The sequence below is a fragment of the Sus scrofa genome, chromosome 1 (genome assembly GCF_054392235.1).
Source record: "Sus scrofa isolate SSC_HxYL_T2T_F1_AM1 chromosome 1, Sscrofa_HxYL_maternal_Yorkshire_Landrace_v2.0, whole genome shotgun sequence".
Lineage (NCBI taxonomy): Eukaryota > Metazoa > Chordata > Mammalia > Artiodactyla > Suidae > Sus > Sus scrofa.
The window spans coordinates 102,578,913-102,651,001 of record NC_139383.1 but is presented as its reverse complement, the minus strand read 5'-3'; positions in this window follow the sequence as shown (position 1 = coordinate 102,651,001).

Genomic DNA, 72,089 nt, shown 5'->3' with positions numbered 1-72,089 from the left:
AGGTTTTCCTCTTCACCAACAGGGAAACCTCAAGACCCTCCGATTGAATCCGTCACCACAGGACACATGGAGGATCAGAAGAGAGACCCTTCTTCCCTTCCTAACCATTGTGGACACCACACACAAGCTGGCAGTGGCCCTAGTCACCACACTTAGCTTGCCCACCCAGAGAGATAGGCCTTCAGCTTATCAACATGTGAAACATCCACCAGAAATATCTCAGCTTCATGCTCATAAAATTCCTTTCCTTTTGATGGCTAGCATGTGATTTCAGCTATTGACATGTATATTCTGTAGTGTGGAGTTGTAATTTCACCCATTGGAATATTTTCTTCAGGAGTGATATCTAGGACCTCACACTTGGTTGAAGGTTGAGGGGCTTGGTTTCATTTTTTGAGCTCTGGAATGAGGTGTTTCATATGAGGATCAAGCACAAGTCTTGTTTCATGTCTAGGAAAAGATTGAGGTTGTCAGCTCAATGGTCCCTAAATATACACCATGGTCAAACAGCAAGACTGTACAATTGATTTTTAGCCCAGGAGCCTGATGAGAGTAGTGGCCATGAGGCAAAAGATGGAGATAATACAGTTCCTCAAATTGTACCAACCATCTGATGGATCATCCTTCACTTCAGTATCAACATAACTCCAGAAAAAATCTCAGGGTGCCCATCAACCATTCCTCGAAGTGTGATGGTGAGAATTTCCCACTTGTGGCCCATCATGCCCCTCTCCTCTCAAAGAGAGGCTATTGTGTCACAAGGCTCAATGGGCATCCTGCCATTGCCATTGCAACCAGTTTGCCTGGACCTTTCATAGGGAAGCCAACTCTGCCCACTCTGGGCCCACCTTCACTATACATAATGATGGTTCTTTACCTGAACATGTGTGGCAATTCAGGGTCAATGTGATTTTTCACTGCATCCCAGGAATACATGTTACATAATTTCATTTGTAATGAAAATACGTGATTTAAAAAGTCCCACTAATCAAGGAGCCTGGATAATGAAATGAAAGATCAGTGAGGAAGAACACCACATGGGCACCCCTTTACATGGGAAGGGGCTTTTATCCTTAGGGAAAGTATTTACTGTCCTTCAACCTGATTTACAAATCATGCCATTTGAGAAGATAAGGATGCCAAAGAGGGGCTTTAACCCCTATTTTCCGGCAGGGAGCAGTGATAGTAATGGACACATTTTTAGAGTCAGGGTAAGAAGGAGTGAAAATCTTGTACAAGAGTGCTGGTTTTTCCCTTGTGGTGGATATCCTCCTGAAACACAGACACCGGCTTAGCAATGAGATTGTGCACTGGACTGTTGCCTGAATCAAAATCTCTTTCTCTCTCTCTCTTGCTCTCTCTCAAATTCTCCCTCCTTCACTTTCCCCGAATCTTCCTGCTCCAAGTTTACATGTGGTGAACCTGGATGACCTATCTCAGACAGGATAGCAGTCCAAGTCTTTACACATTTTCCCTCCATCTTCTGATCCCTTATCAAATAATCAAGTGGTGGTCCAGAAAGCACTCCTCTGTTGTTATACAGACATTCCAACTCATCCAGACTACCCCCACTCTTCCCATTTTCAGCCTTTCACTGTGACCCTCTGACCACCTCATATGTACTGTGGTCTATGTGGTCCCATATTTCACTCAGAGATAAACACATTTTCATACACATTCACATGAAGACTCCTGAAAGATTTAGATTACCTGAAGCAGACTCCACCTGGATGATGAGGTTTTGTGGATTTGCTGCAGAGGTGATCTCTGGACTTGTGCTTGGGGAATATAGGAAATTAGGTCTGTTACCCTCCATGCTTCAGTGAATTGGTATCCAAACTCTGTGCTGAGCACCCTTGAGAAGGGTCTGCCTGACAATAGGCCAGAGCACCCATTTTATGTAACCCAAAACCAGTCTCTCTTAGGGACACTCCTCATCTTTCTCTAGTCCCATGATTGGAAGGGCCAGAATCCCCTCTCCTCAAAGAGGGAAACCTCAAGATACTCCAATTGAAGCCATAACCACAGGACTCATGGAGATTCAGAAGAGAGACACTCCTTCCTTTCCTGACCAATGTGGACAACCACAAACAAGCTGGTAGTGTCCCTAGTTACCACACTAACAGCCAGCACCCAAAAAGACAGTTCTTGTGCTTATCGAGCTGTGAAATATCCACCAGAAATATACCAGGGTCATTCTCTTGAAAATTCCTTTGCTTTGGATGGCTAGCCTGTGATTTCAGGTATTGACACGTATATTCAGAAGCATGAAGTTTTAATTTCCCCCCTTTTAATATCTTCCTCAGGGGTTATATAGAGGGCCTCACACTTACTTGAAGGCAGAAGGGTCTGGTTTCATGGTTTGGGCTCTGGAATGAGTTGTTTCATATGGACATTAGGCATGAGTCTTTTTTCACATGTAGGAAAAGACTTGAGGTGGTCAGCTCACTGGTCCCTTTATGATATAACATGATCAAACATCATGCCTGTATAATTGATGTTTAGCTCAGGGGACTGAGGCAAGTTGTCTCCATGAGGTTTCATATGGAGATAATACTGTTGGTCAAATTGTACCACCCATCTGATGGATCATCCTTTGTATCAGTATCAACATACCTCCAGAAAAACAGCTCAGGGTGTCCATCGTCCAACCCTCAAGATGTGAGTCTCAGAGCTTCCCACATGGGGCCTTTCACACCACTCTCCTCTCACAGAGAGTCTGTTGTGTCACAAGACTCGATGGGCATCATGGCATTGCGGTGGCAAGTAGTTTGCCTGGACCTTTGAGAGGGAAGGCAACTCTGCCCGCTCTGGGCCCAACTGCTCTCTATATAATGATGACTCTTTCACCAAATATGTGTGGCAATTCAGAGTCAACGTGGTTTTTCAAACGCTACAACCCACAAATACACATTACAAAATCTAATTTGGAAATAAAACATGTGTTTGAAGAAGATCCACTCCCTAAGTGGCCTGGAAAATGTAAACAAGGAAAGAGTGAGGAAGAACACCACATGACCAGCCCTTTACAGGTGAAGGGCTTTTCTGATGGATCATCCATTACATCAGTATCAATAAACCTCCAGAATAAGAGCTCAGGGTGCCCATCACAGAACCCTCAAGGTGTGAGGTTGAGAGTTTCCCACATGGGGTCCATCATGCCCGTCTCATCTCATAGAGAGGCTGTGGTGTCACAAGGCTCAATGGTCATCATGCCATTGCCTTGGCAAATCCAACTCTTGTGATTGTCAGACCTACACAGTGACCCACTGACCACCTCATATGTACTGTGGTTTACGTGGTCCCATGTTTAACACAGAGATCAACACATTATCAACCACGTTCACATCAGGGCTATAGCAAGTATTACCTTACTTGCAGCTGACCCCACCTGGATAATCAGGTCTTGTGGATTTTCTGGGGAGGCGGATAATTGGAGTCGTGCTTGGGTTATTTAGGAAATAAGTCTGTTTCTCTCCATGTCTCAGTGAATTGGCATCTGAACAACTATCTGAGCACCCTGAGCAGGACCTGGTTGACAACTGGCCAGAGACCAAGAGTTCTGTCACACAAAACCAGTCTCTGTTTGGGTCAATCCTCATCCTTCTCTACACCCTCGATTGACAGAGCCAGAGTCCCCTCTCCTGCAAGAGGGAAACCTCAAGACACTCCATTTGAAGCCCTCACCACAGGGCTCATGGAGGATCAGAAGAGAGACCCTCCTTCCCTTCCTTACAATTGTGGACACCACAAACAAGCTTGCAGTGGTCCTAGTCACCACCCTAAGAGCCAGCACCCAAAGACAACGTGCTCATGCTAATCAACCTGAAAAAAAAAAAACAACAGAAATATCCTGGCTTCATTCTTGATAAAATTCCTTTGCTTTGGACGGCTAGCATGTGATTTAAGCTCCTCATATGTATATTCAGAAGCGTTGAGTTTTAATTTCCCCCTTTTGAATGTCTTCTTCAGGCATGATATCGAGGGGCCTGCACTTGTTTAAAGGCAGCAGGGCCTGGTTTCATCATTGTGAGGTGTGTCAAATGGGCATTAAGCACGAGTCTTTTTTCACATGTAGGAAAAGACTTGAGGTGGTCAGCGCACTGGTCCCCTTAAGATATACCATGATCAAACAGCAAGACTCTATAATTGATGTTTAGCTTGGGAGCCTGATGAGAGTGGTGGCCATGAGGCAAAAGATGTAGTTAATACTGTTGGTCAAATTTACCACCCATCTGATTGATCATCCATTACATCAGTATCAATAAACCTCTAGAATAATAGCTTAAGGTGCCCATCACAGAACCCTCAAGGTGTGAGGTTGAGAGCTTCCCACATGGGGCTCATCATACCCCTCTCATCTCACAGAGAGGCTGTGGTGTCACAAGGCTCGATAGGCATCATGTCATTGCCCTGGCAAACAGTTGACATGGACCTTTAAGAGGGAAGGCAACTCCACCCAGTCAGGGCACACCTGCTCTCTACAAAATGATGGCTCATTCCTCAAACTTCAAGATCAATGTGGTTTTGCAAACACTGCATCCCATGAATACTCAGTATCAAATTTTGTTTGGAAAGAAAATATGTAATTTAAAAAGACCCACTCACAAAGTGGTCTGGATAATGAAAACAAGGAAAGATTGAGGAAGAACACCACATGAGCAGGCATTTACCAGGGAAGGGACTTTTCTGCTCTGAGAAAATATCTACCATCCTTTAACCTGATCTCCACATCATGCCATTTTTGAAGATTCTGGTGCCAAACAGGGGCATTAACCCCTATTTTCCAGCGGGGAGATGTGATTGTAATGGACACATTTCTAGAGTCAGGCCAAGAAGGAGTGAAAATCTTGTACAAGCGTGCTGGTTTTTGCCTTGTGTCCCATATCCTCCTGAAACGCAGACACCTGCTTGGTGCTGAGATTGTGCCCTGGACTGTTGCTTCAATCAAAATTTCCTTTATGTCTCTCTCTCTCTCCATTTTCCCTCCTTCACTTTCTCTTTTGAATCCTCCTGCCCCAAGTCTACCTGTGTTGATCCTGGACGAAATATCTCACCAGGATTGCGGTATAGTCTGTTTTTATTACTCAAATGATTTATAACATCTGTACTTGTATAATGATCATAGCAATCCAAAGTCACAGGATTTCCATCCCATAAACCAAGCACATCCACCCCCGACAAACTCTCTCCTCCTGGAGACCATAAGTTGTTCAGTGTCTGTGAGTCAGCATCTGTTCTGCAAGGAAGTTCAAGAAAGAAGTTCAAAAAAGTCTGTCCTTTTTTAAGATCCCACATGTCAGTGAAAGCATTTGAAGTTGGTGTCTCACTGTAAGGCTGACTTCACTTAGCATGATTTTTTCTAGGTTCATCTGTGTTGCTAAAAATGCTAGTATTTTGTTCTTTTTAATGGCTGAGTAATATTCCATTATGTATATGTACCACATCTTCTTGAGCTCCTCCTCTATTGATGGATATTTAGTTTTTTTCCATGTCTTGGCTATTGAAAATAGTGCTGCAATGAACATTGGAGTATATGTGTTTTGAGAGTCATAGTTTTCCTTGAATAGATGTCCAGAAGTGGATTTGCTGGATCAAATGGTAGTTCTATGTTTAGTTTTATGAGGAATTTCCATACTATTTTCCGCAGTGGTTGCACCAATTTACAATCCCACCAACAGTGTAATAGGGTTCCTTTTTCTCTACACGCTCTCCAGCACTTTTGGACGAAGGCCATTCTGGCTGGTGGAAGATGGTTATCTCATCGTGGTTTTGATTCCTCTAGCTCCATTTTTCTTTTTAAGGATGTCTTTGGCTAGTCTGGGTCTTTTGTGCTTCCACACAAACTTTAAAATATTTTGTTCGAGTTCTGTGAAAAATGTCCTTGGCAATTTGATAGGGATTGCATTGAATCTGTAGATTGCCTTAGGTAGTATAGTCATTTTGATAATATTAACTTTTCCAATCCACGAACATGGTATATCTTTCAATCTACTTGCATCATCTTTGATTTCTTTCATCAGTGACTTGTAGTTATCAGAGTACAGATCTTTTGTCTCTTTAGGTAGGTTTACTCTTGGGTATTTTATTCTTTTGGATGTGATGGTAAACAGGATTGTTTCCCTAATTTCTCTGTCTAATCCCTCATTGTTAGTGTATAGAAATGCCATCAATTTCTGCATATTAATTTGTATCCTGCGACTTTGCCAAATTCATGGATGAGGTGTAACACTTTTCCAGTAGAGTCTTTAGGATTCTCTAGGTATAGTACCATGTCATCTGCAAAGAGTGATAGTTTTAGTTCTTCCTTTCCAATTTGGATTCCTTTTATTTCTTTTACTTCTCTGATTGCCATGGGTAGGATTTCCAAAATTATGTTTAAGAGTAGTGGCAAGAGTGGACATCCTTGTCTTGTTCCTGATCTCAGTGGGAATTCTTTCATTTTTCACCATTGAGAATGATGTTCGCTGTAGGATTGTCATATATGGCCTTTATCATGTTGAGGTAGGTTCATTCTATGCCCACTATATGAATGGTTTTTATGAGAAATGGGTGTTGGATTTTGTCAAAGGCTTTTTCCGTGTCTATTGAGAGGATCATATGCTTTTAATTCTTCAGTTTGTTAATGTGGTGTATCACACTGATGGATTTGTGGATACTGAAGAACATTAGCATCCCTGGGATAAATCCCACTTGATCATGTTGTACAATCCTTTTAATGTATTGTTGGATGCAGTTTGCTAGTATTTTGTGGAGGATATTTGCATCAATGTTCATCAGTGAAATTGGCCTGTAGTTTTCTTTTTTTGCAGTATCTTTGTCTGGTTTTGGTATCTGGGTGATGGTGGCCTCATAGAATGAGTTTGGGAGTATCCCACCCTCTGCAATTTTTTGAAATAGTTTCAGAAGGAGAGGTGTTAACTGTTCTCTAAATGTTTGATAGAATTCACCTGTGAAGCCATCTGGTCCTGGACTTATGTTTTTTGGAAGTTTTTAATCACAGATTCAATATCAGTTCTTGTGATTGGTCCATTGATCTTTTTATTTATTTATTTATTTATTTATTTTTTATTATTTTCCCACTGTACAGCAAGGGGGTCAGGTCATCCTTAGATGTATACATTGCAGTTACAGTTTTTTCCCCCACCCTTTCTTCTGTTGCGACATGAGTATCTAGACATAGTTCTCAATGCTATTCAGCAGGATCTTCTTGTAAATCTATTCTAGGTTGTGTCTGATAAGCCCAAGCTCCCGATCCCTCCCACTCCCTCCCCCTCCCATCAGGCAACCACAAGTCTCTTCTCCAAGTCCATGATTTTCTTTTCTGAGGAGATGTTCATTTGTGCTGGATATTAGATTCCAGTTATAAGTGATATCATATGGTATCTGTCTTTGTCTTTCTGGCTCATTTCTCTCAGTATGAGATTCTCTAGTTCCATCCATGTTGCTGCAAATGGCATGATGTCATCCTTTTTTATGGCTGAGTAGTATTCCATTGTGTATATATACCACATCTTCCGAATCCCATCATCTGTCGATGGACATTTGGATTGTTTCCATGTCCTGGCTATTGTGAATAGGGCTGCAATGAACATGCGGGTGCATGTGTCTCTTTTAAGTAGAGCTTTGTCCGGATAGATGCCCAAGAGTGGGATTGCAGGGTCATATGGAAGTTCTATGTATAGATTGCTAAGGTATCTCCAAACTGTTCTCCATAGTGGCTGTACCAGTTTACATTCCCACCAGCAGTGCAGGAGGGTTCCCTTTTCTCCACAGCCCCTCCAGCACTTGTTATTTGTGGATTTATTAATGATGGCCATCATCTTGGTTTAGGCTTAGAAGATAGTACTTTTCTAAGAATTTGTCCATTTCTTCTAGGTTTTCTGTGTTATTGGCATATAGTTGCAAAAATTTGTCTCCTAAGATCCTTTGTATTTCTGTGATGTCTGTTGTTATTTCTCCCTTTTCATTTGTAATTTTATTGACTTGAGCACTCTTTCTTTTTTGCTTGATAAGTCTGGCTAGGGGTTTATCAATTTTGTTGATCTTTTCAAAGAACCAGCTTTTCGTTTCATTGATCTTTTCTATGGTTTTCTTTTTTTCTATTTCATTGATTTCTGCTCTGATCTTTATGATTTCTTTCCTTCCACTAACTTAAGTCTTGTCTGTTCTTCTCTCTTGAGCTGCTTTAGATGTAAAGTTAGCTTGTTTATTTGGGCTTTTTCTTGTTTCCTGAGGTGGGCTTGTATTTCTATAAACTTTCCTCTTAGAAGGGATTTTGCTGCATCCCATAGGTTTTTGATGGTCATATCTTCATTGTCATTGGCTTCTATGTATTTTTGAATTTCCTCTTTGATTTCTTCAGTGATCCATTGGTTGCTTAGTAGAATGTCATTGAGCCTCCACGTGTTTGCTTTTTGCAGATGTTTTCTTGTTGTTGATTTCCAGTCATATAGTGCTGTGGTTGGAAAAGATGCTTGATATGATTTCAATTACCTTAAAGGTACTAAGGTTGGATTTGTAGCCTAGGATGTGATTCCTCTTAGAGAATGTTCCATGTGCACATGAGAAGAATGTGTATTCTGTTGCTTTTGGATGGAATGTCCTATAAATATCTATTAAGTCCATCTGGTTTAATGCATAATTCAGGGCCTGGGTTTCCTTGTTGATTTTCTGTCTGGTTGATCTGGCCACTGCTGTAAGTGGGGTTTTTAAGTCCTTTGCTATTATTGTGTTGTTGTCAATTTGTCCTTTTATCGTTGTTAGCAGTTGCCTTATATATTGTGGTGAACCTATGTTGGGTGTGTAGGTATTTAAAAGTGTTATATCTTCTTCTTGGATTGATACTTTGGTCATTATGTAATGACCTTGTTTGTCCCATAAAAAATTCTTCATTTTAAAATCTATTTTACCTGATATGAGTATTGCTACCCCAGCTTTTTTTGATACCTGTTTGCAAGAAATATTTTCTTTCATCCTCTCACTTTCAATTTGTATGTGTCCCTAGAAGTAAAGTGGGTCTCTTGTATACAGCATATGTATGGGTCTTTTTTTTTTTTTGTATCCATCAGACAGTCTACGTCTTTTGATTGGGGTGTTTAGTCCATTAACATTTAAGGTAATTATTGATATGTATGTTCTTCTTTCCATTTTATTAATTGCTTTCGATTTGTTTTTGTTGCTCTATTTTATATCCTTTTCTCTTGTTCTCTCCTCTTCTGGCCTGATGACTAACTTTAGTGTTGCATTTGAGTTGATTTTTCTTTGTGTATCATTTGTAGATTTTTGGTTTGCAGTTATTCTGAAGTTTTGATATGAGAGGCTATGTGTATATGAGATTATTTTAAGTTGTTGTCCTCTTAATTTCAAGTTAATCTCCAGTGTCCTGCATTTGTACTCACCTCTTCTCATGATTTCTGATTTTGGTGGTATAATCGTGCATGGATGATTTCATATCTTTACTGTATATATATATATACCTTTACTGGTGAGCCTTGTCATTTGTGGGATTTTTGTTTCTGGTTACAGCCTTTTCTTTTTAGTATTTGTTGTAAGGCTGGTTTAGTGTTGCTGAATTCTCTTAACTTTTGCTTTTCTGTGAAGCTTTTGATTTCTCCTTCAATTCTGAATGAGAGCCTTGCTAGGTAGAGTAATCTTGGTTGGAAGTTTTCCCTTTCATCACGTTAAGTATATCATGACACTCCCTTCTGGCCTGCAGAGTTTCTGCTAAAAAAATCTGCTGATAACCTTATCAGGGTTCCCTAGTATGTTATTTGTTTCTTTTCCCTAGCTGCTTTCAAGATTTTCTCTTTGTCTTTAATTTTGGTCAGTTTGATTATGTGTCTCAAGGTGTTCCTCCTTGTGTTTATTTTATATGGTACTCGTTGTGCTTCCTGGATTTGAGTAAGTGATTCCTTCCCCATGTTAGGGAAGTTTTCAGCTATTATCTCTTGGAATATTTTTTCTGTCCCCTTCTCTCTCTCTTCTCATCCTGGCACCCCTATAATATGGATGTTTGAGTGTTTAACTTTGTGACAGTGTTCTCTGAGCCTCTCTTCATTTCTTTTCAATCTTTTTTCTCTTTTCTATTCTGCATTCATAATTTCTCCTAATGTTTACTCCAACTCACTTATTTGTTCTTCTGCCTCCTGTATTCTGCTGTTGTTTGCTTCTAGTGAATATTTTATTTCAGTTAATTTATTTTGCATTTCTTCATGTTTAAGTTTTATATGTTGAACCTCTTTGGTCAGTGTTTCCTGTAAGTTATCCATTTTTGCCTCCAGTTTATTTCCAATGTCTTGCATCATATTCAGCATTAACAGTCTAATGTCTTCTTCCTGGAGGCTGAGAATCTCCTCATTGCTTAGCTGGTTTTCTGGTTTTTTTCCTTTCTCCCTCGTCTGAGTAATAATTCTCTGTCTTTTCATCTTTATAGGTTTTTGGTGTGTTGACATTTTTACAGATAATAGAGTTGTAGCCTCTCTTACTTCTGGTGTCTGCCCCCCTTGTGGCTGAAGTTGGTACAGGGGCTTGCTGATATGAGGGGCTGATGACTGCCCACTGTTAGGTGGAGCCAATTCTAATTCCTTTGGTGGGTGGGGCTTAGTCTCTGGATGGGATTAGAGGCAGCTGTGTGCCTGAGAGGTCTTTAGGTAGCCTGTTTACTGAGGGATGGGGCTGTTATCCCAACTGAATTGTTTTTTGCCCTGGGGCTTCTCAGTGCTGACTGACATGTGGGGCCAGGTTTTCCCAAAATGACCACCTCCAGAGGAATGCATGCTGCTGAATATTCCCAAGAGCTTTGCTTCCAATATCCTTCCCTCACAACAAGCCACATTCACCCCTCTTTTCCCAGGATGTTCTCCAAGAACTGCAGTCATATTTGACCCAGATTCCTGTGGAGACTTTGTTTTGCCCTGGGACCCAGTGCACGTGAAAGTCTTTGTGCACCTTTTAAGAATGTGGTCTCCATTTCCCTCAGTCCTATGGGGCTCCTGTGCACAAGCCCCACTGGCCTTCAATGCCAGATCTTCCAGGGGCCCTTTCTACCAGTGCAATATCCCCATATGGAGATTTTGATATGGGACTCAGAACTCTCAAACTTAAAGGTGAGTCTCTATGAACCAGTTAGTTTCAAGTCTTTGGGGCCTCCCACCCAGGAGATATGGGGTTCTTTATATCACAAAATTGCCCCCTCCTACTTGATGTGGCCTTCTTTATGTCTTCTGGAGTAGGATATCTTTTGTAAGGTTTCTGGTCCATTTGAGTGAAGATTGCTCAGGTTTTAGGTGTGAATGTTGTTGTCTTTAGTAGAGAAGTTGAGCTCTAGTACATTTATTCCGCCATCTTAAACCCATCTCTTGCAGTCCAAGTCTTTGCCCAACATTTTCCTTCCATCTTCTTGTCCTCTATCAGATATACAAGCAGTCGTCCAGAAAGAACTCCTCTGTAGGTATAGAGACATTCCACATTGGCCATCCTACCACCAGCCTTCCCATTGTCAGCCCTTCACAGTTACCTGCTGACCACCTCATTTGTATTTTGGTCTATGTGGTCTCATATTTGACTCAGAGATCAACACATTTACAACCACATTCACATGAGGGCTTTAGCAAGAATTAGCTTACCTGCAGCAGGCCCCACCTGTATGATCAGGTTTGGGGATTTTCTGGGGAGGTGGATATCTGAACTGGTGTTTTGGGGATATAGGAAAAGAAGTCTCTGCCTCTCCATGCTTCAGTGAATTTGCAACTGAATACCAGTCTGTGCAAACTTGAGCAGGGCATGGCTGACCTAGGGCCAGAGTGTAAGCTTTCTGTCACTGAAAACCAGTTTCTATTTGGGACACTTCTCATCCTTCTCTAGACCCGTGTTTGACAGGGACAGACTCCCATTTCCTACAAGAGTGAAACTTCAAGACCATCCATTGGAAGCTCTTACCACAGGGCTCACAGAGGATCAGAAAAAAGACCCTTCTTCCCTTCCGGACAATTGTGGACACAACAAAGAAGCAGCCAGTTGCCCTATTCAACACACTAACAGCCAGCACCCAAAGAGACAAGGCTTGTGCTTATCAACATGTGAAAAATCCACCAGAAATATCCCAGCTTCATTCTCGGTAAAATTCCTTTGCTTTGGACAGCTAGCCTGGGATTTCAGCTATGGACATGTATATTCAGAAGCATGGAGTTGTAATTTCCCCCTCTTGATTGTCTTTTTCAGGGATGGTATTAAGGGCCTTGTACTAGTTTTTTAAAAGTGGCCTGGCTTCATGGCTTTGGCTCTTTAATGAGTTGTTTCAAACAGGCATTAGTCATGACTCTTTTTTCACATGTATGAAAAGATTTGAAGTTCTTGGTACACTGGTCCCTTTAGGATAAACCATAATCAAAAGGAACGACTGTATAATCAATCTTTAGCTCAGAAGCCTGAAGAGAGTGGTGGCCATGAGGCTAAAAATGGAGAGAATACTCTTCATCAAATTGTGCCACCCATCAGATTGATCATCCTTTACATCAGTATCAACAAACCTCCAGAACAACAGCTCAGGGTGCCCATCATCGAACCCTCGAAATGTGAGAGTGAGAGCTTCCCCCATGGGGCCCATCATGACCCTCTCCACTCCCAGAGAGGCTGCTGTGTCACAAGGTTCGATGGGCCTGATGCCACTGCCATGGAAACAAGTTTCCCTGGACATTTCAGAGGGAAGGCAAATCCACCCACTCTGGGCCCAACTGCTGTCTACATAATGATGGCTCCTTCACAGAACATGTGTGGCACTTCAGGGTAAACATGGTTTTCCAAACACTTTATCACATGAATACACAGTATAAAATCTCATTTGGAAAGAAAATATGTGATTGAAAAAGACCCTCCCCCCAAGTAGCCTGGATAATGAAAACAAGGAACGATTGTGGAATAACACCTCATGAGCAGCCTTTTACATGGGAAGGGGCTTTTCTGTTCAGGGAAAGTAGCTACTGCCCTTTAACCTGATCTCCACATCATTCCATTTGAGAAGAAGAGGGTGCCAAACAGGGGCTTTAACCCCTATCTTCCAGCAGGAAACAGGTATTGTAATGGACACATTTCTAGAGCCAGGCCAAGAAGGAGTGAGGAATCTGGTATAAGAGTGCTGGTTTTTCCCTTGTGTTGGATATCCTACTGAATCACAGACACCTTCTTGGTGCTGAGATCATGCCCTGGACTATTTCTTGTATCAAAATCTCATTTCTCACTCTCTCTCTCTACACTTCTCCCTCCTTCACTTTCTCTTGAACCCTCCTGCCCAAAATTTACCTGTGGTGATCGTGGATGACATATCTCAGCTAGAACAGCAGTCCAAATCTTTACCCAGTATTGTGCCTCCATATTCCAATCCCCTATTAATTACACAAGTGGTGGTCCAGAAAGAACTGCTTTCTTGAACTAGAGACATCTCAACTTGGCCATCCTACCACCACCCTTCCAATTGTCAGCCTTTAATGGTGACCCACTGACCACTTCATATATACTGCAGTCTACATGGTCCCATATTTGACTCAGAGATCAACACCATTTCGACCACGTTAACATGAGGTCTCTAGCAAGTATTAGCTTAACTGCACCAGAAGCCCAGTGGACCATCAGGTCTTGTGCATTTGCTGGGGAGATGGATCTCCTGACTCGAGCTTCATGAATATAGGAAATGAAGTCTGTGACTCCCCATGTCTCAGTTAATTGGCATGCAAACAACAGTCTGAGCACCCTGGAGGAGGGCCTGGCTAACAATGAACCAGAGAACAAGTTTTCTGTTACCCAAAACCAGTCTCAATTTGGGACACTTCTCATCCTTCTCTAGACCCACCTTTGGAAGGGCCAGTTTAAACTCCCCTCAGGGAGGGAAACATCAAGGCACTCCACTTGAAGCCCTCACCACAGGACTCATGGAGGTCTAAATTATATACACTCGTATTTTCAGGAAGGGTCCTGAAAATTGTGGACACCACAAAGAATCAGCCATTTGCCCTATTCAACACACTAACAGCCAACACCCAAAGAGACAGGGCTCATGTTTATCCACATGTGAAAAATCCACCAGAAATATCCCAGCTTCATTCTCGGTAAAATTCCTTTGCTTTGGACAGCTAGCCTGGGATTTCATCTATTGACATGTATATTCAGATGTGTAGAGTTGTAATTTCCCCATTTTGTATGTCTATTTAATTTGAGATATTCACCACACTTGAATAAGGCAGAGGGGCCTGGTTTCATGGATTGGGCTCTGAAATGAGGTGTTTAACTGAGGCATTAGGAATGAGTCATTTTTCACATGTAGGAAAAGACTTAAGGTGGTCTGCTCACTGGTCACTTTATGATATATCATGATCAAACAGCAAGTCTGTATAATCAATGTGTAGCTCAGGAGCCTGAAGAGAGTGGTGGCCATGTGGCTAAAGTTAGAGATAATACTGTTGGTCATATTGCACCACCCATCAGATTGATCATACTGTACATTAGTATAAACACACTTCCAGAACAACAGCTCAGGGTGCCCATCATACAACCCATGGTGTGAGGGTGAGAGCTTCCCACATTGGGCCCATCACCCCCCTCTAATCACACAGAGAGCCTGTTGTGACACAGGGACCGATGGGCATCATGTCATTGCTGGGACAACCTTTCAGAGGGAAGGCAAAAATGCCCACTCTGTGCCCACCTGCTCTCTACAAAATGATGGGTCTTTCCCCAAACATGTGTGGCACTTCAGGGTAAATGTGATTTTTCAAAAATTGCATCCCAGGAATACAGAGTATGAAACCTCATTTGGAAAGAAAATATGTGATTGAAAATACCCAATTAACCTGGGTTAAGGAAACAATAAGAGTGAGGAAGAACACCACACTAGCACTCCTTTACATGAAAAGGGGCTTTTCCGCTCGGGGAAAATAGCTACTTTCCTTTAACTTGATCTCCACATCATGCCTTTTGAGAAGATAATGGTGCCAAATTTGGTTTAACCCCTATCTTCCAGTGGGGAGCTGTGATTGTAATGGACACATTTCTAGAGTCAGGGCAAGAAGGAGTGAAGAATCTCGTACAAGAGTGCTGATTTTTCCCTTGTGTCAGATATCCTCCTGAAACACAGACATCTGATTGGCTCTGAAGTTGTGCCCTGGACCCTTGCTTGAATCAAAATCTCCATTTCTCTCTCTCGCTCTCTCTCCACTTCTCCCTTATTCACATTCTCTCGAATCCTCCAGCTCCAAGTTTACCTGTGCTGATCCTGGAGGAAATATCTCAGCTAGGATATCAGTCCATGTCTCTACCCAAAATTTTCCCTCCCTCTTCTGACCCCTATCAAATATACAAGTGGTGGTCCAGAAAGAACACTTCTTTTGCTATAGAGAAATTCCATATCAGTCATCCTACCCTCACTCTTCCCATTGTCAGACCTGCACATGTCCCACTGACCACTTCATATGTACTGTGGTCTATGTGGTCACATATTTGACTCAGAGATCAACACATTTTCAATCACATTCCCATGAAGATTCTAGCAAGAATTAGCTTACCTGAAGGAACCCCATCTGGATGATCAGGTATTCTCGATTTGCTGTGGAGGTGGATCTACAAACTTGTGCTTGCAGGAGTTATGTAATGAAGTCTGTGACTCTCCATGTCTCAGTGAATTGGCATTTGAAAAATGGTCTGAGCATACTTGAGCAGGTCCTGGCTGAAAATAGGCAAGGGTGCAAGTTTCTTGTCATCCAAAACCAGTCTCTATTTGAGACACTTCTCATCCTTCCCTAGAACCTTGATTGGCAGACCAGAGTCCCCTATCCTCCTAAAGGGAATCCTCAAAACATTCCACTTGATGCCCTCAACACAGACCTAAGGAACCATCAGAAGAGAGAACCGCCTTCACTTCCTGACAATTGTGGACAACTCATAGAAGATTGCAGAGGCCCTAGGGTCGCTTCACTTGAAGCCCTCCCCACAGGGCTCACAGAGGATCAGAAAAAAACCCTCCTTCCCTTTCTGAAAGTTGGGGACATTACAAACAAGCTGGCAGTGGCCCTAGTCACCACATTATCAGCCAGCACCCAAAGATACAGTGCTTGTGCTTATCAACCTGTGAAAAACCCACCAGAAATATCCCAGCTTCATTCTCGGTAAAATTCCTTTGTTTGGATGTTTAGCTTTTGATTTCAACTCTTGTCATATACATTCAGAAGCATGGAGTTGTAATTTTCCCCTTTGGGACGTCTTCTTCAGGGTTGATAGTGCCTCATACTTGGTTGAAGGCAGAAGTGCCTGGTTTCATGGTTTGGGCTCTCAAATGAGGTGTTTCAAATGGGCATTAGGCACAAGTCTTTTTTCACCTGTATGAAAAAAATTGAGATGGTCAGCTTACTGGTCATTTTATGATATGCCATGATCAAACAACAAGTCTGTTTAATTGATGTTTATCTGTGGAGCCTGATGAGAGTGGTGGCCATGAGGCGAAAGTTGGTGATAATACATTTCATCAAATTGTACCACCCATCTGAAGGATCATCCTTTATATCATTATAAACATACCTCCAGAACAACAGCTCAGGGTGCCCATCGTCCAACCCTCGAGGTTTGAGTTTGAGATTATCCCACATGGGGCGCATCACACCCCTCTCCTCTCACAGAGAGGCTCTTGTGCAACAAGGCTTGATGGGCGTCAAGCCATTGCTGAGGCAACTAGTTGACACGGACCTTACAGAGGAAAAGCAACTCTGACCACTCCGGGCCCACCTTCTCTCTACATAATGATGGCTCTTTCCTCGAATATGTGTGACATTTCAGGGTTTACGTTGTTTTTCTAACACTTCTCAGGAATACACAGTATAAAATCTCATTTGGAAAGAAGATATGTGATTGAAAAATACCTACTCCCCAATAGCCTGGATGAGGAAAACAAGGTAAGAGTGAGGAAGAACACCATATGAGAATCCCTTTACATGGGGAGGGCCTTTTCCACTCAGGGAAAATATCTACTGTCCCTTAAGCTGATCTCCACGCCATGCCATTTGAGAAGATGAGGGTACAAAACTTGAGCGTCAACCCCTATCTTCCAGTGGGGAGCATTGATTGTAATGGACATATTTCTAGAGTCAGGCCAAGAAGGAGTGTAAAAACTGGTAGAAGAGTGTTGGATATTCCCTTATGTCAGATATCCTCCTGAAACCCAGACACCTGCTTGGCCCTGAGATCGTGTCCTGGATTGTTGCTTGAATCAAAATCTCTTCTCTCTCTCTCTCTCTCTCTCTCTCTCTCTCTCTCTCTCTCTCTAATTATCCATCCTTCATTTTCTCTAGAATTCCCCTCCCCAATTTTACCTTTGGTGATCCTGGATGACATATCTCAGCCAGAACATCAGTCCAAGTTTTAACCCAATATTTTCCTTCCGTCTTCTGATCCCCTATCAAATATACAAGCAGTGGTCCAGAAAGAACTCCTCTGTTGGTATAGTGACATTCCAAGTCGGACATCCTACCCCACTCTTGCCATTGTCAGCCCTTCAGGTTGACATACTGACCACCACATATGTACTACAGTCTACTTGTTCCCATATTTGTCTCAGAGATCAACACAATATCAACCTTGTTCACATGAGGTTTCTAGCAAGTATTACCTTACCTGTAGCAGACCCCATCTGGACCATCATGTCTTGTGGATTTGCTGGGTAGGTGGATCTCTGGACTCCCGCTTGGGGGATTTAGGAAGTGAGGTATGAGTTTCCATGTCTCAGATTATTGGCATCTGAACACCTATCTCAGGACACTTGAGCAGGGCCTGGCTGACAATGGGCCAGAGCACAAGATTTCTTTCACCCAAAACCAGTCTCTATTTTGGACACTCCTCATCCTTCTCTAGACACTTGAATGTCATGGCCAGAGTCTCCTCTCCTTCAAGAGTGATACCTCAAGACCCTCCAATTGAAGCCCTCACCACTGGGCTCACAGAGGATCAGGAGAGAGAACCACTACCCTTTCTGACAATTGTGGACATCACAAAAAAGCTGGAAGTTCCTCTAGTCACCACTCTAACAGCCAGCACCCAATGATACAGGGCTTGTGTTTATCAATCTGCGAAAAATATACCAGAAATATCCCAGCTTCATTCTCAGTAAAATTCCTTTACTTTGGACATCTAGCCTGTGATTTCAGCTATTGATATTTAAAACGAGAAGGGTGGAGTTGTAATTTCTCCCTTTTGAATAACTTATTCAGGGGTGATGTGGACAGCCTCACACTTGGTTGAAGGGAGTTGGGCCTGGTTTTATGGTTTGGGCTCTAGAATGAGATGTTTCCTATGGGCATTAGGCACAAGTCTTTTTCATGTATAGGAAAATAATTTAGTTGGTGTGCTCACTGGTGCCTTTAAGATATAACATGATAAAACAGCAAGACTGTATAATCAATGTTTTTCTCAGGAGCCTGATGAGAGTAGTGCCATGAGAAAAGATGGAGATTATACTGTTGGTCAAATTGTACCACCCATCAGATGGATCATACTTTACATCAGCATCAACATACCTCCAGAACAACAGCTCACTGTGTCCATCGTCGAACCCTTGAGGTGTGAGGCTGAGAGTTTCCCACATGGGGCCCATCACATCCCTCTCCTCTCACAAAGAGACGGTTGTGTCACAAGGCTCAATGGGCATCATTCCATTGCTGTGGCATCCAGGTGGCCTGGACATATCTGAAGGACAGCAACTTGCCCAATCTGGGCCCACCTGCTCCCTACATAAGTACATAAGATGGCTCTTTCCCCAAACATGTGTGAGACTTCAAGGTCAATGTGGTTTTTTAAACACTGCATCCCATGAATAAGCTGTATAAAATCTCATTTGGAAAGAAAATATGTGATTGAAAAAGACCCACTCCCCAAGTTGCCAGGATAATGAATACAAGGAAAGAGTGAAGAAGAACACCACATGAGCAGCGCTTTACATGGGAAGGTGCTTTTCTACACAGGGAAAATATTTACTGTCCTTTAACCTGATCTCCACATCATGACATTTGAGAAGAAGAGGGCGCCAAACAGGGGCCTTAACCCCTATTTTCCAGCGGGTAGCAGTGATTGTATTTAACATATTTCTAGAGTCAGGCCAAGGAGGAGTGAAGAATCTGGTACAAGAGTGCCGGTTTTTCCCTTGTGTCAGATATCCTGCTGAAACAAAGACACCTTCTTGGCACTAAGTCATGCCCTGAACTTTTGCTTAAATAAAAATCTCCTTTATCTCTCACTTTCTCTCTCTCTCAATTTCTCCCTCCTTAACATTCTCTTGAATCCTTTTGTCCCCATGTTTTCCTGTGGTGATCCTGGATAACATATCTCAGCCAGGCGAGCACTCCAAGTCTTTACCAAATATTTTCCCTCCATCTTCTGATCCCCTATCAAACATAAATTTGAGTTGTAATATCTCTTTTGGAGTAGAGATATTACAACTCAGCCATCCTATCCCCACACTTCCTAATGACCTCATATGAACTGCACTCTACATGGTCCCATATTTGACTGAGAGATCAACACATTTAAACCACATTCTCATGAGGGATCTAGAAAGAATTTGCTTACCTGCAGCAGACCCCCCTTGGACGACCAGATCTTGTGGACTTGCTGGGTAGGTGGATCTCTGGACTTGTGCTTGTTAGATTAAGAAATGAAAATTATGACACTCCTTGTCTCAATATATTGGCATCCAAAAAATGGTCTGAGCACCCTTGAGGAGGGTCTGGGTGACAATGTGCCAGAGTGTAAGTTTTCTGTCATCCAAAACAAGTCTCTATTTGAGACACTCCTCATCCTTCTCTAGACCCACAATTTACAGGGTCAGAGTACCCTCTCCTACAAGCGGAAACTACAAGATCCTCCAATTAAAGCCCTCACAACAGGGCTCACGGAGCTTCAGAAGAGAATTGTCCCTTTCTGACAATTGTGTACACCACAAAAAACTGGTAGTGACCCTCATAATCACATTAACAACTAGCACCAAAAGAGAGAGCAGTTGTGCTTATCAAACTGTGAAAAATCCACCAGAGATATCCTAGCTTCATTTTCGGTAAAATTCCTTGGTTTTGGATGGCTAGCATGTGATTTCAGCTATTGACATTTATATTCAGAAGCTTGGAGTTGTGATTTCCCCCTTTTGAAATCTTCTTCAGGGTTGATACTGAGGGGCTCTCGCTAGGTTGAAGGCACAGGGTTCTGGATTCATGTTTGGGGCTCTGGAATAAGGTGTTTTAAATGAGAATTTGGCATGAGTCTTTTTTCAAAAGTAGCAAAAGACTTGAGCTTGTTGGCTAAGTGGTCCCTATAAGATCTACCATGATCAAACCACAAGATTGTATAATCGATATTTAGCTCTGGAGCCTGATGTGAGTGGTGGCCATGAGGCTAAAGATGGAGATAATACTGTTTGTATAAGTATACCACATATCTGATGTATCATCCTTTGTATCAATATCAGTATACCCCATAAAAATATCTCAGGGTGCCCATTGTCCAACACATGAGGTGTGAGGATGAGAGCTTTCCACATGGGGCCCATCACACACCTCTCCTCTCCTCTCACAGAGAGTCTCTTTCATCACAAGGCTTGATGGTGTAATGCCACTGCCATTGGAACCAGTTGTTCTGGACCTTTCAGATGGAAGGCAACTCCGTCCACTCAGGGCCCACCTGCTTTCTACATTATCATGGATCTTTCCGTGAACATGTATGGCACTTCTGGGTCAACGTGGTTTTAAAAATTATGCATCCCATGAGTACACAGTATAAAATCTCATTGGGGAAGAAAATATGTGATTGAAAAAGACCCACACACAAAGTAGCCTGGATAATGAAAACAAGGAAAGAGTGAGGAAGTATACCACATGAGCAGCACTTTACACAGAAGGGGGATTTCCACTCATGGAAAATATATACTGTCCTTTAACATGATCTCCACATCATGCCATTTAAGAAGATAATTGTGCCAGACAGGGGCTTTAACCCCTATCTTTCAGTGGGGGTCAGTGATTGTAGTGGACATATTTCTAGAGTCAGGCCAAGAAGGAGTGAGGAATCTGGTATAAGAGTGCTGGTTTTTCCCTTGTGTCAGATATCCTCCTGAAACACAGTCAGCTGGTTGGTGCTGAGGTCATGCCCTGGGCTGTTGCTTGGATAAAAATCTCCTTTGTCTCTCTCTCTCTCTCCCACTCTCTCTCTCTCTCCACTTCTCCCTCATTCAACATGTGCTTGAATTCTCCTACCCCAAGTTTACATGTGGTGATCCTTTATGACATATCTCGGCCAGGAGAGAACCCCAAGACTTTACCCAATATTTTCCATCCGTTTTCCAATCCCCTATCAAATATAAAAGTGGGGGCCCAAAAAGAAATCCTCTTTGGTATCCAGACATTCTAACTTGGGCCACCTACCCCGACTCTTGTCATTGTCAGTCATTCACAGTGACCCACTGACCATCTCATATATAGTGCGTTTTACCTGGTCCCATATTTGACTCAGAAATCAATACATTTTCAACAATGTTCACATAAGGGATCTCAAAAAAATTAGCATACCTGCAGTGGACAGAACATGGATGATAAGGTATTGTGGATTTGCTGGGGAGGTGGATCTCTGGACTGGTGCTTGGGGGATTTAGGAGACGAAGTCTGTAACTCTCCATGTCTCAGTGAATTGGAATACAAACACCAGTCTGAAAACCCTTGAGGAGGGCCTGGCTGGATATGGGCCATAGAACAAGTTTTATGTCACCCCAAACGAGTCTCTATTTGGGACATATCTCATCCTTCTCTAGACCCTCATTTGGCAGGCCAGAGTCCCCTCTCCTCCAAGAGGGAAACGTCTTGACACTCCAATTGAAGTCCTCACCACCAGGCTCACTGAGGATCACAAAATAGACCCTCCTTACCTTCCTGATAATTGTGGACACCACAAAAAATCTGTAAGTTGCCCTAGTATCCACACTAACAGCCAGAAACCAATGAGAGAGGGCATGTGTCAATTAACCTGTGAAAAATCCACCAGAAATATCCCAGCTTCATTCTCGGTAACAGTCCTTTGGTTTGGAATGATAGCCTCTGATTTCTGCTATTGACATGTATATTCAGAAGCATGGAGTTTAAATTTTCCCCATTTGAATGTCTTCTTCAGGGGTGATATTGAAGGCCTTGCCTTGGTTGAAGGCAGATGGGCCTGGTTTCATGGTTTAGGCTCTGCAATGTGGTGTTTCAAATGGGCATTAGGCATGAGTCTTTTTTCCCATGTAGGAAAACACTTGAGGTGCTTGGCTTACTGGACCATTAAAGATATATCATGATCTAACAGCTAGCCTATATAAACTATGTTTAGCTTGGAAGCCTGATGAGAGTTGTGGCCATGAGTCTAAAGATGGAGATAGTATTGTCCTTAAAATTGTACCACACATCAGAAGGATCATCCTTTACATCACTATCAACATAACTCCAGAACAAAACTTAGGGTGCCCATCATCCAACCCTCGAGGTGATAGGTTGTGTGCATACCACATGGATCCCATTATGCCCCTCTCTTCTCACAGAGAGGCTGTTGTGTCACAAGGGTCATTGTGCATCATGGCATTGCCATGGCAACCAGTTGGACTCGACCTTTCAGAGGGAAGGCAACACTGCCTACTCAGGGCCCACCTGATCTCTACATAATGATGGCTCTTTCCCCAAACATGTGTGGCACTTCAGGGTCAATGTGGTTTTTCAAACCTGAATCCCATGAATACACAGTATAAAATCGCATTTGAAAAGATAATATGTGATTGAAAAAGACCAACTTCTCAAGTATCCTGGATAATGAAAACAAGGAAAGATTGAGGAAGAACACCACATGAGCATCCTTTAACACGGGAAGGGCTTTTCTGCTCAGGGAAAATATCTACTGTCTTTTAACCTGACCATAATGCCATTTGAGAAAATAAGTGTGCCAAAAATGGGCTTTAACCCCTATCTTACAGTAGAGAGCAGTGATTGTAATGGACATATTTCTAGATTCAGGCCAAGAGGGAGTGAAGGATGTTGTACAAGAGTGCTGGTTTTTCCCTTGTGTTGGATAGCCTCTAAACACAGGCAAATGCTTGGTGCTGAGATCATGCCCTGGACTGTTTCTTGAAAAAAAATATCATCTCTCTCTCTCTCACTCTCTCTCTGCCTCCACTTCCTTCACTATCTCTCGAGTCCTTCTGTCCCAAATTTACCTGGGGTGATACTGGTTGAAATACCTCAGCCAGGAGAACAATCCAAGTCTTTAAACAACATGTCCCCTTCACCTTGCAATCCACTATCAAATATAAAAGGTGGTCCAGGAAGAATTCCTCTGTTGGTAGAGAGACATTCCAACTTGGCCATCCTACCCCCACTCTTCCTATTGTCAACCCTTCAAGGTGACCCTCTGACAACCTCATATGTACCGGGATTTATTTGGTCCCATATTTGACACAGAGATGAACACATATTCTACAACATTCATATGAGGGCTCAATCAATGATTACCTTGCCTGGAGAAAACCCCACCTGGATGATCAGGTCTTCTGGATTTTCTGGGGAGGTGGATGTCTGGACTCATGCTTCATGAATATAGGAAGTGAATTCTGTGAGTCTCCATGTCTCAGTGAATTGGCATCCGAAAATCGGTCTGAACACCCATGAGCAGGGCCAGGCTGACAATGGGCCAGAGTGCAAGTTTTCTCTCACCCAAAACCAGTCTCTATTTGGGACATTCCTCATCCTTCTCTAGACCTCGATTGGCAGGGCCAGAGTTCCCTCTCCTCCAAGAGGGAAACCTCAAGACCCTCCACTTGAAGACCTCACCACAGGGCTTATGGAGGATCAGATGAGATAAACTCCTTCCCTTTCTGAGAATACGGACACCACAAACTTGCTGGCAGTTGCCCTAGTCAACACATTAAAAACCAGAACCCAATGAGACAGGACTTTTTTTAATCAACATGTGAATAATCCACCAGGAATATACAAGCTTCTTTCTCAGTAAAATTCCTTTGCTTTAGATGGCTAGCATGTGATTTCAGATATTTACATATATATTCACAATCATGGAGTTGCAATTTCCCCCCTTTGAATTCTTCTTCAGGGATAATATTGAGGGCCTCACACTTGTTTGAAGGCAGAGGGGGCTGGTTTCATGCTTTGGGCTCTGGAATCAGGTGTTTCAAAAGGGCATTAGGCAAGAGTATTTTTTCACATGTTGGAAAATATTTGAGGTGGTCAGTTCACTAGTCCCTTTAAGATATAACATGATCTAACAGCAAGCCTGTATAATCTATGTTTAGCTTGGGAGCCTGAAGAGAGTGGTGGCCATGAGGCTAAAGATGGAGATAATACGTTTTGATAAATTGTACCAACCATAAGAATGATCAACCTTTAAATCAGTATTAACATAACTCCATAACCACAGTTCAGGGTGCCCATGATCCAATCCTTGGTGTGTGAGGTATAGAGCATCCCACATGGGAGCCAACATGCCCCTCTCCTCTCATACAGGCTCTTGCGTCCCAAGGGTCATTGGGTGTCTTGCCATTGCCATGGCAACAAGTTGGACTTGACCTTTCAGAGAGAAGCCAACTCCACCCACTCTGGGCCCACCTGCTCCCTACATAATGATGGCTCTATCCCCAAACATGCATGTCATTTCCGGGTCAACATGGTTTTTAAAACACTGCGTCCCATGAGTACGCAGTATAAAATCTCGTTTGGAAAGAAAATATGGGATTTAAAAAAACCCACTCCCCAAGGAGCCTGGGTAATGAAAACTAGGAAAGAGTGAGGCAGAACACCACATGAGAAGCCCTTTACATGGGAAGGGTTTTTTCCACTCAGGGAAAATATGTACTGTCCTTTAACCTGATTTCCAGATCATGCCTTTTGAGAAGACAAGGGTGCCAAACAGGGGCTTTAACCCCTATTTTCTAGTGGGGGACAGTGATTGTAATGGACACATTTCTAGAGACAGGCCAAGAAGGAGTGAAGAATCTGGTATAAGAGTGCTGGTTTTTCCCTCGTGTCGGATATTCTCCTGAAACACAGACACCTGCTTAGTGATAAGGTCATGCCCTGGACTGTTGCTTGAATCAAAATCTCCTTTCTCTCTCTCCCTATCTCTCTCTCTCCACTTCTCCCTCCACCACCTTCTCTCGAATCTTCCTGCCCCATGTTTACCTCTGGTGATCCTGGATGAAATATCTCAGACAGAATAACAGTCTAAGTCTTTACCCAATATTTTCTCTCCGTCTTCTGATCCCCTATCAAATATACAAGCGGTGGTCCAGAAAGAACTCCTCTGTGGTTTGAGAAACGTTCGAACTCGGCCATTCTACTCCCACTATTCCTATTTTCAGCACTGAACGGTGACACACTGACTACCTTATATGTACTGCAGTCTACATGGTCATATATTTGACTCAGAGATCAACATATTTTCAACCACGTTCACAGGAGGGCTCTAGCTTAAATAAGCTTACCTGCAGCAGACCCCATCTGGACAATCAGGTCTTGTGGTTTTGATGGGGAAGTGGATCTCTGGATTCGTGCTTGGGGATTTAGGACATGGAGTCTCTGACTCTCCATGTCTCAGTGAATTGGCATCCAAACACTGGTCTGAGCACCCTTGAGCAGGGCCTCACTTACAATTTCCAGAGTGCTAGTTTTATGTAACCCTAAACAAGTATATATTTGGGACACTCTTCATCATTCTGTAGAGCCATGATTGGCATAGCCAGAGTCCTGTATCTTCCAAGAGGGAAAACTCAAGACCTTCAATATTAAGCCCTCATCACAGGGCTCACAGATGTACAAGTGAGAGACCCTCCTTCCCTTCCTCACAATTTTGGGCACCACAAATATGCTTAGAGTGGCCCTAGCCACCACACCAACTGCCAGCACCCAAAGAGACAGAGCTTGTGCTTGTCATCCTGTGAAAAATGTAGCAGAAATTGCCCAGCTTCATTCTCTGTAAAATTCCTTTTATTTGGATGGCTAGCCTGTGCTCTAGTCTATTGACATGTATATTCAGAAGAGTAGAGTTTTATTTCACCTTTTTTAATGTCTTCTTCAGGGGTGATATCAAGTGTCTTGCACTTGATTGAAAGCAGAGCAGCCTGGATTAATGGTTTGGGCTCTGGAATCAGGTGTTTCAAATGGGTATTAGGAATGAGTCTTTTTTCACATGTAGGAAAGGACTTGAGGTGGTAGGCTCATTGGTCCCTTTAAGATATAAAATAATTAAACAGCAAGCCTGAGTAATTGATGTTTATCTTGGGAGACTGATGAGAGTGGTGGCCATGAGGCTAAAGATGGAGATAACACAGTTCATAAAATTATACAACCCATCTGATGGATCATCCTTTATATCAGTATCAACATACTTCCAGAACTAGAGTTCAGTGTTTCCATTGTCCAACCCTTGAGCTGTGAGGTTGAGAGCTTCCCACATGGGGCCCATCATATACCTCTCCTCTCAAGAGAGTTTGATGTGTCACAAAGTTCCACAGGCATCATTTCATTGCCATGGCAACCAGATGGCCTGTAACTTTCAGAGGGAAGGCAACTCCACCAACTCTGGCCCCACCTGCTCTCTACAAAATGATGGCTATTTCCCTGAACATATGTGGCAATTCAGGTTCAACATGTTTTGTCAAACACTGCATTCCATGAAAACACAGTATAATATCTCTTTTGGAAATAAAATATGTGATTTAAAAAGACTCACTCCCCAAGGATCCTGGATAGTGAAAACTCATAAAGAGTGAGGAAGAACACATGAGGAGCCCTTTACTAGGTAAGGGGCTTTTCTGCTCAGGGAAAATATGTACTGTCCTTTAACCCGATCTCTACATCATACCATTGGAGAAGATAAGGGTGCCAAAATTGGGCTTTAACCCCTATCTTCCAACAGAGATCAGTGATTGTAATGGATACATTTCTACAGTCAGGGCACGAAGGAGTGAAAAAACTGACAAAAGAGTGCTAGTTTCCCCCTTGTTTTGGATATCCTCCTGAAACAAAGACAGCTGCTTGGTGCTGAGATACTACCCTGGACAGTTGCTTGAATCAAAATCTCCTTTATGTCTCTCTCTCTCTTTCTCTCCCTCTCTCTCCACATCTTCCTCCTTCACTTTCTCTCAAATCTTCCTGCCAATATTTTGCTAGTTGTGAGCCTGTATGAAATATCTCAGTAATGATATCAATCCAGGTCTTTACAAAACATTTTCCCTTTGTCTTCCTAACCCCTATCAAATATACAATCGGTGGCTCTGAAAGAACTCCTCTGTTGGTAGAGAGACATTGCAACTCAGACATGCTACCCCCCCCTTACCATTGTCAGCATTACAAGGTGACTGGCTGGCTACTTTATATGTACTGTGGTCTATGTGGTCCCATATTTGACTCAGAGATCAACATATTTTCATCCACATTCACATGAGAGCTCTAGCTTGAATTAGCTTACACTCAGCAGACCTAACTGGATGATCAGGTCTTGTGTATTTGCTGGGGATGTGGATCTCTGGACACCTGCTTGGGGGATTTAGGAAATGACGTCTGTGACACTCCATGTTTCGGTGAATAGGCAGCTGAACAATGGTCTGAGCACCCTTGAGCAGGGCCTGGTTCACAATGGGCCAGAGCTAAAGTTTTCTGTCACCCAAAACCAGTCTCTATTTAGAACACTGCTCATCATTCTCTAGACCATTGATTGGCAGTGCCAGAATCCCTCTCAAACAAGAGAGAACCCTCAAGACCCTCCAATTGAAGCCCTCACCACAGGGCACATGGAGGATCAGAAGAGAGACCCTCCTTCCATTCCTGACAATTGTGGGCACACAAACAAACTTTCAGTGGCCCTAATCAACACACTAACAGCAAGCACACAAAGAGACAGGGCTTGTGCTTATCAACCTGTGAAAAATCCACCAGAAGGGCGGAGGACAAGATGGCGGAGGAGTAGGGGGACACGCTCGCCCTCTCCCACAAACACAACAAAAAAAGCACATCTACAGAAGAAATGACTCGCACAGAACAGCAACCAATCGCTGGCAGAGGAACCTAAACTCCAATAATGGCAAGAAGTTCGTGACATTATTGGGCAGAACGGGAGAAAAGAGGAGAGTGAGAGAAGGTGAATCCGAGCGGGACGGGCGCTCCCGAAAGGGAACTGCGGAGGAGAAAGAGATCCTGCACCCTGGAAAGTCTCCTACCAGGCGAAAGATCAAATGAACCGGAGGAATCCCCAGATGCAGAGAAGAGTGTAGCAGTAAGTCGGAGTACGGAAAAACGGATCAAGAACCCAACGGACCATCTGAACTACGGGCACAGTCACCAAAAATTGAGACGCCTGGGTGGGGGCTGGGCACCGAATCCTCGGCTCCAGAGGTTAGTCCCCAGGAAAGGGCCGGGGGACGCCTGGGTGGGGGCTGGGCACCGAGACCTCGCCTCCGAAGGTTAGTCCCCAAGAAAGGGCCGGGGGACGCCTGGGTGGGGGCTGGGCACCGAGACCTCGGCTCCAGAGATTAGTCCCCGGGCTAGGGGGGCGGGGAAGAGCGGAAACTGCTTGGGAGGTCTCTAAACCATTTGACGGGCAGAGACTGCCTGGGAGACAAAGCTGTCGCAGAGGAAGGGAGCAATACTCTAGGGGCGGGGAAGTGGAAAGCCGCCTCAGAGGGAACCTGGGAGAAGAGCCTGGTCTGCGCCCGTGCTGGGGAGCGGAGAAAAGAAGGGGTGGGTTCCCATAGAATACCCCCCACGCCACAGCAAGCTTACAGGCCCGCTAGCTAGCAGAAAGCTGTGCTTCCCAGTGCATTCCCTCCCCCCAACCCCGCCACCCCCTACGCTCTCGCGGAACCTGGGGCTGCCTGCCATCCAGGAGGGCTGGCCTCAACAATTGCCTGAAGCCTACCACCGCAGGGGCTCTACCTGCACAGGCCTGCTTGCCCTTTGGAGGGGCTACACATCCACAGAGCAGCACCAAACACCACCAGCCCCCTAGAAAAGGCCTGCAGTCCAGAAAAGCTAGAACAAGCCTACCCAGGCCGTGAATAGATGGACCTAATTCTCCGACGGTTTTTCTGAGACAGGCTCCCCCGGGGAGGAGCCTCTTGGGTCTCCAAGGGCCCTGCTACCCGCCCAAGACCCCAGGGGGTGCTAAGACCTAGTGGACCAGCTGCATAGGACTGCCAGCTCCAGGCAGGACCCCCTGCAGCCCAGAAAAGCTGCAACAAGCCTGGCCGACTTAGGAAAAGATCTCCGACGGTCTTTCTGATTCGGGCTGCCCTGGGGAGGAGCCTCTTGAGTCTCCAAGGGCCCTGCTACCCGCCCAAGACCTCAAGGGGTGCTGAGACCTAGTGGACCAGCTGCATAGGACTGCCAGCTCCAGGCAGGACCCCCTGCAGCCCAGAAAAGCTGCAACAAGCCTGGCCGACTTGGGAAAAGATCTCAGACGGTCTTTCTGAGTCGGGCTGCCCTGGGGAGGAGCCTCTTGAGTCTCCAAGGGCCCTGCTACCCGCCCAAGACCCCAAGGGGTGCTGAGACCTAGTGGACCAGCTGCATAGGACTGCCAGCTCCAGGCAGGACCCCCTGCAGCCCAGAAAAGCTGCAACAAGCCTGGCCGAGTCGGGAAAAGATCTCAGACGGTCTTTCTGAGTCGGGCTGCCCTGGGGAGGAGCCTCTTGAGTCTCCAAGGGCCCTGCTACCTGCCCAAGACCCCAGGGGGTGCTGAGAACCAAGTGAAATCTGCTACCATCGTGGGGTGGACCTCCCAGTCCTGTCTGCCCTCAGGAAGTCCTCCTTTGCTTCAAAGAAACACTGTTAGTTCCATCAACACTCCAGAAAAGCCACACTGCCTCAAAAAAGATTGACCAACAACGACAGCCCTCAGGAAATATTCCACGGCAGTGACAAGGCAAACACTACCCAATAACGGAGAGTACAACTCCCTCAGGAGAAAGAAGACAACAAGCAAGATGAAGAAGCTGAGAAACCACCCCCAGTCAAACCAACAGGAGAACTCACCTAAAACAGTCAACAATGAAACAGATCTCGGCAGTCTGACAGACCTAGAATTCAAAAGAGAAATACTGAAAATACTGAAGGAATTAAGAGAAGATATGAACAGTAATGCAGATACCCTCAGAAAGGAGCTAGAAAATATAAGGAGGAGCCAAGAAAAACTAGAACATTCATTTGCAGAGATGCAAACTGAACTAGGGGCAGTAAAAACCAGAATGAATAATTCAGAAGAACGAATCAGTGATGTGGAAGATAGAATAATGGAAATCACTCAATCTGGTCAACAGACAGAAAACCGAATCAAAAAACTGGAAAGCAATATAAGAGACCTATGGGATAATATAAAGCGGGCCAATCTACGCATAATAGGAATTCCAGAAGGAGTAGAAAAAGATAAGGGAATGGAAAATATATTTGAAGAAATTATCGCTGGAAACTTCCCAAATCTAAAGGATACTGGGTTCAAGATACAAGAAGCACAGAGGGCCCCAAACAAACTGAACCCAAACAGACCCACACCAAGACACATCATAATAAAAATGGCAAAAGTTAGTGATAAAGAGAGGATCCTAAAGGCAGCAAGAGAAAAACAGAATGTTACCTACAAGGGAACCCCCATAAGAATATCAGCTGATTTCTCTACAGAAACACTACAGGCCAGGAGGGAATGGCAAGAGATATTTAAAGTGCTTAAAGGAAAAAATATGCAACCTAGAATACTTTATCCAGCAAGAATATCATTTAAAATAGAAGGGGAAATAAAAATTTTTCCCAACAAACAAAAACTTAAAGAATACAGCAACACAAAACCCAGGTTAAAGGAAATATTGAAAGGGCTTCTCTAAACCAAAAAGAAAGGAAGGAAAGGGAAGAAAAAAGAAAAGAAAAAAAAAAAAAAGAAGAAGAAGAAGAGGAAGAACTAGGACTGAGGAAACCGTAATCAGAGAGCAGTCACTCAAATAAGCCAGCATACAGATTTAATCATGAACATGCTTCAAACAAAATAAAATTAAAAAGAAAAAAATAAAAGAGTCATCAAAACCATAAAATGTGGGCAAGGGATGTTAGGAGGTAAATAATCCTTTTTTGTTTGTATGTATGTCTCTCTTCTTAATTTTAATATAATAATGAAGTGTTTGAACTTACAGGACCATCAGGCTAAAACACACAATTATGGGAAGGAGTTAGCATACTTAAAAAACAGGGCAACCACAAGCCAAAACCAAATAATGCATTTGCAAAAAATGAAAAAAAAATACACTCAAGCAGATAATAACAGGAGACCATCCAACCAAAAAAAAAAAAAAAAAAGAAGAATGGAGAACCATAGAATCAACTGGAACACGAGGATCAAATGGCAATAAATAATCATCTATCAATTATCACCTTAAATGTCAATGGACTGAATGCCCCAATCAAAAGACACAGAGTGGCTGAGTGGATAAAAAGGCAAAAACCTTCAATATGCTGCCTACAAGAAACTCACCTTAGGACAAAAGATACATATAGATTGAAAGTGAAAGGCTGGGGAAAAGTATTTCATGCCAATAGACATGACAGAAAAGCAGGAGTTGCAACGCTCATATCAGACAAAATAGACTTTAAAACAAAAGACATAAAGAAAGACAAAGAAGGACACTATTTAATGATTAAGGGATCCATCCAAGGAGAGGATGTGACTATCATCAACATATATGCCCCAAACATAGGAGCACCCAGATACATACAACAAATATTAACAGACATAAAGGGAGATATTGATGAGAATACAATCATAGTAGGAGACCTAAATACCCCCCTCACATCAATGGACAGATCCTCCAGACAGAAAACCAATAAAGCAACAGAGATCCTAAAGGAAACAATGGAAAAGTAAGACTTAATTGATATCTTCAGGACACTACATCCAAAAAAAGCAGAATACACATTCTTCTCAAATGCTCATGGAACATTCTCAAGAATCGACCACATATTGGGACACAAAGCGAATCTCAATAAATTTAGGAGCATAGAAATTATCTCAAGTATCTTCTCTGACCACAATGCCATGAAATTAGAAATCAACCATGGGAAAAGCAAAGACAAAAAACCTACTCCATGGAGACTAAAGAACATGCTACTAAAAAACCAATGGGTCAATGAGGAAATCAAGAAGGAAATGAAAAGCTACCTTGAAACAAAAGATAATGAAGACACAACCTCTCAAAATCTATGGGATGCTGCGAAAGCAGTACTCAGAGGGAAATTTATAGCAATCCAGGCCTTTCTCAAAAAAGAAGAAAGATCCCAAATTGACAACTTAACCCTCCACCTAAATGAATTAGAAAAAGAAGAACAAAAACGTCCTAAAGTCAGCAGAAGGAAGGAAATTATAAAGATCAAAGAAGAAATCCATAAAATAGAGACTCAAAAAACAATAGAGAAAATTAATAAAACCAAGAGCTGGTTCTTTGAAAAGGTGAACAAAATTGATTAACCCCTGGCCAGACTCACTAAAAAGAGGAGAGAAAGAACCCAAATCACCAAAATTATAAATGAAAAAGGAGAAATCACAACAGATACAGCAGAAATACAAAAAACCATAAGAGAATACTATGAACAACTATATGGCAATAAGTTTGACAATCTGGAAGAAATGGACAATTTTCTAGAGTCTTACAGCCTGCCAAAACTGAATCAAGCAGAAACAGACCAACTGAACAGACCGATCACTAGAAATGAAATTGAAGAGGTCATAAAATCACTCCCTACAAATAAAAGTCCAGGACCAGATGGCTTCACAGGTGAATTCTATCAAACATATAAAGAGGAATTGGTGCCCATCCTCCTTAAACTCTTTCAAAAGGTTGAAGAAGAAGGAATACTCCCAAAGACATTCTATGAGGCCACCATCACCCTCATTCCAAAACCAGGCAGAGATACCACCAAAAAAGAAAACTATCGCCCAATATCATTGATGAATATAGATGCAAAAATTCTCAACAAAATCTTAGCCAACCGAATCCAACAACATATCAAAAAAATTATACACCATGACCAGGTTGGGTTCATCCCAGGTTCACAAGGATGGTTCAACATACGCAAATCAATCAACATCATACACCACATTAACAAAAAAAAAGTCAAAAATCATATGATCATCTCAATAGATGCAGAAAAAGCATTTGACAAAGTTCAACATCCATTCATGATCAAGACCCTCGCCAAAGTGGGTATAGAGGGAACATTCCTGAATATAATCAAAGCCATTTATGATAAACCCACAGCAAATATAATCCTCAATGGGGAAAAACTGAAAGCCTTCTCACTCAAATCTGGAACAAGACAGGGATGCCCACTCTCACCACTGCTCTTCAACATCGTTTTGGAAGTCTTAGCCACAGCAATTAGACTAACAAAAGAAATCAAAGGCATCCATATAGGAAGAGAAGAGATCAAACTGTCACTGTATGCAGATGACATGATTCTATACCTAGAAAACCCTAAGGACTCAACCCCAAAACTCCTTGAACTGATTAATAAATTCAGCAAAGTGGCAGGATATAAGATTAACATTCAGAAGTCAGTTGCATTTCTGTATACCAGCAATGAAACATTAGAAAAGGAATACAAAAATACGATACCTTTTAAAATTGTACCACACAAAATCAAATACCTCGGAATACACCTGACCAAAGAGGTAAAGGACTTCTATCCCGAGAACTATAAAACCTTAATCAAAGAAACCAAAGAAGATGTAAAGAAATGGAAAGATATTCCATGTTCCTGGATTGGAAAAATCAATATTGTGAAAATGGCCATCCTACCCAAAGCAATCTACAGATTCAATGCAATCCCTATCAAATTACCCATGACATTTTTCACAGAACTAGAACAAACAATCCAAACATTTATATGGAACAACAAAAGACCCAGAATCGCCAAAGCAATCCTGAGAAACAAAAACCAAGCAGGAGGCATAACTCTCCCAGACTTCAAGAAATACTACAAAGCCACAGTCATCAAAACAGTGTGGTACTGGTATCAAAACAGACAGACAGACCAATGGAACAGAATAGAGAATCCGGAAATTAACCCTGACACCTATGGTCAATTAATCTTTGACAAGGGAGGCAAGAACATCAAATGGGAAAAAGAAAGTCTATTCAGCAAGCATTGCTGGGAAACCTGGACAGCTGCATGCAAAGCAATGAAATGAGAACACACCCTCACACCATGCACAAAAATAAACTCCAAATGGCTGAAAGACTTAAATATACGACAGGACACCATCAAACTCCTAGAAGAAAACATAGGCAAAACACTCTCTGACATCAACATCATGAATATTTTCTCAGGTCAGTCTCCCAAAGCAATAGAAATTAGAGCAAAAATAAACCCATGGGACCTCATCAAACTGAAAAGCTTTTGCACCACAAAGGAAACCAAAAAGAAAACAAAAAGACAACTTACAGAATGGGAGAAAATAGTTTCAAATGATGCAACTGACAAGGGCTTAATCTCTAGAATATATAAGCAACTTATACAACTCAACAGCAAAAAAACCAATCAATCAATGGAAAAATGGGCAAAAGACCTGAATAGACATTTCTCCAAGGAAGATATACAGATGGCCAACAAACACATGAAAAAATGCTCCACATCGCTGATTATAAGAGAAATGCAAATCAAAACTACCATGAGATACCACCTCACACCAGTCAGAATGGCTATCATTAATAAATCCACAAATAACAAGTGCTGGAGGGGCTGTGGAGAAAAGGGAACCCTCCTGCACTGTTGGTGGGAATGTAAACTGGTACAGCCACTATGGAGAACAGTTTGGAGATACCTTAGAAATCTATACATAGACCTTCCATATGACCCTGCAATCCCACTCTTGGGCATCTATCCGGACAAAGCTCTACTTAAAAGAGACACATGCACCCGCATGTTCATTGCAGCACTATTCACAATAGCCAGGACATGGAAACAATCCAAATGTCCATCGACAGAGGATTGGATTCGGAAGAGGTGGTATATATACACGATGGAATACTACTCAGCCACAAAAAAAGGATGACATCATGCCATTTGCAGCAACATGGATGGAACTAGAGAATCTCATCCTGAGTGAAATGAGCCAGAAAGACAAAGACAAATACCATATGATATCACTTATAACTGGAATCTAATATCCAGCACAAATGAACATCTCCTCAGAAAAGAAAATCATGGACTTGGAGAAGAGACTTGTGGTTGCCTGATGGGAGGGGGAGGGAGTGGGAGGGATCGGGAGCTTGGGCTTATCAGTCACAACCTAGAATAGATTTACAAGAAGATCCCGCTGAATAGCATTGAGAACTATGTCTAGATACTCATGTTGCAACAGAAGAAATGGTGGGGGAAAAACTGTAATTGTAATGTATACATGTAAAGATAACCTGACCCCCTTGCTGTACAGTGGGAAAATAAAAAAAATAAAATTAAAAAAAAAAAAAAAGAAAAAAAGAAAAAAAGAAAAAAAAAAGTGAGGAATAGTCGCTTTGTATTGATTATTTAGTAAATAAATCAATTTTATTTATTGATTTAAATAAAAAAAACCAAACAACTCAATAACAATAAAAAAAAAATCCACCAGAAATATCCCAACTTCATACTCAATAAATTCCTTTTCTTTTGATGGCTAGCATGTGATTTCATAATTGTCATGTATATTCAGAAGGATGGAGTTGTAATTTCCTACCTTTGAATGTCTTCTACAGAGGTGATGACGAGGGCCTTGCACTTGGTTGAAGGCAGAGGGGCCTGGATACTTGGTTTGGGCTCTTGAATGAAGTGTTTCAAATGGGCATTTGACACCAGTCTTTTTTCATGTGTAGGGAAGGACTTGAGGTTGTTGGCTTACTGACACCTTTATGATATAATATGATCAAACAGCAAGCCTGTATAATTGATATTTAGCTCAGAAGCCTAATGAGAGCTGTGACCATGAGTCTAAAAATAGAGATAATACATTTAGTCAAATTGTTCCAACCATCTGATGGATCATCCTTAACATCAGTATCAACATACCTCCATAACCAGGGCTCAGGGAACAAATCAACAAACCCTCGAATTGTGAGGGTGAGAGCTTCCCACATGGGACCAATCACGCCCCTCTCCTCTCACAGAGACACTGTTGTGTCACAAGGTTCAATGGGCATCATGCCATTTCCATTGGAACCAGCTGGCCTGTACCTTTCAGTGGAAAGGAAACTTCGCCCTCTCTGGGCCCACGTGCTCTCTACATAATGTTGGCTCTTTCCCCAAACAAGTGTGGCACTTCAGGATCAACATGGTTTTTCAAACACTGCATCCCAGGAATACACAGTATAAAATCTCATTTGGAAAGAAAATATGTGATTGAAAAAAACCCACTCCCAAAGGAGCCTGGGTAATGAAAACTAGGAAAGAGTGAGAAAGAACACATGAGAAGCCCTTTACATGGGAAGGGGTTTTTCTACTCAGGGAAAATATGTACTGTCCTTTAACCTGAACTTCACATCATGCCATTTGAGAAGACAAGGGTGCCAAACATGGGCATTAACCCCCATCATCCACTGGGGATCAGTGATTGTAACTGACACATTTCTATAGTCAGGCCAAGAAGGAATGAAGGATCTGGTATGAGTGCTGGTATTACCATTGTGTCAGATATCCTCCTGAAACACCAACACCAACTTGGTGCTGATATCCTTCCCTGGGAGGCTGCTAGAATGAACATCGCCTTTATTTCTTTCTCTCTCCCTCTCTCTCTTTCTCTCTTTCTCACCACCTCTCCCTCTTTAACTTTCTCTTGTATACTCCTACCCCTAATTTACCTGTGGTGATCCTGGATAACATATCTCAGCAAGGATAACAGTACAAGTCTATTCCCAACATTTTCCCTCCAACTGATCCTCTATCAAATATACAAGCGGTGGTGCAGAAAGAACTCCTCTGTGGCTATAGAGAAATTCCAACTCGGCCATCCTACCCCCACTCTCCCCACTGTCAGCACTTCACAGTTCCTGCTGACCACCTCATATACCCTGCAGTTTATGTGGTCCCATATTTGACCTAGAGATAAACACATTTTCAACCATGTTCACATGAGTGCTCTTGTAAGAATTATCTTACCTGTAGCAGACCCTGCCTGGACGATCAGGTTTGTGGATTTGCTGGGGTGGTGGATATCAAAACTTGGGCTTGGGGGATTTAGGAGTTGAAGTCTGAGACTATCCATGTCTCAGTGTATTTCTTACAGAACACCATTCTGAGCACCTTTGAGCAGGGCCTGGCTGACAATGGGCCAAAGTGCAAGTTTTCAGTCACCCAAAACCAGTCTCTATTTGAGACACTCCTCATCCTTCTCTAGACCATAGATTCTCAGGCCCAGTTTTCCCTCTCCTCCAAGAGGGAAACCTCAATAACCTCCACTTGAAGCCCTCAACACAGGGCACATGGAGGTTTAGAAGAGAGATGCTCCTTCAATTCCTGACATTTGTGGGCACCACAAACAAGTGGGCAGATGGCCCTAGTCACCACTAACAGCCAGCACCCAAAGAGACAGGGCTTGTACTTATCAACATTGGAAAAATACACCAGAAATATTCTGGCTTCATTCTCAGTAAAATTCCTTTTCTTTGGACAGCTATCCTGTGATTTCAACTACTTACATGTATATTCAGAAGTATGGAGTTGTAATTTCCCCCTGTTGAATGTCTTCTTCAGTGGTGATATCGACGGTTTCCCACTTGGCTGAAGGCAGAGGGGCCTGGTTACATGGTTTGAGCTTTGGAAGGAGGAGTTTCAAATGGGCATTAGGCACTAGTCTTTTTTTACACGTAGAGAAATATTTGAGGTACTCTGTTCTCTTGTCCCTTTATGATGTACCATGATCAAACAGCATGATTTTATAATTGATGTTTAGCTCAGGACCCTGATGAAAGTGGTGGCAATGAGTGTAAAGATGGAGATAACAATGTTGGTCAAATTGAACCACCTATCTGATGGATCACCCTTTACATCAGTATCAATGTATACCCAGAAAAAGAGTTAAGGGGTGCCCATCACCCAACCCTCAAGGTTTGAGGGTGAGATCTTCCAACATGGGGCCCATCATGGTTCTCTCCTGTCACGGATTGGCTGTTGTGTCACAAGGCTCGATGGGTGTCATGCCATTGCTGTGGCAACCAGTTGGCCTGGACCTTTCACAGGGAAGGCAACTCCGCCAAATCTGGGCCCACCTTATCTCTAAGTATTGATGGCTCTTGCCCTGAACATGTGTGGCACTACAGGGTCAACATGGTTTTTCAAACACTACATTCCTGGAATATGCAGTATAAAACCTCATTTGGAAATAAAATGTTATTTAAAAAGACCCACTCCCCAAGTAGCCTGGATAATGAAAACTCATAAAAAGTTAGGAAGATCACCACATGAGCAAGCCTTTAAAGGGTAAGGGGCTTTTCTTCTCATAGAAAATATTCACTGACCTTTAAACTGACCTCCACATCTTCCATTTAAGAAGATGAGGGTGCTAAATATGAGCTTTAACCCCTATCATTTAGTGGGGAGCAGTAATTGTAATGGACATATTACTAGAGTCAGGCCAAGAAGGAATGAAAGATCAGGTACAAGGGTGCTGGTTTTCCCTTGTGTTGGATATCCTCCTGAATCACAGACAACTTTTTGGCACTGAGAAGGTGGCCTGGACATTTGCCTGAATCAAAATCTCCTTTATATCTCGCTTGCTCTCTCTCCACTTCTCCCTCCTTCACATTCTCTCTAATCCTCCTGCCCAAAAGTTCCCTGTTGTGATCATGGATGATATATATCAGCCATGAGATCAATCCAAGTCTTTACTCAACATTTTCCCTCAGTCTTCAGATTCCCAATAAAATATACAAGCGGTGGTCCAGAAAGAACTCCTCTGTTGGTAAAGAAACATTACAACTCAGCCATTCTACCCCACACTTCCCATTGTCACCCCTTCACCATGACCCACTGATGACATCATATGTACTGCAGTAATTGTTGTCCAATATATGACTCAGAGATCAACACATTTTCAACCACCTTCATATGAGGTTTCTAGCAAGAATTAACTCACCTGCAGCAGACCTTAACTGAATGATCAAGTATTGTGGATTTTCTGGGTAGGTGGATGTCTGGACTCATTCTTCTGTTATTTAGGAAATTAAGTCTGTGAGTCTCCATATCTCAGGGAATTGGCATCTGAGCACAGATCTAAGCACCCTTGAGAAAGTCCTGGATGACAATGGGCCAGAGCTCAAATTTTCTGTCACCCAAAACCAGTCTCTATTTGCCTAATCCTTCTCTAGACCCACGATTGGTAGGGCCAGAATCTCATCTTCTCCAAGAGGGAATCCTCAAGACCTTCCATTTGAAGCCCTCACCACAGGGTTCATGGAGGATCAGAAGTGAGACCCTCCTTCTCTTCCTGATTGTGAACACCTCAAAAAAGAGGACAGTGGCCCTAGTCACCACACTGAGAGCCAGCACCCAAAGAGACAGGGATTGTTGCTTATCAACCTTTTAAATATTCACCAAAAATAGCCAAGCTTCTTTCTTGATAAAATTCCTTTGCTTTGGATGGCTAGCCTGTGGTTCAGCTATCCACATGTATATTCAGAATCATGGAGTTGTTATTTCTGCCTTTTGAATGTCTTCTTCAGGGGTGATATTGAGGGCTTCACCCTTGGTTGAAGGTAGAGGGTCTGGTTTCATGGTTTGGGCTCTAGAGTGAGGTGTTTCAAATGGGCAATAAGCACGAGTCTTTTTTAACGTGAAGGAAAAGACTTGAGGTGGTTGGCTCACTGGTGCCTTTAAGATATAGCATAATCAAACAGCAAGCCTGTATAATCAATGTTTTTCTCAGGAGCCTGATGAGAGTGGTGGCCATGAGGCTAAAGATGGAGATTATACTGTTGGTCAAATTGTACCACCCATCTAATGGTTCATAATTTACCTCTGTATCAACATACCTCAAGAACAACCTCACAGATTGCACATCATCCAACCCTCGAGGTGTGAGGGTGAGAGCTTGCCACAATGGGCCAGTCAAACCCCTCTCCTCTCACAGAGAGGCTGTTGCATCACAAGGCTTTATGCATGTAAGGCCATTGCCATGGCAACCAGTTGGCCTGGACCTTTAAGAGGGAAGGAAACTCCACCAACTCTGGGCCCACCTCTTCCCTACATAATGATGACACTTTCCAACAACATGTGGGGAACTACAGGACAAAGGTGGTTTTTTGAACACTGCATCCCAGGCATACACAGTATATGATCTCATTTGAAAAGGAAATATGTGATTGAAAAAGACCCACTCCCCAAGTAGCCTGGATAATGAAAACAAGGAAAGAGTGAGGAAGAACACCACATGAGCAGCCCTTTACTGGGGAATGGTCATTTACACTCAGGGAAACCATATACTGTCCTTTATCCTGATCCCAACATCAAGGCATTTTAGAAGAAATGGGTGCCAAACAGTTGATTGAATCAAAATCTCCTTTATCTCCCTCTCTCTCTCTCCCTCCCTTTCATTCTCTTGCTTACTCCTCCTTCACTCTCTCTCGAGTCAATTGCCCCAAGAATACTTGGGGTGATCCTGGATGAAATATCTCAGCCAGGAGAGCACTCCGGTTTTTACCAAACATTTTCCCTCCATTTTCTGATACCATATCCAAAATACATTCGGTGGTCCCAAAAGTACTTCTCTGTAGGAATAGGGACATTCCAACTTGGGCCAACATCCCCCCACTCTTCCCAATGTCAGCCCTTCAAGGTGACATGCTGACCACTTCATGTGCACTGTGGTCTAAGTGGTCCCAAATTTGACTCATAGATCCAAATATTATCAACCTCATTCACATGAGGGTTCTTTCAAGAATTATCTTTCCTACAGCAGATCACTCCTGGATTTTATGGGGAGAACAGCTGGACTCCTTCTTGGGGAATTTAGGAAATGAAGTCTGTGACTCTTCATGTCTAACTGAATTGGCATCAGAAAACACCTGTATGAACACGCTTGACCTAGGCCTGGCTGACAATGGGGCCAGAGTGCAAGGTTTCTGTGACCCAAAATGAGTCTCTATTTTGGACATTCCTCATCCTTCTCTAGAACCTCGATTTGCATGGACAGTGTCCCCTCTCCACCAAGAGGGAACCCTCAAGAACTACTACTTGAAGACCTAACCACAGGACTCATGGAGGATCACAAGAAAGACCCTCCTTCCCTTCCTTACAATTGTGGACACCACACACAACCTGATGAGGAACAGGCCCTCATCACCACACTACCACTCAGCAGCACTCAAAATTTCCTGCACCAAACTATTGCTTAGAGAGGATGATGAATCACATTGGAATATGAGCAATAATTATTGTAAAATTATAGGTAGGAAATAGTCAAGGGTTGATTTCCTGAGCACAGAAGGTTTGGGGCAGTGGATTGGTTTACCTGTTGAACCAGGAAGCTTCCAAAAGCTTGTTGGCTGAGTGTGTGAAATGGCATATTTGCTCTGGTTGTATGAACTGGGTATGTGCTGCTTTTTGCTGATATGATAAAGAAGGCTTTCTCATGCAACCTCAGAGTTTTCCACAAAGGAGAACATATGTTGGAGTGCCTGAACAGTGATGGAAAATCCATGCAATGAACCAGGGCTCAGAGAGCAAGAGGCAGAACATTGGGTTAGTTCCCACAATTGTAGGGGAATTCTGGATTGGAAATAGGCAATGGGTGATTTCCTGAACCAAGAAAATTTGTGGCTGGTGTCCACTCACTGAGCTGAATATCCTCTTTAAACATGATGCTTCCAATCTCTTGTTTGTGGAATTTGTGAAATGTCCATTTTGCCCTGGTCCTATGCACTAGCTATGTGCTGACATTCCCCAATATAGAAAAGAAGGACTTATCATGACAAATCACACTCCTCCTCTACAGAGAACACTTTTGGAATTCCTTTCAATCAATGGACACTGCCTGCCACCAACCAGTGCTCAGAGAGGAAGAGCAGGACATTGGTGTCTTCTTCTAATGATAGGAGAATTCAATGTGGAAAAGAGGCAAGGGTGGCTTTCCTGAGCAAAGATGCATTGGGGATTGAGTGTGTATACCGAAGTGAATATATGAAGCAACCAGGAAGCTCACAACTCTTGTTTTCTGGAGATTTAGTGATGGCAAATCTTCCCTGTTTTTATGAACTAGCCATGAGCTGCTCTTCTGCACTTGTTCAAACAAGATATTGTCATGCCCAATCTGATGTCTCTGAAAAGGAGAACACTTTGAAGTGTTTTCAGGCAAAGGAAAGTCCCTGCACCAAGCCAGGGCTCTGAGAAGTAGAGGAAGCCCACTGGTTTCTGTGCCATAAGTATAGGAGAAAACAAGCTGTGAAAAAAGCACGGATTGATTTCCTGAGTGAAGTCACATTGGGGCTGATATGCATTCACTGATTTGATGATACAATTCAAACAGGAAGCTTCCAAGCTCTTGTTTGTGGTGTTTGTGAAATGGCCACTTTGACCTGGTGGTAAGAACTAGCTATGTGCTTCTTGTTCCTGATATAGAAAAGAAGGAATTCTCCTGCCAAATCAGGCTTCTCTTCAAAGGAGATCAAGTTTGGAGTGCCCTTCATGGGATGGAAACAAAGTGCACTGCAGCAGTGCTCAGAGAGCAAGAGGGGACACATTGTTTTATCTTCCCCAATGTGTAGGAGAATTCTAGGGGAGAAGAAGGCAAGGGATGTTTCTTGAGCATAGATGCATTTGGACTGGTGTCTTTTCACTGAGTTGAATACACATTGAAACAGTGTTGTTTCCAGTCTATTGTTTGTGAAGTGTGTCTAAAGTCCGTTTCACCCGGGTTGTACAAATAAGGAATGTGCTGCATATACCCAAGATGGAAAAGAAGAATTTCTCATGCCAAATCAGAATTCTCTTCTAAGAAGACATTTGGAGTGGCTTTCACACCATCTAAACTGCCTGCAGTAACCTGTTGCTCAGAGAGGATGAGGAAGCACATTGCTATTTGAGCCATAATTACCAGAAAAGTCTAAGTGGGAAATAGGCTAAGGTTGCTTTCCTGAGCTCAGAGGCATTGGGGCTGCTGTACCTTCACTGGTTTGGTTTACCTGTTGAACCAGGAAGGCTTGAAATCCTTGTAGGCTGAGTTTGTGAAATGGCAATTTTGCCCTTGTTGTATGAGCTGCTCTCCCCGGATATGGAAAAGAAGGATTTCTCATGCCACCTCAGAGTTCTCCACAAAGGAGAGCACGTTTGGAGTACATGTTGAGCGATGGAAAATCTGTGAAATGAACCAGACCTCAGAGAGCAAGCAGCATCACATTCGTTTAGATTGCACAATTTTAGAGGAAATCTAGTTTGGAAATAGGAAAGGGTTCCTTTCCTGAATCAAGATGCTTTGGTGTTGGTGTCCACTCACTGTGTTGAATATCCTCTGCGACTATGATGTTTCCAAACTCTTGTTTGTGGAGGTTGTGAAATGTCAATTTTGCCCTGGTCATACAAACTAGCTATGTGCTGATATTCCCTGCTATGGAAAAGAAGGACTTATCATGCCAAATCAGGATACTACTCTACAGAGAACACATTTGGAAAGCCTTTCAATCAATGGAAACTCCCTGCCACCAACCAGAGCTCAGAGAGGAAGAGGCAGGACATTGATGTTTTTGCCCTAATGTTAGGAGAATTCTATATGGGAAAGAGGCATGGTTGGATATCCTCAGCAAAGAAGCATTGGGGATGGAGTCCGTATACTGAGGTGAATGTAAAAAGCAACCAAGGCGCTTCCAAATTCTTGTTTTCTGGAGATATTGCGATGTCCATTCTGTTCTGTTTGTACGAACTAGACATGTTCTTCTTTTCCCCGCTTGTGCAAAGAAGGCATTGTCATGCCCAATATGACTTTTTCTAAGTGGGAAATAGGCAAGGATTGCTTTTCTGAGCTCAGAGGCTTTGGGGCTGCTGTACCTTCCATGGGTTGCTTTACCTGTGGTTCCAGATAGCTTCCAAATGCTTGTTGGCTGAATTTGTGAAACGGCAATTTTGCCCTTGTTGTATGAACTGGCTATGTGCTGCTCTACCCCAATATAGAAAATAAATATTTATCATGCAAAAACATATTCCTCTTCTAAGGAGAAAACATTTAGAGTGGCTTTCATGCCCTCAAATCTTCCTGCATCAACTTATTGCTCAGAGAGGGTGAGGCAGCACATTGGCATATGAGTCATAGTTACTGGAAAAGTCTAGGTGGGAAATAGGCAAGGGTTGCTTTCCTGATCACAGATACATTGGGGCTGCGCTACCTTCACTGGGTTGGTTTACCTGTTGAATCTGGAAGCTTCCAAAAGTTTGTTGGATGAGTTTGTGAAATGGCAATTTTGGCCTGCTTGTATGAACTGGCTATATGCTGCTCAGCCTGATATGGAAAAGAAGGATTTCTCATGCCATCTTAGAGTTCTCCACAAAGGAGAATATATTTTGTAGTGCCTGTTCAGTGATGGAAAATATGTGCAATGAACTAGGGCTCAGAGAGGAAGAGGTAGTACATTGGTTTAGATTCCCCAATTGTAGGGGAATTCTAGTTTGGAAATAGGTAAGGGTTGATTTTCTGAATGCAGAAACATTGGGGCTGGTGTCCGCTAACTGTGTTGAATATCCGCTGCAAACAGGAGGTTTCCAAAATTTTTATTGTGAAATTTCCGAAATGTCCATTTTGCCCTGGTGGTACAAACAAGCTATGTGATGATATTCTCTGATATGGAAAACAAGGACATCTCATGGCAAATCTCACTCCTCCTCTAAAGAGTATGCTTTAGTAATAACTTTCAAGCAACGGACACTCCCTGCCACTAACCAGTTAGTTCTCAGAGAGAATGAGGCAGGACATTGGTGAATTTGCACTAATTTTAGGAGAAATATATATGTGGATCTGTCAAGCATAGTTTCATGAGAAAAGAGGCATTGGGGATAGAGTCCAAATACTGAGGTAGTGTACTAGGAAACAAAGATGCTTCCAAACACTTGTTTCCTGGATTTTTTCTGATGGCCATTCTGCCCTGTGTGTACAAGCTAGCCATGCACTGCCTTTTGCCATGTGTGCAAACAAGGCATGGTCATGCCCCAAATGTCCTCTCCTGAAAGGAGATCACCTTGGATGTGCCTTTCATGCAATGGAATGTCCCTGCACCAAAGCTGGGCTCCCAGACCAAGAGGGAGCCCATTGGATTCTGTGCCACATTTATAGGAGAAATCTAGCTGTGCAAAAGGCAGTAGTTGATTTCCTGAGTGATGTCCCCATGGAGCTGGTGTGCATTCATAGATTTGATGATACAGTTGAACCAGGATGCTTCCAAACTCTTGTTTGTGGTGTTTGTGAAATGGCCCTTTTGCCCTGGATGTAGATACTAGTTCTGTGCTGATTTTCCCTGAAATGGAAAAGAAGGATTTCTCATGCCAAATCAGGTTCCTCTGCAAAGGATATCAAGTTTGGAGTACCCTTCTTGGAATGGAAGCACCGGGCACAACACCAGTGCTCAGAGAGCAAGAGATAACTCATTGGTTTATCTCCCAGAATGTGGGGGAGAATTACAGAGGGGGATAGGCAAGGGTTACTTTCCTGAGCATAGATGCATTTGGACTAGTGTCTTTTCACTGAGTTGAATACATGCTGCAACACTGTAGCTTCAAATATCATGGTGGTGATGTGGGTGTAAAGGCGATTTTGCCCTGATGGTAAAAACTAGCTATGTGCTGCTTATCCCTGATAGAGAAAAGAAGGATTTCTCATACCCAATCAGGCTTCTCCTCAAAGGAGAACATGTTTGGTGTGGCTTTCAAGCCATCAAAACTTCCTGCACAAAACTATTGCTCAGAGAGGATGAGGCAGGCTATTGGTTTTTGAGACATAATAACTGGAAAAGTCTACAGGGGGAATAGGCAAGGGTTGCTTTCCTGAGAAGAGAGGCATGGGGGCTGCTATACATTCATGATGTTGGTTTACCTGTTGAACCAGGAAGCTTCCAAAGGCTTGATTGGCTGAGTTTGGGAAATGGGAATTTTGCCCTGGTTGTATGACCCAGCTATGTCCTGATTTTCCCTGATATGGAAAATAAGGATTTCTCATGCCACCTCACCATTCTCCACAAAGGAGAGGACGTTTGGAGTGCCTATTGAGTGACGGAACATCCGTGCATTGACCCAGGCTCAGACAGAAAGAGGCAGCACAAGGTTTATTTCCCGCAATTGTCAAGGACATCTAGTTTGGAAATAGGCAAGCGTTGATTTTCTGAACCAAGATGCAATGGGGTTGGTGTCTGTTCATTCAGTTGACTATCCTCTGCACCAATGACGCTTCCAAACTCTTGTTTGTGAAGTTCGTGAAAGGTCAAATTTGCCCTGGTCATACAAACCAGCTCTGTGATGATATTCCCCAATATGGAACAGAAGGACTTCTCAGGCCAAATCAGACTCCTCCTCTGCAGAGTACACTTTTGGTATGCCTTTCCAGCAATGGAAACTCCCTGCCAAACACCAGTGCTCAGAGAGGAAGAGGCAGGACATTGGTGCCTTTGCCATAATGATAGGAAAATTCACTGTGGGAAAGAGGGTAGGGTGCATTTCCTCAACAAAGAGGCATTAGGGATGGAGTCCGAATACTGAGGTGAATGTACAAAGCATCCTGGAGTCTTCCAATCTCTTGTTTCCTGGAGATATTGCAATGGCCATTGTGCCCCGTTTGTAGGAGCTAGCCATGTGCTGCTTTTCCCCACATGTGAAAACAAGGCTTGGTCATGCCCCATAAGTCATCTCCTAAAAAGAGAACACTTTGGAAGTTCCTTTCATGCAATGGAATGCCCCTGCACCAAAGCTGGGCTCCCAGACCAAGAGGGAGCCTATTGGATTCTGTGCCACATATATAGGAGAAATCTGGCTGTGAAAAAGGCAATAGTTGATTTACTGAGCGAAGTCCCCATGGGGCTGGTGTGCATTCACAGATTTGATGATACAGTTGAACCAGGATGCTTCCAAACTCTTGTTTTTGGAGTTTGTGTAATGGCTATTTTGATCTGGCTCTTTTGCCCTGTTGGCACGAACTGGCTATGTGCTACTTTTCCTTGATATGGAATAGAATGAATTCTCATGCCATCTCTGACCTCTACACTATGGAGTACACATTTGATGTGCCTTTTGAGTGATCCAAATTCGTGCAATGAACCAATTCTCAGAGAACAAGAGGCAGCACATTGGTATATTTTAAGGGAAATCTAGTTTAGAAATAGGCAAGGGTTTCTTTCCTCAACCAAGAAGCATTTGGGCTTGTGTCCATTCATTGAGTTGATTATCCTCTGCAACAGTGATGCTTCCAAACTCTTGTTTGGGAAGTTTTTGAAATATCCCTTTTGCCCTGGTCGTAGGAACTAGCTATGTGCTGATATTCCCTGATATTGAAAAGAAGGACTTCTCAGACCAAATCAGACTGCTCCTCTACAGAGAACAATTATGGAATGCCTTTCAAGCACAGTAAACACCCTGCCCCCACAAGTGCTCAGAAAAGACAAGGCAGCACATTGGTGTATTTGCCATAATGATAGAAGTCTATATATGTGAAAGAGGCAAGGATGGTGTGTCTGACTAAAAAGGCATTGGGGGTTGGGTCCATATACTGAGGTGAATGTACGAAGCAAACAGAAGGCTTCCAAATCTCTTGTTTTCTGGAGTTTTTGCGATGGCCATTCTGCCCTGTTTGGACGAACAAGCCATGTGCCGCTTTTCTCTGCTTGTGCAAACAAGGCATGGTCATGCTAAATCTGCCGTCTCCTGAAATGAGAACACGTTTGATGTGCCTTTATGGCAATGGAAAGTCCCTGCACCAAACCAGGCCTCCAGGATGATGAGGGAGTCCATGGTCTTCTGTGCCAAAATTCTAGCAGAATTCTAGGTGTGAAAAAAGAAAGGGTTGTTTTCCTGAGCAAAGTCCCAATGTGGCTGATGTGTTCATGTATATGATGATATAGTTGAACCAGGAAGCTTCCAAATTCTTGGTTGTGGTGTTCATGAAATGGCTATTTTGATCTGGCTGTGTGAACTAGCTCTGTGCAGCTCTTCACTGCTATGGAAAAAGAAGGAATCCTCCTGCCAACTCAGGCTTCTCCTCAAAAGAGATCAAGTTTGGGGTGACTTTCATGGGATGGAAATCCATGCACAGCACGAGTGATCAGAGAGCAAGATGCAATATATTAATTTATATACCAGAACATGGAGGAGAATTCTAGGGGGAAAAGGGCAAGGGTTGCTTTCCTGAGCATAGATGCATTTGGACTAGTGTCTTTTCCCTGAGTTGAATGCACATTACAACAATGTCACTTTCATTCTTTTGTTGGTGATGTTTGTGTAAAGACCATTTTGCCCTGCTGGTACAAAAGAGCTATGTGCTGCTTATCCATGATATAGAAAAGAAGGATTTATCATGCAAATGTGACTTCTCTTGTAAGGAGAACATGTTTGGAGTGGCTTGCAAGAGAGCTAAAATTCCTGCACCAACCTCTTGCTCAGAGAGGTTAAGGTAGCAAATTGGTTTGTGAAGTAAAATTCCTGGCAAAGTCTAGGTGGGATATAGGCAAGTGTTGCTCTGCTGAGAACAGAGGCATTGGTGCTGCTGTACACTCACTGGGTTGGTTGTCCTGTTGAACCAGGAAGCTTCCAAATGCTTGGTGGCTGAGTTTGGTAATGGCAAATTTTCCCTGGTTTTATGAACTGGCTATGTGCTGCTTTTCCCTGATATGGAAAAGAAGGAAGTCTCATGCCATCTCAGATTTCTCCAAAAAGGAGAACACGTTTGGATTGCCTTTGGAGTGATGGAAAATCCATGAAATGATCCAGGGCTCAGGGAACATGAGGTAGCACACTGGTATATTTCCTGAAATTTTAGGGGAAATCTAGTTTAGAAATAGGCAAGGGTTGCTTTCCTGAACCAAGACACATTTTGGCTGGTGTCTGTTCATTGAGTTGAATATTCTCTGCAACAACGATTCTTCCAAACTCTTGTTTGGGAAGTTTGTGAAATGTCCATTTTGCTGTGGTTGTAGGAACTAGCTATGTGCTGATATTCCCTGATATTGAAAAGAAGGACTTCTCAGACCAAATCAGACTGCTCCTCTACAGAGAACAATTATGGAATGCCTTTCAAGCACAATAAAAACCCTGCCCCAAACAGTGCTCAGAGAGGATGAGGCAGCACATTGCTGTATTTGCCATAATGATAGATGTCTATATGTGAAAGAGGCAATGGTGGTTTTCCTTTTGAGGGATGGAGAATCCGTGAAGTTTACCAGTGCTCAGAGATCAAGAGGCATCACTTTAGTTTATCTCCTGCAATGTGTAGGAAAATTCCAGGGGGGGGGGGAAGGCAAGAGTTGCTTTCCTGAGCACAGATGCCTTTCGGCTAGTGTTTTTTCACTGAGTCGAATACACGTTGCAACTAAGTCGCTTCCAATCTCTTGTTGGTGACCTTTGTGTAAAGGCCATTTTGCTGTGGTTGTATGAACTAGCTGTGTGCTCCTATCCCCAAGATGGAAAAAAAGGATTTCTCATGCCAAATAAGACTTTGCTTCTAAGGAGAACACATTAGGAGTGGCCTTCAAGATATCTAAACTGCCTGCAGAAACCTATGTTTCAGATAGAATGAGGCAGCACAGATGTTTATGTTCCATGCTTACTGGAAAATTCTAGGTAGGAAATAGGCAAGGGGTGCTTTCCTGAGTGCAAAGGCATTGCAGCTGCTGTAATTTCATGAGGTTGGATTACCTGTTGAACCAAGGAGCCGCTAAATTCTTGGGGGCTGTGTTTGTAAATTGGCGATTTTACTGTGGTTATACGAACTGGGTATGTGCTGCTTGTCCCTGATAAGGAAAAGGATTTCTCACACTACCTCAGAGTTCTCCACAAAGGAGAACATATTTGGAGTGCCTTTTGAGTGATCAAATATCCGTGTAGGAGTTCCTGTCGTGGCACAGTGCTTAACGAGTCCAACTAGGAACCATGAGGTTGTGGGTTCAGTCCCTGCCCTTGCTCAGTGGGTTAATGATCTGGCATTGCCATTAGCTGTGGTGTAGGTTGCAGACACAGCTCGGATCCTGCATTGCTGTGGCTCTGGCATAGGCTGGCAGCTACAGTTCCGATTAGACCCCTAGCCTGGGAACCTCCATATGCTGGGGCAGCAGCCCAAAAAATAGCAAAAAAAAAAAAAAAAAAAGTCCGTGCCATGGACCAGGGCTCAGAAAGCAAGAGTCAGCCCATTGGATTTTTTCCCCACACTTTTAGGAGAAGTCTAGAGAGCACAGAGGCAAGGGTTGCATTCCTGAATGAAGCAGCATTGGGGCTGGTGTCCATTAATTGAGTTGAATATCCTCTGCAACCATGATGCTACCAAACTCTTGTTTGTGAACTTTGTGAAATATCCATTTGGCACAGGTCGTAAGAATTATCTATGTGATGATATTCCCTGATATTGCAAAGAAGGACGTCTCATGCCATTTCAGAGACTTCCTGTAAAGAGAAGTTTTGGAATGCATTTCAAGCAAAAGAACATCCCTGATGCATACCGGTGCTGAGAGGAAGAGGCAGGACAATGTTGTATTTCCCATAATGGTAGGATAATTCGATGTGTGAAAGAGGCAAGTGTGGCTTTCCTGAGCATAGACGCATAGGGGAAAGAATCCGTATTAGGAGGTGAATGTACGAAGCAACCAGGTTGCTTGTAATCTCTTGTTTTCTGGAGTTTTTTCAATGGTCACTCTTCCCTGTTTGTATGAAATAACCCTGTGCTATTTTCCCCACTTCAGCAAACAAGGCATGGCCATGCCCAATCTGCCTTCTCTGGAAAGGAGAACACGTTTATAATGCCTTTCAGGCAATGGAAAGTCCCTGCACCAAACCAGTGCTCCCAGGCCAAGAGGGACCACTTTGGTCTGTGCCCTAATTGTAGGGGACATCTAGCTGTAGCAAAAGCAACAGTTGATTTCCTGAGCAAAGTCACATTGCGGCTGGGTTATGTTAACTGATTGGGTGATACAGTTGAACCAGGAAGCTCCAAAACTCTTGTTTGTGGTGTTTGTGAAATGGCTCTTTTGCCCTGGTTGTAGGAACTAGCTCTCTGATGCTCTTCCCTGATATATAAAAAAAGAATTTCTCCTGGCAAATCAGGCCTCTCCTCAAAGAAGACCAAGTTTGAGGTGCCTTTCATGGGATGAAAATACTGTTCAAGGAACCACTGCTCGGAGATCAAGAGGCAACACATTGATTTATCTCTCATAACGTGAAGGAGAATTCTGGGGGGGGGAAAGGTTGCTTTGCTGAGCATAGATGCATTTGGGCTAGTGTCTTTTCACTGATTTGAATACACGTTGCAACCAAGTCACTTCCAGTCTCTTGTTGGTGACATTTGTGTAAAGGCCATTTTGTCCAGGTTGTATGAACTAGCTATGCGGTGCTTATCCCACGATTGAAAAGAATGATTTTGCATGCCAAGTCATAATTCTACTCTAAGGAGAATATGTTTGGAGTGGCTTCCAAGCCATCTAAACTTCCTGAACCTAAGTATTGCTCAGAGAGGATGAGGCAGCACTTGTGTATATGAGCCATACTTATTGGAAAAGTCTAGGTGGGAAAATTGGCAAGGATTGCTTTCCTGAGCACAGAGGCATTGATGCTACTTCATGGGCTTGGCTTACTTGTTGAACCATGAAGCTTCCAAAAGATAGGGGCTGAGTTTGTGAATTGGCAATTTTACCCTGGTTGTACAAAATGGCTATGTGCTGCTTGACTCTGATAAGGAAAAGAAGTATTTCTCATATTCCCTCAGAGTTATCCACAAAGGAGAACACATTTGGAATGCCTGTTGAGTGATGGATAGTCCGTGCAATAACACATGGCTTAGAGAGAAAGAGGCAGCACAGGAAACTTTTCCCACAATTGTAGGAGAAATCTAGATAGGAAAGAGTCAAGTGTTGCTTTCCTGAACCAAGATGCATCGGGGCTGGTGTCCATTAATTGAGTTGAATATCCCATGCAGAAATGACTATTCCAAACTGTTTGTTAAGTTTGTGAAATGTCCATTTTTCCCTGGTCGTACAAACAAGCTATGTGCTGATATTCCCCAATATTTCAAAGGACTTCTCATGCCAACTCAGAAGTTACTCTACAGAGAACACTTTTGGAATGCCTTTCAAGCAAAGGAAACTCCCTGCCACACACCAGTGCTCAGAGAGGAAGAGGCAGGACATTGGTGTGTTTTCCATATGGTAGGAGAAGTCGATGTAGGAAAGAGGCAAGGGTGGCTTTCCTGAGCAAAGAGGCATTTGGGATGGGGTTTGTATACAGAGGTGAATGTACAAAGCAACCAAGTTGCTTGCAATCTATTTTTTTTCTGGATCTGTTCAATGGCCATTATGCCCTGTTTTTACAAACTAGCCCTGTGTTTTGTTCCCCACTTGTGCAAACAAGTCATGATCATGACCAGTCTGCAGACTCCATAAATGAGAACAAGTTTGAAGTGTATATCAGGCAATGGAAAGTCCCTGCACCAAAACAGGGCTCCGAGGCAAAGAGGGATGACTTTGTTTTCTGTGTCCTAATTATTAGGGAAGTCTAACTGTGGAGACAGCATGGGTTGATTTCCTGAGAGATATCACAATGGGGCTGTTGTGTGTTCATGGATTTGATGATACAGTTGAAACAGGATTCTCCTAAACTCTTGTTTGTGGTGTTTTTGAAATGGTTCTTTGCCCTGGTTGTAAGATGTGGCTCTGTGCTGCTTTTCCATGATATGCAAAAGAAAGAATTGTCCTGCCTATTCAGGCCTTTCTTCAAAGGGATCCAGTTTGCAGTGCCTTTCATGGGATGGAAACCCATGCACAGAACCACTGATCAGAGAGCAAGAGGCAACACATTGGTTTATCTCCTGCACCAGGTAGGAGAATGATAGGGGTGGGGAAGGCAAGGGTTACTTTCCTGAGCATAGATGCATTTACACTAGGGTCTTTTCACTGAGTTGAATGCAAGTGGCAACCAAGTTGCTTCCAATCTCTTGTTGGTGACATTTGTGTAAGGCTGTTTTTCCCTGGTTGTACAAACTAGCTATGTGCTGCTTATGCCTGAGATTGAAAAGAATGATTTCTTGTGCCATATCAGAATTCTCTTCTATGTAGAACTCCTTTGTACTGCCTTTCAAGGCATCTAAACTGCCTGCACCAGCCTATTGCTCAGAGAGGATGAGGCAGCACTTGTGATTATGAGCCACCTTACTGGAAAAGTCTAGGATGGAAATAGGCATGGGTTGATTTCCTGGGCACAGAGGCACTGGGCCTGATGTACCTTCATGGTGTTGGATTAACTGATGAACCTGTAAGCTTCCAAACATTTTGGGGCTGAGTATGTTAATTAGTAATTTTACCCTGGTTGTACGAACTGGCTATGTGCTGCTTGCCCCTCATAAGGAAAAGGAGGATATCTCATGCTCCCTCAGAGTTATCCACAAAGGAGAAAATGTTTGGAGTGCCATTTGAGTGATGGAAAAACCATGAAATTACCCAAGGCTCAGAGAGCAAGAGGCAGCTCATGGGAGTTTTTCACCCAATTGTAGGAGAAGATTAGTTAGGATAGAGGCAAGGGTTGCTTTCCTGAACCAAGAGGCATTGGGGTTGGTGACCGTTCATAGAGTTGAATATTCCCTGCAATCATGATGCCTCCAAACTCTTGTTTGTGATGTTTGTGAAATGTCCATTTTGCCCTGGTTGTACAAACGATTTGCTGTTATTCCCTGGTATTGCAAAGAAGGATTTCTCATGCCAAATCAGCCACTTCTTCTACAGAGAACAATTTAGGAATGACTTTCTTGCAAAGGAGACTCCCTGCCACACACCAGTGCTCAGAGAGGAAGAGGCAGGACATTGGTCTTTTTGCCATCGTGATAGGACAGGTCGATGTGTGAAAGAGGCAAGGGTGGAATTTCTGAGCAAAGAGGCATTGCAGATGGAGTCCATATAAGGAGGCGAATATACACAGCCACAATGTTGCTTGCAATCTCTTGTTTTCTGGAGTTTTTTTGATGATCATTCTGCCCTGTTTGTAGGAATTAGCCCAGTGCTTATTTCCCTGCTTGTGCAAACAAGGCATGATCATGCCCAATGCCTGAAAGGAGAACTCCTTTGAAGTGCCTTTCAGGCAATGGAAAATACCTGCACTGAACTAGGGCTCTGAGGCGAAGAGCAAACACTGGTTTGTACCCTTAATTATAGAATAAGTCTAGCTGTGAAAAAAGCAAGGGTTGATTTCATTAGCAAAGTCACAATTGGGCTGGTGTGTGTTCACCAATTTGATGATACAGTTGAACCAGGAAGCTTCCAAAGTCTTGTTTGTGGTGTGTATGAATTGGCTTTTTGCCCTGGTTGCATGAACGAGCAATGTGCTGATACTCCCTGATATGAAAACAAGGAAATCTCCTGCCAAATAAGGCCTCACCTCAAAGGAGATCCAATTTGAAGTACCTTTCATGGGATGGAAACACCATGCATGGAACCAGTGCTCAGAGAGTAAGAGCCAAATTAATTGGTTTATCTCCTGAAACATGTAGGAAAATTCTAGGGGGTGGAGGCAAGGGTTGCTTTCCTGAGCATCGATGCATTTGGGCTAGTGTCTTTTCACTGAGTTGAATACATGTTGCAAACAAGTCGCTTCCAATCTCTTGTTGGTGACGTTTGTGTAAAGGCCTTTTTGCCATGGTTGCATGAACTAGCTATGTGCTGCTTATCCCCAAGATGAAAAAGAAGGATATCTCATACCAAATCAGAATTCTCTTCTTATGACAACACGTTTGGAGGGGTTTTCAAGCCATCTAAACTGCCTGCATCAATATTTTTCTTATATAGTTTGAGACAGCTCATGTGTTTATGAGACATGCTTTCTGTAAATGTATAGGTGGGACAAGGCAAGGGTTGCTTTTTGAGCAGAGATGCATTGGGCTGCTGTACCTTCATGGGGTTGGTTTACCTGTTGAACCAGGAAGCTTCCAAATTCTTAAGGCTGAGTTTCTGTATTGAAAAATTTATTGTTGTATGAACTGGCTATGTGCTGCTTGCCCCTAATATGGAAAAGAAGGATGTTGCATGCTCCCTCTGAGGTATCGACAATGGAGAACACATTTAGAGTGCCTTTGAGTGACAGAAAATCTGTGCAATGACCCAGGGCTCAGAGTGCAAGAGGCAACACATAGGAATTTTTTCCTGCAATTGTAGGAGAAATCTAATTAGGAAAGAGACAAGGGTTGCTTTCCTGAACCGAGGAGCACTGGAGCTGGTGTCCGTTCATTGAGTAGAATATCCTCTGCAACCATGACACTTCCAAACTCTTTGTTTTTGAAGTTTGTCAAATGTCCATTTTGCCCTGGTCATACGAATTAGCTATGTGCTAATATTACCCAATATGGCAAAGATGGACGTCTCATGCCAAATCAGACACTTCCTCTACAGAGAACACTATTGGAATACCTTTCAAGCAAAGGAAACTCCCTGCCACACAGCAGTGCTCAGAGTGGAAGAGTAAGGACAATGTTTTCTTTCCCATAATGTTAGGAGAATTCGATGTGGGAAAGAGACAAGAGTGGCTTTCATGACCAAAGAGGCATTGGAGTTTCAGTCCTTATGTGGAAGTGTACGTACAATGAACCACGATGCTTGCAATCTCTTGTATTCTGGAGTATTGGGATGTCAATTCTGCCTTGTTTGTATGAACTAGCACAGCGCTGTTTTCCCCGCTTGTGCAAACAAGGCATGGTCATACTCAGTGTGCCCTTGCCTGAAAGGAGAACACGTTTGAAGTACCTTTGAGGCAATGGAAATTCCCTGCACTAATCCATGGCTTTGAGGTGAATAGGGACAAATTTGGTCTCCATGCCCTACTTATAGGAGAACTCTAGCTTTGAAAAAGCAAGGATTGATTTCCTGAGCGAATTTACAAGGGGGCTAGGGTGCTTTCACGTATTTGATGATACAGTTGAACCAGGAAGCTCCCAAAATTTTGTTTGTGGTGTTTTTGAAATGGCTCTTTTGCCCTGGTTCTATGAAATAGCTCTGTGCTGCTTTTCCCTGCTATGGAAAAGAAGGAATTCTCCTGCCAAATCAGGCCTCTCCTTAAAGGAGATCCAGTTCAGAGAGCCTTTCATTGGATGGAAACACCATGCAAGGAACCAGTGCTCAGAGATCAAGAGGCCACCTATTGGCTTATCTACAAAAACGTGAAGGAGAATTCCAGGGGGAAAAAATGCAAGGGATGTTTCCTGGGCATAGATGCATTCGGGCTAGTGTCTTTTCACTGAGTTGCATACACATTGCAACCAAGTTGCTTCCAATCTCTTCTTGGTGATATTTGTGTAATGGCCGTTTTGCCCAGGTTGTACAAACTAGCTATGGGCTGCTTATCCCTGAGATGGTAAAGAAGGATTTATCAAGCCAAATCAGACTTCACTGCTAAGGAAAACACGTTTGGAATGGCTTTCTTGCCATTTAAACTGCATGCACTAAATATATCTCAGATAGAATGCACATGTGTTTTTGAGCCACCCTTGCTGGAAAAGTCTAGGTGGGAAATAGGTAAGGGTTGCTTTCCTGAGCACATAGGCATTGGTGCTGCTGTAACTTCACAGGGTTGGGTTACATGTTGAACAAGGAAGCTTCCAAATGCTTGGGGGCTGAGTTTGTGAAATGGAAATTTTACACTGGTTGTATGAACTGTCTATGTGCTGCTTGTCCCTGATAAGGAAAAGAAGGATTTCTCTTGTTCTCTCAGAGTTCTCTACAAAGCACAATATTTTGGAGTGCCTTTTTAGTGATGGAATATCCATGCAATGACCCAGGGCTGAGAGAACAAGAGGAAGCACATGGGAAATTTTCTGGCAATTATAGTAGAAGTCTTGTTAGGAAAGAGACAAGGGTTGATTTCCTGAACCAAGAGGCATTGGGGCTGGGGTCCGTTCAGTGATTAGAATATCCTCTGCAAACATGACACTTCCAAACTCTTGTTTTTTAAGTTTGTGAAATGTCCATTTTGCCCTGGTTGTATGAACCAATTATGAGCTTATATTCCCTGGTATTGCAAAGAAGGATTTCTCATGCCAAATCAGATGTTTCTTCTACAGAGAACAATTTTGGAATGCCTTTCAAGCAAAGGAAACTCCCTGCCATACACAAGTGCTCAGAGAGGAAGAGGCAGGACATTGGTCTCTTTGCCATAATGATTGGAGAGTTTGATGTAGGAAAGAGGCAAGGGTGGCTTTCCTGAGCAAAGAGGCATTTGGGATGGGGTTTGTATACAGAGCCAAATGTGCAGAGCAACCACATTTCTTGCAATCTCTTGTTTTATGGAGTTGTTTTTTTTTTTTTTTTTACATGGCCATTCTTCCCTGTTTGTATGTGCTAACCCTGCGCTTATTCCCCAGCTTGTGCAACCAAGGCATGATCATGCCCTATCTGCCGTCTCCTGAATGGAGACATGTTTGTAGTTCCTTTTAGGCAATGGGAAATATCTGCATTGAATCAGGGCTATGAGGCAAAGAGGGACCATTTTGTGTTCTGTGCCCTAATTATATGAGAAGTCTAGCTGTGAAAAAGCAAAGGTTGATTTCATGAGCAAAGTCACAATTAGGCTGGGGTGTGTTCACGGATTTGATGATACAGTTGGATCAGGAATTATCCAAACTCTTGTTTGTGGTGTTTGTGAATTGGACTTTTGCCCTGGTTGTACTAACAAGTGCTGTGCTGCTTTTCCCTGATATGGAAAAGGAATTCTTCTGCCAAATCTGGCCTCTTGTCAAAGGAGATATAGGTTGGTGTGCCTTTTATTTGATTGAATCTCCATGCAAGTTACCAGTGCTCAGGGAGCAAGTGGTAACACAATACTTTTCTCCTGCAATGTGTAGTTGAATTCTAGGGGGGAAAAGGCAAGGGTTGCTTTCTTGAGCATAGATGCATTTTGGCTAGTGTCTTTTCACTGAGTTGAATACACGTTGCAAACAAGTCTCTTCCAATCTCTTGTTGGTGATGTTTGGGTAAAGGCAGTTTGGCCCTGGTTGTAATAATGAGCTATGTGCTGATTATCCCTGAGATGGTAAACAAGGATATCTCATGAGAATCAGGCATCTCATCTAAGGAGAAAACGTTTGCAGTGGCTTTCAAGCCATCTAAACTGCCTGGGCCAAACTATTTCTCATAAAGGTTGAGACAGCACATGTATTTATAAGCCATACTTACTGGAAATGTCTAGGTGGAACATAGGCAAGGGTTGATTTCCTGAGAACAGTGTCATTGGGGTTGCTGAACCTTAATGGGGTTGGTTTACCTGTTGAGCCAGGAAACTTCCAAACGCTTGGGGCTGAGTTTGTGTATTGGCAATTTTACACAGGTTGTACGAGCTAGCTCTGTGCTGCTTGTCCCTGACAATGAAAAGAAGGATTTATCATGCTCCCTCAAATTCTCCCCAAAGAGAACACGTTTGGAGTGCCTTTTGAGTGATGGGACATCTGTGCAATGATCCATGGCTCAGAGTCCAAGAGTCAGCCCACATGAATTTTTCCTGCAATTGTAGCAGAAGTCTATTTAGGAAAGAGGCAAGTTTTTCTTTTCTGAACCAAGGCGCTTTGGGTCTGGTGTCCATTCATTGAGTAAAATAACATCTGCAAACATGAGGCTTCCAAACTCTTCTTTGTGAATTTTTGGAAATATCCATTTTGTTCTGGTCATACCAAAGAGTTATGTGCTGATATACCCAATATTGCAAAGAAGGACTTCTCAGTCCAAATCCAATACTCCATGAACAGAGAACACTTTCGGAATGTCTTTAAAGCAAAGGAAACTCCCTGACACAAACCAGCACTCAGGGAGTTAGAGGCACAACATTGGTGACTTTGCCATAACGATAGGAGAATTTGATGTTGGAAAGAGGCAAGGGTGGCTTTCCTGAGCAAAGAGGTGTTGGGGATGGAGTCCGTATATGGAAGCGAATGTACGAAGCAACCACGTTGCTTGCAATCTCTTGTATTCTGGAGACTTTTCAATGGCCATTCTGCCCTGTTTGTATGAACAAGCCCTGTGCTGCTTTTCCCCACTTGCTCAAACAAGGCATGATCATGCCCAATCTGCTGTCTCCTGAAAGGAGAATATGTTTGAAATGCCTTTAAGGAAATGGAATGTCCCTGCACCAAACCAGGGCTCCCAGGTCATGAGAGACCACTTTGGATACTTAGCCCTAATTATAGGAGATATCAAGCGGTGGCAAAAGCAAGGGTTGATTTCCAGTCCAAAGTCACAATGCGGCTAGGGTGCATTCAAAGATATGATGATAGAGTTGAATCAGGAAGCTCCCAAACTCTTGTTTGTGGTGTTTTGGAAATAGCCATTTTGCACAGGTTGTTTGAACTAGCTCAGTGCTGCTTTCCCCTGCTATGGAAAAGAAGGAATTCTCCTGCCAAAGCAGGTTTATCCTCAAAGGAGATCAAGTTTGGAGTACTTTCTTGGGATTGAAACATCATGCACAGAACGAGTGCTCAGAGATCAAGAGACAACATTTGGTTTATCTCCCAAAACATGTATAGAAATCTAGGCGGGGGGGGGGGGGAAGAAGGCAAGGGTTGCTTTGCTGAGCATAGATGCATTTGGGCTAGTGTCTTTTCACTGAGTTGAATACATGTTGCAACGAAGGCACTTCCAATCTCTTGATGGTGACGTTTGTGTAAAGGCCATTTTTCCCTGGTGGTATGAACCAGCTATGTTCTGCTTAACCCCAGTATAGAAAACAAGGATTTCCCATGCCATACCAGACTTCTCTTCTAAGGATAACACATCTGGAGTGGTTTTCATGCCATCTAATCTGCCTGAACCAAACTATATCTCAGAGAAGATAGGCAGCCCATGTTTTTATGAGCCAACTTACTGGAAAATCTATTTGGTAAATAGGCAAGTGTTGCTTTCTTGAGCACAGAGACATTGGGGCTGCTGTACCTTCATGGGTTTGGTTTACCTGTTGAACCAGGAAGTTTACAAAGGCTTGAGGGCTGTGTTGGTGAAATGGCAATTTTTCCCTGCATGTATGAACTAGCTCAGTGCTTCTGTTCCCTTATATGGAAAAGAAGAAATTCTCCTGCCAAATAAGGCTTCTCCTCAAAGGAGACCCTGTTTGGAGTGCCTTTCGTAGGGTGGAAACACCGTGCAAGGAACCAGTGCTCAGAGAGCAAGAGCCAAATTAATTGGTTTATCTCCTGCAAGTTGTAGGAGAAATATAGGGGAAAAATGCAAGAGTTGCGTTGCTGAGCATAGATGTATTTGGGCTAGTGTCTTTTCACTGAGTTGAGTACATGTTGCAAACAATTTGCTTCCAAATGCTTGATGGTGACGTTTGTGTAAAGGGATTTTTGCCCTGGTTGTATGAACTAGCTATGTGCTCCTTATCCCCGAGATGGAAAAGAAGGATTTCTCATACCAAATCTGACTTCTCTTCTAAGGAGAACCCATTTGGAGTAGATTTTATGCCATCTAAACTGTCTGCGCCATCTGATACCTCAGAGAGTTTGAGGCAGCACATGTGATTATGAGCCATACATACTGGAAAATCTAGGTGCGACATAGTTAATGGTTGCTTTCCTGAGCACAGAGGCCCTGGGGCTGCTATACGTTCATGGGTTTGGTTTAATGGTTGAACCTCGAAGCTTCCAAATGCTTGGGGGCTCAGTTTGTGAAGTGGTAATTTTACCCTGATTGTATGAAATGTGTCTGAGCTGCTTGTATCTGAGAAGTAAATGAAAGATTTCTCATGCTCCATCAGAGTTCTCCACAAAGGAGAACACGATTGGCATGCATTTTTTGTGTTGGAAAATCCATGCAATGACACAGGGTTCAGAGAGCATGAGGTAGCACATGGTAATTTTTCAAGCAATTCTAGCAGAAATCTGTTTAGTTGAGAGTCAAGTGTTACTTTCCTGAATAAAGAGGCTTTGGGGCAGATCTTTGATCATTGAAGAGAATATCCTCTGCAACCATGACACTTCCAAACTCTTGTTTGTGAATTTTGTGAAATGTCCATTTTGCCCTGGTTGTTAGAACTATCTATGTGCTGATATGCCCTGATATTTCAATGAAGGACTTCTCATGCCAAATCAAACCCTTCCTCTACAGAGAACACTCTTGGAATGCCCTTCAAAGAATGGAAACTCCCTGACACACACCAGGGCTCAGAGAGGAAGAGGCAGCCTATTGGTGTCTTTGCCATGATGATAGGAGAAGTTGATTTGGGTAAGAGGCAAGGGCATCTTTCCTGAGCAAAAAAGAAATGCGGATGGATTACTTATAAGGAGGCAAATGTATAAAGCAACCATGTTGCTTGAAATCTCTTGTTTTCTGGAGTAGTTTTGATCACCATCTGCCCTGCTTGTACAATATAGGCCTGTGCTGTTTTCCTCGCTTGCCCAACAAGGATTGGTCATGCCCAATTTGCAATATCCAGAAGGGAGAACATGTTTGAAGTGCCTTTCAGGCACTCAAAATTCTCTTTACCAAACCAGGGCTCTAAGGCCAAGAGGGACCACTTTGGTTTCTGTGCCCTTATTATAGGTGAAGTCTAGCTGTGGAAAAATCAAGGGTTGAATACTTGAGTGAAGTCACAATAGGGCTGGGGTGCATTCACAGATTTGATAAATTGAAAGAGGAAGCTCCCAAACTCCTGTTTGTGGTGTCTGTGAAATGGCACTTTTGCCCTGCTCATTTGAACTAGCTCAGTGCTGCTTTTCCCTGATATGGAAAAGAAGAATTCTCCTGCCAAAGCAGGCTTCTCCTCAAAGGAGACCCAGTTTGGAGTGCCTTTCATGGGATGGAAACAATGTGCACGGAACCAGTGCTCAGAGAGCAAGAGTAAACCCAATGGTTTATCTTCCACAAGTTGTAGGAGAAATCTAGGGGGGAAAAATGCAAGGGTTGCTTTCTTGAGCATAGATGCATTTGGGCTAGTGTCTTTTCACTGAGTTGAAGACATGTTGCAAACAATTTACTTCCAAACCCTTGATGGTGACATTTGTGTAAAGGCCTTTTTGCACTGGTTGTACAAATTAGTTATGTGCTACTTATCACGGAGATGGAAAAGAAGGATTTATCATGCCAAATCTGACTTTTCCTCTAAGTAGAACCCGTTTAGAGTGGCTTTCTCAACATCTAAACTGTCTGCACCATTTTATAACTCAGAGAGTTTGAGGCTGCACATGCGTATATGAGCCATATACTTACTGGAAAATCTAGGGGGTAAATAGGCAAGCGTGGCTTTACTGATCACAGAGTCATTGGGGTTGTTGTACATTTAAGGGGTGGGTTTACCTGTTGAACCAGGAAGCTTCCAAATGCTTGAGGACTCAGGTTGTGAGTTTACAAATTTACCCCGATTGTATGAACTGTCTATGTGCTGCTTATACCTGAGAAGGAAAAGAAGGATTTCTCATGCACACTCTGATTTCTTGACAATAGAGAAAATATTTAGAATTCCTTTGGAGTGATGGAAAATCGTTGCAATTACACAGGGCTCAGAGAGCAAGAGGCAGCACATGGGAATTTTTCAAGCAATTGTAGCAGAAGTCTAGTTGGGCAAGAGGCAAGGGTTGCTTTCCTGAACCAAGACACATTGGGGCTGGTGTCCATTCATTGAATTGAATATCCTCTGCAACCTTGACACTTCCAAACTCTTCTGTGTGAAGTTTGTGAAATGTCCATTTTGTCCTGGTCATATGAATAGCTATGTATTTATATTCCCTGATATTGCAAAAATGGACATCTTCTGTCAAATGAGACACTTCCTCTACACAGAACACTATTGGAGTGCCTTTAAATAAAGGAAACTCCCTGCCACACAACAGGGCTCAGAGTGGAAGAGGAAGGACATTGGTGACTTTCTAATAATGATAGCAGAACTTGATGTGGGAAAGAGGCAAGGGTGGCTTTCCTGAGCAAACAGGCATTGGGTATTGAGTCTGTATATGGCTGTGATTTTATGAAGCAACCACATTACTTGCAATCTCTTGTATTCTGGGGATTTTTTGATGGCCATGCTGCCGTGTTTGTATGAACAAGCCCTGTGCTGCTTTTCCCCACTTGCACAAACAAGGCATGATCATGATCAATATGCCATCTCCTGAAAGGAGAACACGTTTGAAGTACCTTTCATGCAATGGAATATCACTGCACCAAACCAGGGCTCTGAGGCCAAGAGGGACCACTTAGGTTTCTCTGCCCTAACTATACATGAATTCTCACTGTGGAAAATCAAGGTTTGATTTCCTGAGTGAAGTCACAATGGGGCTGGGGTGCATTCAAATATTTCATGATACAGTTGAATCAGGAAGCTCCCACAGTCTTGTTTCTGGTGTTTTGGAAATGGCACGTTTTCCATGCTCATTTGAACTAGCTCAGTGCTGCTTTTCCCTGCTATGGAAAAGAAGGAATTCTCCTGCCAAAGCAGGCTTCTCCTCAACGGAGATCTAGTTTGGAGTGCCTTTCATGGGATGGAAATATCGTTCATGGAACCAGTGCTCAGAGAGTTTTAGGAAACCCAGTGATTTAACTCCCACAAGTTGTAGGAGAATTCTGCGGGGGGGGGGGGAAGGCAACAATTGATTTGCTGAGCATAGATGCATTTGGGCTAGTGTCTTTTCACTGAGTTGAATACACGTTGCAACCAAGTTGCTTCCAATCTCTTGTGGTGATGTTTGTTTAAAGGCTGATTGCCCCGGTATTAGGAACTAGCTTTGTGCTGCTTATCCCCAAGGCAGAAAAGAAAGATTTCTCATGCCAAATCTGAATTCTCTTCTAGGGAGAAACCATTTGGAGTGGATTTTGTGCCATCTTAAATGTCTGCACCATCCTATAACTCAGAGAGTTTGAGGCAGCACCTGTGTATAGGAGCCATACATACTGGAAAAGCCTAGGTGGGACATAGGCAAGGGTTGATTTTCTAAGCACAGAGGCATTGGGGTTGCTGTACCTTTATGGGTTTGGTTTACCTGTTGAAACAGGAAGGTTCCAACCATTTGGGGGCTGAGTTTGTGAATTGGAAATTTTACTCTGGATGAACTGGCTATGTTCTGCTTGTCCCTGAGAAGGAAAAGAAGGATTTCTCATGCTCCCTCAGAGTTCACAAAGGAGAACACGTTTGGAGTGCCTTTGGAGTGATGGGAAATCCATGAAATGACCCATGACTCAGAGAGCAAGAGGCAGCCCATTGGAAATTTTCCCTCAGTTGTAGAAGTCTAGTGAGGAAATTGGCAATGGTTGTTTTCCTGAACCAAGATGCATTGGGGCTGGCATCCATATGAGTGGAATATCCTCTGCAACCATGATGTTTCCAAACTCTTCTTTGTGAAGTTTGCATAATGTCCATTTTGCCCTGGTCCTACGAACTAGCTGTGTGCTAATATTCCCCGATATTGCAAAGACGGAGGTCTCCTGCCAAATCAGACCCTTCCTCTACAGCGAACACTTTTGGAATGACTTTCAAGCAAGTGAGACTCCCTGCCACACAACAGTGCAAGGAGAGGAAAAGGAAGGACATTGATGAATTTTCCATAATGATAGGAGAATTCTATGTTGGAAAGAGGCAAGGGTGGCTTTCCTGAGCACAGAGGCATTGGGGTTGGAGTCTGTTTATGGAGGTGAATAAACAAAGCAATAATGTTGCTTGCAATCTCTTGTTTATGGAGTTGTTTTGATGGCCATTCTGCCCTGTTTGTACAAAGAAGCCCTGTGCTGATTTCCACACTTGTGCCAAGAAGGCATGGTCATACCAAATCTGCAACATCCTGAAAGGAGAACACATTTGAAGTGCCTTTCAGGCACTGGAAAGTCCCTGCACCGAACCAGGGCTCTGTGGCAAAGAGGGACAATGTTGGATTCTGTGCCCTAATTATAGGAGAAGGGTAGCAGTGCAAAAAGCAAGATTTGATTTCCTGAGTGAAGTCACAATGGGGCTGGGGTGCCTTCAAGTATTTGATGATACAGTTGAAAGAGGAAGCTCCCAAAATCTTTACTGTGGTGTTTTGTAAATGGCTCTTTTGCCCTGGTTGTAGGAACTAGCTCTGTGCTGCTTTTCCCTGATATGGAAAAGAAGTATTTCTCATGCCAAATCAGGCCTCTCCTCAAAGGAGGTCCAGTTTGGGGTTCCTTTCATGGGATGGAAACACAGTGCACAGAACAAGTGGTCAGAGAACAAGAGGCAACACATTGGTTTATAACCTGAAACGAGTAAGAGAATTCTATGGGAGAAAAGGCAAGGGTTGCTTTGCTGAGCATAGATGCATTTTGGCTAGTGTCTTTTCACTGAGTTGAAAACACGTTGCAACCAAGTCACTTCCAAACTCTTGATGGTGAGGTTTGTGTAAAGGCCATTTTGTCCTGATTGTATGAACTAGATCTGTGCTGCTTATCCCCAAGATGGAAAAGAAGGATTTTTCTTGCCACATCTGACTTCTCTAATCAGGAGGACACATTTGGAATGGATTTCACACCATCTATAATGTCTGCAACATCATATAACTCAGAGAGGATGAGGCAGCACATGTGTTTATGAGCCATACATACTGGAAAATCTAGATGGGAGAAAGGCAACAGTTGAATTCATTGAGCACCAAAGCATTGGGCCTGATGTACCTTCATGGAGTTGGTTTACATGTCGACCAGGATGCTGCCAAATATTTGGGGGCTGTTTATGCATTGGCAATTTTACCATGGTTTTATGAACTGACTATGTGCTGTTTGTCCATGATAAGAAAAAGAATGATTTCTCATGCTCCCTCAGAGTTCTCTACAAAGGGGAACATGTTTGGATTAGCTTTTGAGATATGGAAAATCCGTGCAATGACACAGGTCTCAGAGAGCAAGAGGCAGCTTGTGGAAGTTTTTCCTGCAATTGTACGTGAGGTTTATTTAAGCAATTGGCACGGTTTGCTTTCCTCAACCAAGATGCATTTGGGCTGGTGTCCGTTAATTTAGTGGAATATCCTCTGCAACACTAATGCTTCCAAACTCTTCTGTGTGAAGTTTGTGAAATATTCATTTTGCCCAGGTCGTACAAACTAGATGTGTGCTGATATTCCCTGATAGTGCAAATATGGAGGTCTCATCTCAAATCATATGATTCCTCTACAGAGAACACTATTAGAATGCCTTTCAAGAAAAGGAAACTCCCTGGCACACACCAGTGCTCAGAGGGGAATAGGTAGGACATTGGTGTCTTTGCCATAATAATAGGAGAAGTCGATGAGGGAAAGAGGCAAGGATGGCTTTCCTAAGCAAGGAAACATTGGGGATGGAGTCCGTATAGGGAGGTGAATGTTCAAAGCAAACATGTTGCTTGCAATCTCTTGTTTTCTGGAGTAGTTTTGATGGCCATTCTGCAGCTTGTACAAAATAGCCCTGTGCTCTTATCTGTGCTTGTACCAACAAGGCATAGTCATTCCCAATCTGCAATCTCTGGAATGGAGAACACATGTTAAGTAACTTTCAGGCAATGGAAATTCCTTTCACCAAACCAGGGCTCCGAGGCCAAGAGGGACAACTTTAGATTCAGTGTCATAAGTATAGGAGAAGTCTAGCTGTGACAAAAGCAAGGGTAGATTTCCTGAGTGAAGGCACTATGAGGCTGGGGTGCATTCATGGATTTGATGATAAAGTTGACCCTGGATGCTCCAAAACTCTTGTTTGTGGTGTTTGTGAAATGGCTCTTTTTCCCTTGTTGTGTGAACAAGTGCTGTGCTGCTTATCCCTGATAAGGAAAAGAAGGATTTCTCCTGCCAAATCAGGCCTCTCCTCAAATGAGATCCAGTTTGGGGTGCCTTTCAGGGTGGAAACACTGCACACAAAGCCAGTGCTCAGAGAACAAGCAACGTGTAGAAGAATTATAGGTGGGAAAAGGCAAGGGTTGCTTTCCTGAGCATAGATGCATTTTGGCTAGTGTCATTTCACTGAATTGAATACATGTTGCAACAAAGTCGCTTCCATTCTCTTGTTGGTGACATTTGGGTAAAAGCAGTTTTGCCCTGGTTGTACAAACTAGCTATGTGCTGCTTATACCCAAGAAGGAAAATAAGGATTTCTCATGCCCAATCTGACTTCTCATCTAAGGAGAACCTGTTTGGAGTGGTTTTTATGCCATATAAACTGTCTGCACCTTCCTATAACTCAGACAGGATGAGGCAGCACACGAGTTTATGGAAAATCTAGGTGGAAAATAGGTAAGTGTTGCTATACTGAGCACAGAGGCATTGTGGCTGCTGTACCTTCATGGGGTTGGTTTACTAGTTGAACCAGGAAGCGTCCAAATGCTTGGGGGCTGAGTTTTTGAATTGGCAGGTTTAACCTGCTTGTACAAAATTTCTATGTGCTGCTTGTCCCTGAGAAGGAAAGAAGGAATTCTCATGTTCGCTCTGAGTTCTCCACAAAGGAGTACCTGTTTGGAAATCCTTTTGAGTAATGGAAAATCCTTGCAATGACACAGGGCTCAGAGAGCAAGGGGCAGCACATGGGAATTTTTCAAGCAATTGTAGAAGTCTAGTTAGGCAAGAGGCAATGGTTGATTTCCTGAACCAAGGTGCTTTGGGGCTGGTGTCTGTTCATTGAATTTAATATCTTCTGCACCCATGACGCTTCCAAACTCTTGTTTGTGAAGTTTGTGAAATGTCCATTTTGCCCTGGTCATACAATCTAGCTTGGTGCTGATATTTCCCAATATAGCAAAGATGGAATTCTCATGCCAAATCTGACCCTACCTCTACAGAGATCACTTTTGAAATGGCTTTCAAGGAAAGGAAACTCCCTGCCACACACCAAGGCTCAGCGTGGAAGAGGCAGGTCATTGGTGTTTTTCTAATAATGATAGGAGAAGTTGATGTGGGAAAGAGGCAAGAGTGGCTTTCCTGAGCAAAGATCCATTGGGAATTGAGTATGTATATGGATGTGAATGTATGACGCAATCATATGCTTGCAATCTCTGGTATTCTGGAGTTATTTTGATGGCCATTCTGCTATGTTTCTATGAAATAGCCCTGTAGTTCTTTTCCCCACTTTTGCAAACTAGGCATGGTCAGGACCAATCTGCCATCTTCTGAAAGGGGAAAACGTTTGAAATACCTTTCAGTCAATGGAATGTCACAGCACCAAACCAGAGCTCCAAGGCAAATAGAGAATATTTTGGATTCTGTGCCCTAATTACAGGAGAAGTCTAACTGTGGAAAAAAACAAAGGTTGATTTCCTGAGGGAAGTCACAATGGGGCTGGTGTTCTTTCGCAGATTTGATGACACAGTTGAAACAGGAAGCTCCCAAACTCTTGTGGTGTTTGTGAAAATTTTCCTTTGCCCCGGTTTTATGAACTAGCTCTGTGATGCTGTTCCCTGATATGCAAAAGAAGGATTTATCATGACAAATCAGACTTCTCCTCAAAGGAGATCCAGTTTGGAGTGCCTTTCATGGGATGGAAACACTGTGCATGGAACTAGTGCTCAGAGTCTGAGGAAACCCATTGGTTTATCTCCCACACTGTGTAGGAGAAATCTAAGGGAGGAGGAGGCAAGTGTTGCTTTCTTGAACATAGATGGATTTCAGCTAGTGTCTTAACTGAGTTGTGTACACGTTGCAGCCAAGTCTATTCCATCTCTTGTTGCTAACGTTTGTTTAAAGTGGTTTTGCTGATGTTGTAAAAAACTAGTTATGTGCAGCTTGCCCCGAGATTGAAAAGAAGGATTTCTCATGCAAAATCAGACTTCTCTGCTCAGGAGAACACGTTTGGAGTGGCTTTCAAGCAATCTAAACTGCCTGCACCAAACTATTGCTCAGAGAGGATGAGGCAGCACATGAGTTTATGAACAATCCTTACTGGAATAGTCTAGGTGGGCAATAGGCAAGGGTGGCATTCCTGAGCACAAAGGCATTGGTGCTCCTCTATGTTCATGGCATTGTTTTACCAGTTGAAACAGAAGCTTCCAAAGGCTTGGGAGCTGAGTTTTTGAATTGGAAATTTTACCATGGTTGTACGAATTGGCTATGTTCTGCTTGTCCCTGAGAAGGAAAAGAAGGATTTCTAATGCTCCCTCAGAGTTCTCCACAAAGGAGAACACTTTTGGAGTGCATTTTGAGTGATGGAAAATCCGTGCAATGACACAGGGCTCAGTGAGCAAGACGCAGCACGTCAGAATTTTTCCTGAAATTGTACCAGATGTATAGTTAGGCAAGAGGCAACAGTTGATTTCCTGAACCAAGACACATTGGTGTTGGTGTCCGTTCCTTGATTGGAATATCCTCTGGAACCATTATGCTTCCAAACACTTGTTTTTGAAGTTTTAGAAATGTTCATTTCGCCCTGGTCCTATGAGCTAGCTGTGTGCTAATATTGCCCCATATTGCAAAGAAGGAAGTCTCCTGCAAAATCAGACCCTTCCTCTACAGAGAACACTATTGAAATGCCTTCCAAGCAAGTGAAACCCCATGCATCACACAAGTGCTTAGAGAGGAAGAGGCAGGACATTTTTGTCTTTGCCATAATAGGAGAACTCAATGTGGGAAAGAAGCAAGGGTGGCTTTCCTAAGCAAAGAGGCATTGAAAATGGAGTCCGTATATGGGGGTGAATGTACAGAGCAACAATGTTGCTTGCAATCTTGTTTTCTGGAGTAGTTTTGATGGCCATTCTTCCCTGTTTTTATGAAATAGCCCTGTGCTGTTTTCTGCACTTATGTAAAAAATGCATAGTCATGCCCAATCTGCAATATCTAGAAAGGAGAAGACATTTGAAGTGCATTTATTAATGGAACTATCCTACACCAAACCAGGACTCTGAGCTGAAGAGGGACCCATTTGGATTCTGTGCACTGATTATAGGTGAAATCTAGCTGTGGAAAAAGGAAGGATTGAATTACTGGGTGAAGTCACAATGGGGCTGGTGTGCATTCATGGATTTAATGATAGAGTTTAACCAGGAATATCCCAAAATCTTGTTTGTGGTGTTTTTTAAATGGCTCTTTTGCCCTGGTTGTAGGAACTAGCTCTGTTCTTCTTTTCCCTGATATGGAAAAGAAGTATTTCCCCTGCCAAATCAGGCCTCTCCCCAAAGGAGGTCAAGTTTGGAGTGCCTTACATGGGATTGAAATACCGTGCAGGGAAAGAGTTCTCAGAGAACAAGAGGCAACACATTGGTTTGTCTCCTGCAATGTGTAAGAAAAATCGAGGGGGGAAAAAGGCAAGTGTTGCTTTGCTGAGCATAGATGCATTTTGGCTAGTGACTTTTAACTGAGTTGAATAGACGTTGCAAAAAGTCACTTCCAAACCCTTGAAGGAGACATATGTGTAAGGGCCTTTTAGCCTTGATTGCACAAATTAACTATGTGTTTCTTATCCCTGAGATTGAAAAGAAGGATATCTCATGCCAAATCGAAACTCTCTTCTAACGAGAACACATGTGGAGTGGTTTTCAATATATCTAAACTGCCTGGAAAAACATATTGCTCAGAGAGGATGAGGCAGCACATGTGTTTATGAGCCATCCTTACTAGAAAAGTCTAGGTGGGAAATAGTAGAGGGTTGCTTTCTTGAGCAATGAGACATTGAGACTGCTGTACCTTCATGCTGTTGGATTACCTGTTGAACCAGAAAGCTTACAAATGCTTGCGGGCTGAGATTCTGAATTGGCAAATTTACCCGGAGTTGAAAAAACATATATGTGCTGCTGGTCCCTGAGAGTGAAAAGAAGGATTTCTCATAATTGCTCCAAGTTATCCACAAAGGAGAACAAGTATGGAATTCCTTCAGAGTGATGGAGAATACAGGCAATGTCACGGGGCTCTGAGAAGAAGTCAACACATTGGCATTGTTCCCAGAGTTGTAGAAGAATTCTAGTGAGGAAATAGGCAAGTGTTGCTTTCCTGAACCAAGATGCATTTGGGCGGCTGTCATTTCATTGAGTTTAATATCTTCTGCAAACATGACACTTCCAAACTCTTATTTGTAAAGTGTGTGGATTGTCCATTTTTGCCCTGGTCATATGAACTAGCTATGTGTGGATATTGCCTCATATTGCAAAGATGGACTTCTCCTGCCAAATCAGACACTTCCTCTACAGAGAATACTTTTGGAATGTCTTTCAAGCAAAGTAAACTCCATGCCACACACCATGGCTCAGAGAGTAAGAGGCAGGACATCGGTGTGTTAGCCATGACGATAGGAGAATTGAAGTGGGAAAGAGGCAAGGGTGGCTTTCCTCAGCAAAGAGGCATTGGGGATGGAGTCCATAGATGGAGCTGAATGTATGGAGCAACAATATTGCTTGCAAACTCTTGTTTTCTGGAGTTGTTTCAATGAAGATTCTGTGCTGTTTATACAAACTAACCCTCTGCTCTTTTCCCGATGTGCTAACAAGGAATGGTCATGCCCAATCTGCCTTCTCCAGAAAGAAGAACACGTTTGAAGTGCCTTTCAGTCACTGGAAAATCCTGGCACCACTCTAGGTCTCTGAGGCCAAGAGGGACCACTTTGGTTTCTGTGTCCTAAATATAGAAGTCTATATGTGACAAAAGCAAGGGTTGATTTCCTGAGCAATATCACAATAGGGTTGGGGTGCATTCATGGATTTGAGGAAAAAGTTGAAACAGGAAACTTCCAAACTCTTGGTAGTGGTGTTTGTGAAAGGGCCATTTTGCCCTGATTGGATGAACTAGCTCTGTGCTGCTTATCCCTGCTATGTAAAAGAAGGAATTCTCCTGCCAAAACAGGCTTCTCCGCAAAGGATAGCCAGTATGGAGGGCCTTTCTTGGGATGGAAAATCTGTTCATGGGACAATTGTTCCAAGATCAAGAGGAAACCCACTGTTTTACCTCCCACAATGTGTAGGAGAATTTGAGGGTGGAAAAAG